At 45.4% G+C, this 67218-nt stretch overlaps 2 long non-coding RNA genes across 2 annotated transcripts; one reads left to right on the top strand and one right to left on the bottom strand.

Annotated features, from left to right (window-relative positions):
- Window positions 1–9270: 9270 nt before the first annotated feature.
- Window positions 9271–11855, bottom strand: LOC122232124. Its single transcript, XR_006209486.1, has 4 exons — window positions 11729–11855; window positions 10977–11060; window positions 10515–10678; window positions 9271–10002 (listed from the first exon to the last, which is right to left on the bottom strand). It is a non-coding gene; the product is annotated as an uncharacterized LOC122232124 (long non-coding RNA).
- A 1393-nt stretch (window positions 11856–13248) lies between these two features.
- Window positions 13249–13915, top strand: LOC122232127. Its single transcript, XR_006209488.1, has 3 exons — window positions 13249–13323; window positions 13455–13614; window positions 13726–13915. It is a non-coding gene; the product is annotated as an uncharacterized LOC122232127 (long non-coding RNA).
- The last annotated feature ends 53303 nt before the right edge of the window (window positions 13916–67218 follow it).

Here is a 67218-nt window from a genome sequence, read left to right on the forward strand (position 1 = left end):
GTCATCTGAAGTGAAGAGACTTCAAATCCAGTTTTGTTACAGCTTCATTCATTTTCTCATCTGTTCAGTGAGTCCAACAACACTTCTCATAAATGTTACGAAGGCAGGTGAAAGGTGAGAAGGAAATGCTTTGAACTTGCTAGAACAAAGTCACTCTAGAAATACAAGGTGGTTCATTATTCTTATTATGATTTTTATTATGCCTGCTGGCTTGTAACAGATGTGCTCAGATTTAGGCACTAGCTAAAACTTTAGGTTGGGATCATAATTTTGTACATTTAGTTATATATTCTTAAGACTTTATGTTTTTTTTTTTGAGATGCCTTCTGTGTTTCTGAAGATCTTAAATTGTCTTTCCCTCTCTCCCCCTTTTTTCTCCCCTAAACTCCCTATGTCCCAACCTCTCTGCACCTCTCCTCCAAAAGCAGTGGGCTGCTTTTGTGATGTGGGCGTTGGGGTATCTATTAGGGGCCATGCCCTGGGGCAACAGGATGGGGTCCAGCAGCTCTCCACTGTCTAGACCAGGGTCGGCAAACTTTTTCTACCAAGGGCCAGAGAATAACTACTTTAGACTTTGCAGGCCACGTGGCCTCTGTTGCTACTACTCAATTCTGCCTTTGTAGCACAAAAGCAACCATAGAAAACAGTTAACAAATGAGGGCGTTTGTGTTTCAATAAAACTTTATTTACAAAAAGGCCCTTGGGTCATAGTTTGCTGGCGTTCTAGTCTAGAGGGCTGTTTGAGGGCCCTGATTTAACCTGGGCCTTCCTCTCAATAAGCCATTCTAAACCAGGTGTAGGAGACATGTTAACACTTAAAGGAGGCCTCAGGGATTCCTTCCTCAGAGGCTAAATAATAACTCCCTTCCCTTCCCTCTTTTGATAAAATGGGGCTTTCTTAGGATGCTGATGGGTCGGTATAGATTTATTCATTATCCGACAATTAAGGAAATTAAGATCTGAAGCATTGACCAGTCAACTGACAGTCACTAGGAAAAACAAAATCTAAGGGACTGGTTTACAAGGCCATGCCCAACACTTGCAGTGGGCAGAAAACCCCACTGTGCAGGCCTCCTGTCGCCTGTCCCTTTCACTTTGACACAGCTGCCCACCTCATTTCCATAGTTCCCTCCTTGGGGGAAAAAAGAAAAACGTCTCTGTTTTTATGTGGGTGAGTGGCCCTGCAAGAGCCACTCGAGGGAGGCGGAAGGGTGGCGTCGGAGATCCAGTAATTGGAGGTAAATATCGCAACTCTGCGAGAATGAGTGGGAGCTGACAGCAAAGTTTAGCTCAAACTAGGCTCCCTCTGCTCCTAGTTATGGTGCTGACCTTAGCATGGCTTTGCCAGTCGATGCACGAAGCCTCCCGAGACAACAACCCCAATGGGGTCACGTGGTGTCATCGTTGCATTAAGCGTCACTGACAAGGTGGTGGCTAGGGCAGAGTAAATGGCCCTTATGTCCACTAGACTCAGAGGCTGAAAGGTCAGTGAGCACTCATTGATTCTGTTATAATGAAGCTCTGGATCTTCTTTACAGGTTGTGGGTTTCCCTCGGAGGGCTGGTACTGAGGGCCGTAGCAAGAGGTGGCCGTGGGCAGCAGGACCTTCGAGAGCAGCTCTTCTTGGAGGAATCCTCATTGCTGCCTGTGATTGAACCGTTCCGAGTTACCGAAAGCAGTAAATTCCGAGTGGTCAGTTTACAGGCGTGTTAGGAGCCAAAGGTTGCCAAGAAGTCAGGTGTTTGGGACCTGGAAGGTACTCTCATAGAAACGATGTCGTGCATTGTGGTGAGGTGGTCGCCAGCTTGCTTACACCTATGTAACCCATAGTGAACTGGTCTATTAATACTGCCAAACCTGCCCAGTGTGTATAGGGAGCATTGGGGGACCAGCAGATACTGGTGGGATCACATTCATCCCAGCCCCCGGGAGCATCAGAAGCTCCCTCCCTTCTTGCCCCGCCCACCGTTGCGGAGACTAGCTGTGGGTTTCAAGCCCTGAGAGGCTCAATGGTCGGAGGCGGTGGGGGAGGCGGGGAGGCAAGGCTGTTTCTGGGCCCCAGGGAAGCAGGTCGGGCAGCTGGAGGACAATGGTCCTCCTACCCAGGAGCCACTAGGCTGCATCCAGTTCTCAGCTGACTCCCTTATGTTATTAAATATATTAATGTTTATTGGTTTTCTTAATCCAGCAGTAATGAGAATTCGTTTTAGAAAACTTAGAAAATGTAGATAAGCAGAAGGAAGGAAATTTAAATATTCCATATTGTCATCAATTTAGTATGGAGACTTCCAGAGTTTTTCTATAAATGTGTATATATATATTTCTATTTCTATATTAATAATATGGAATATTATTATAATATTATTCAGTATGGAGACTTCCAGTGTTTTTCTATAAATGTGTATATATATATTTCTATTTCTATATTAATAATATGGAATATTATTATAATATTATTCAGTATGGAGACTTCCAGTGTTTTTCTATAAATGTGTATATATATTTCTATTTCTATATTAATAATATGGAATATTATTATAATATTATTCAGTATGGAGACTTCCAGTGTTTTTCTATAAATGTGTATATATATATTTCTATTTCTATATTAATAATATGGAATATTATTATAATATTATTCAGTATGGAGACTTCCAGTGTTTTTCTATAAATGTGTATATATATTTCTATTTCTATATTAATAATATGGAATATTATTATAATATTATTCAGTATGGAGACTTCCAGTGTTTTTCTATAAATGTGTGTATATATATATTTATATTTATATAAATACACATATATGTATATATTCTTATACTTTGGATAACATTTATAACTTGCTCGTCATTTAACAGTATATCGTGAATATTGTTCATGTCATTGAATATTTTCCTGCAGCATTTCAAAGTGGATGGACATACCATCATGTATTTAACCAACTTTCTACTGTTGAACTATTAGGCTTTTCTATCAAAGACAACCCCATGATGAGGCCCTTGGCATTGTGATTGTCACATGGGTCCACTAGTTTTTCCTTTGGATAATTCTAAAAGGGGACAAAGGGTACGTGTGAGTTAAGACATTTAATAACTTATTATCAAAGTATCTTCTATCCCCAGTTTGGGAGAAACTTACCTTCACCTTTCTAACACTTGATATTTAAAAATTTAAAAACCCCCTGCTAAATTGACAAACAGAAGAAAGTCGTATTGGATTTGGTTGCATTTTTTTTGTTTTTTGAGTATCGGTGAGGTTGTACATGATTACATGTTTATGAGCCCTTTTGTGAATTGACTCCTTTCCTCTTTACACCACGACATTGGTGTTTTGGGATTGTTACAGCCCTTTGGAACAGGAGGAAAGGATCCGGGTTTTATTAGTCTTTGAAATGTAAACATGCACAAACCCTCCCAGGGTAGTTAATTACCTCCCAAGTCTTGCTCTCATTCCCTCAGCCTCTGACCCGGGCTGCCCCGATGTTCAGAATCACCGCCAGATTCACACGTTCAGAATCACCGACAGATTCATTCCCACCAGGACCGAGTGCAAAGCTTACCAGTTTGGAACTGTGATCTTTTAAATAATAGGAATGGAGAATGAAGTCGGATCAGTAAAACAGGGACTCATGAAAGGCCTTAAAGGCAAGAAATAGCCGTCTGCTCTGAACAGACATTTGGGTTGTTTCCAGTTTTTTGTTGTGGCAAATAAACTTGCTATAAATGCTCAGGTATCTGGTGGGCACATACACCTATTTTGCTTGGGGTATTTACGTAGGACTGATGGGTCAGAGGGCTGGTCTATATTTAGCTTTAGTAGCTAATGTTAAACAGTTTCCAGACAAAACAAAACAAAACAGAAAAACACCTGAACTTACACTCCAATCAAACAGTGGGTGAGAATGTTACAGGCTTTAAAGTTTCACTGACTTTTGATATTTTCAGATTTCTAACCTTATTTATAAGGCTTCATATTTCTTTTAATAAGCTCATGTGGTGTCACACGTAATTTATATTTTTACTTTGTTCATTTTCCTTCTTTTTATTTTTTTAAGGTTGATTTTTGAGACAGAGGGAGCGCGCGCGCGCACACACACACACACACACACATATATGCGTGAGTGGGGGGAGGGGCAGAGAGCGAGGGAGACACAGAATCTGAAGCAGGCTCCAGGCTCTGAGCTGTCAGCACAGAGTCTGATGCGGGGCTTGAACCCATGAGCCGTGAGATCATGACCTGAGCCAAAGTCGGACGCTTAACCGACTGAGCCACCCAGGCGCCCCTACTTTGTCCATTTTCATTTAGTTCAGTTTTAACATAGATTTATAATCTCTCTAATCTACAGAGAAAACATTTTGTAGAACCACCCTACTGTCAAGATTTTATACAACATTTTCTAATAAAAAATTCTGTGTATATTCCCTTTATGATAATTTGCTCCCCTTTATGTACTATCTATAAATCAAGACTGACTTGGGCTCATATCCTGGCCACACAACTAATTGGCTGTGTGACTCTGGGCAAGTTACTTAATCTCTCAGAACTTTGGGTTCCCCACCTGTGGAGTAGGAGTAATAAAACCCGTCTCTTAGGCTTGTTGGGACGATAAACGAGATAGCATATGTAAAGTGTCTAACATGTAATACATACTCAGTAAATATTAGTTTCCTTCTGTGCTGGAGGCAAAGACATCAGGTGCCTCTTAAGGACTTTTGCCTCATTAGTTCACAAAGCTATTAAAAATAGGCATGGCCTTACTTAGCTTCCAACTGTACCTAGCTGGTTGGCAAGAAACCCAAACCATTAAGCATTGCCTTGACTTCACTGCACTCTTGCTTTACCCTGCACCCCAGACGAATCTAAACCCCCTGTGCGACGTTTCTGGTCTTGCTTCAGGACAGGAATAACTCGATATAAAACCCGATCTTTTGATGCTCAGAAAGTCATCGGACAAAATAGTGATCTTGCAGCCGTGATTGTGAGAGACTTCCACAGATTTGTGGGTTGGAATACTGTCTCTCTCTCTCTCTCTCTCTCTCTCTCTCTTTCTTTTTGCCACATTTTGTGCACATTCTTTCAGTGCTTGATATTTACATCTATCTTCTAGAGGGGAGGGTGGCTGGCTCCCCAGTTTAGCTAGAACATTGCCGAGTAGATTGGAAGAGGGGGCCACTCTATATTCTGGAGCCAGCTTCATGCCCACTGACTGGAGATCCATCCATCTCTGTCGCCAGGTGAAGGTGCTGGTTCCCAATCCACTTGACCCCCGATCCTACTTATTTGCAAACACTTTAAAAATGGACGGCTATGCAATGGAGGATGAAAAATTCAGGATGCTCAAAAATGCTGATGACTGCCAGAAAAAGGGCAGCTTATCTGATGGTAGGCGCCTTGGAAATGCTCAACACTTCCCTTCTTGTGTTGAGCCCTCCCTCCCAGCAGTGCAGGCTAAGAGGGACCGACATCAAGAAGGTGCCGGCTTGCTTAGTAAGAAGTCATTGTCCATCAAGGGTTCAAATACAGACTCAATAGAAAAAAGGAACCCTTTTTCTTCCCGAGGTTAAGCACTGTGCCATTTGGAACAAAGAATCCCCGTGGAGAGAAGGATTTAGTTTCTTTCTGGAAGCCATTTAGGAACATCCAGTACTGTAACTGAAGCCCATTAAATAGTCCCGGATAAGACACATCCTTCTTAGTCTCTTTGGAAGGCATTCCTGGTCTCTGCCATCATGGCTGTCACCTGAGTTTCCAACCCCCGTCTCTCCCCTGAGCTATGGTGTCAGGTCTCTCGTGGCCCCAATCCAGTACTCGTTGGGGCGCCCATGAAAACATCCCAAGATGAATTAATCATCTTACTTCCCCTGCTGGGATTCCTCCTCGTTTCTCTTATTTCTGTGAATGGTACCATTTTCTTGGGCAATTCTTCCCACACTGCTCAAAAACAGGTGTGATTTATTGCTTTAGGTGAAGTGTTTCTGTAACGGTACCTGCAGGTGAAGCTCCAATATGCATTCATTTCTTCTTTCACAGCAATAGGATTTTCACCAGGGTTGTCCGGGATCAAGACTCCATTTTTATCTATCTATCTGTCTATTCATTTATTTGTGACCAGCAGTGGAGGGGCAGAGAGAGAGGGGGGCAGAAGATCTGAAGCAGGCTCTGTGCTGACAGCAGAGAGCCCGAGGTGGGGCTCGAACCCATGAACCGTGAGATCACGCCCTGACCCGAAATCAGATGTTTAACTGACGGCGCCAGCCAGGCGCCCCTCGATTTTCATTTAGATTCCTTTGGCCCTGGGTGTGGACATACTAAGGTGTGGCCAAAGGGCTGTGCAACGTCGAGGTCATACCCTTAAAGGGAAGGAGAGTGATTTCCTTCTACCCCTTCCTCCATCCTGCTGCCTAGACTATGGAGGGGGTGGAGCAGGCCAGCTGGGAGAACGCCAGGAAGGACACCACCTTAAGGATGACAGAGCGACTGGAAAGGAGAAACCTGGTCTTAGACACAGGAGGCTGCCGTACAAGCCTTGGGCTCTCACATGTGCAAACTATTACGGGAGAGAGAAATCAATGTCTGCTTTAAGTCCCGATTGTTTTTGGTCTCCGTTAGAACGCTTGAAATGTATCCCAATGAAAACAGCCACCAGCGAGGCCCGGTTGCCCCCAGGCTCTGCCTCAGAGCTCAGCCAACTCCTAAGATCCGGCTGATTTGAAGGCGGGATTTGGATGCTAACAATAGTGGCGGCTGGGGAGATTTGATGGGAAGTCCCACCATGTTAGTTAGAAATACAGAGGCTCAAAGTCTCCACATCGTCTTTACTTCTCCTTCTGTTTTCTATAGTCACCCGGACCCTGAATCTTTCCTCTTCTGATGTCACTCTTAGGCTCCCCGCTCCTTCCTGTCTCCAGTTCTCCAGGGCTTTGGGTTTGGGTGACATTAGGGGCTTCCCAGAATTTTTCTCTTTCTTCTTTCTGTGTTCCCCCTCCTTTCTCTCTCTATATTTTTAAAATGTGTATTTATTTATTTTAAGAGAGGGAGAGACGGAGAGAGATCGGGGGAGGGGCAGAGAGAGAGAGAGAGAGACAGAGACAGAGACTCCCAAGCAGGCTCCACGCTGTCAGCACAGAGGCCGACGTCCCCTTTCTATATGTATATATATTTAAAGTTTATTTATTTTTGAGACAGAGAGAGACAGAGCATGAACGGGGGAGGGGCAGAGAGAGAAGGAGACACAGAATCGGAAGCAGGTTCCAGGCTCTGAGCCATCAGCCCAGAGCCCGACGCGGGGCTCGAACTCACGGACCGTGAGATCGTGACCTGAGCTGAAGTCGGACGCTTAACCGACTGAGCCACCCAGGCACCCCCCCTTTCTATATTTTGATACTAGATTAATCTTTGTAAAATAGTTGTTCCAGTATTTTGATTTCCCTCCATAGATGTCTAATGACCCCTATATTATTTATAAGCTTCTCTGACCTCATCTGCCATCTGCCTTAAGTGAACTTTTCTCACCTACTTGGGTTAATGACCACCGTCCTCAGAAACCTGTTTGCTCCATTTCTTCATGACTTTGCTCATAGGGCCTCCTGACTGTGGTGCCTTTTCATTTTGCTTTTCCTCTCCAAAGTTGGCTCAGTCCCCACAGGGAGGAGGCCATGCCCTGCTCCCTCTGACCTCTGCTTTGTCTGAAGTTCCCATTCCACCTGCAGCTGGTCGTTTAATTATTCTTGGTGTGATGTGTCTCTTGCGAATTCCCCTAGTTCTCAGAGCTGTCAGAACTTTGGGGTTGCCGATGATTCAGAGGTTTTTTACTCCAACTAGATTATAAACTCAAACAGTCTTAATCAGACCCCCTTTCTTCCAAGGTGCCCTCCCCCCACCACTGCTTTGATCGTATTAGAATAAAACGCAAGGTGAAAGTCCACTGGGGGCAATCGAGTTGCCACAGCACTTATTCACTCTGAATGTTTTACGCCTTCACTTTCAGGCCATCTTAGGGCCCCCCTGTGCCCTTTGAAGTAAATCACAATCCTCGCTTCCTGTTTGGAGTTTGGAGGAAAACAGTGCTGTGACGGCTCCCCGTACATAAAGTGAGTAGGAGAGCACCCCGGCCAAGATCACAGGCTCCTGAGTTTCGCCCTTGAGTTGAATCAACAGATGACAGTCTATCCCTGGTCTCCCTGTGTCAGAAACGGAATCCCTCTGACAGAAGCAGCAGGACAGGAAAGGCCACAGAGGCAATCTGGGCGATTTAACTGTGTAAGGGTGGATACCTTTCTCTAGAAGAGCCTGGCTAAACTCAGGGACGACTTCTAATTCCAACACAGTGGCAACACAGTGGGAGCATAATAAATGCTTACTGGCTGTCTGCCCACTGAAAGAATGGCTCCCGGTACCCTTAGCGGTGGGCTGGAGCTCTGATCTCAGGGACGAAATCACCCACAACTTTCTCTTTTCCTTGTCATATTTGCTTCCTAAAGCCTTTCTCCAATTTCTAGCCAGCCTGGTTTTCATTTCCTGCCTACTTTCTGCTTCTACCTGCTTTGTGTTTCGTGTGCTTGACTATAGCCACCATTTGGAGAGTAAGCTACTGCGGTACCCTCAAAAATAATAAGGCTTTTCAGTGTGCTGTGGTTTTTATATTATTATTATTATTATTATTATTATTTTGCAAGAGGCAGTAGACTTCAAAGGTTTGGACTAGCATTTAAAAGGAGGGTAGGGGCGCCTGGGTGGCTCAGTCAGTTAAGCGTCCAGCTTTGGCTCAGGTCATGATCTCACAGTCTGCGAGTTCGAGCCCCGTGTCCGGCTCTGTGTTGACAGCTTGGAGCCTGCCGCCTGCTTCGGATTCTGTGTCTCCCCTTCTCTCTGCCCCTCCCCTGCTCGTGCTCTGTCTTTCTCTGTCTCAAAAATAAATAAAAACATTAAAAAGATTTTTTTTTTAATAATAAAAAAAATAATAAAAGTGGGGTGGAAATAATGGGCATTCAGATGCCTCGGGCAACTGGAAAATACCTCTAGCCTAGCAAGATGTAAGTGGTGTGGTAGAATGTGTTTAGAAAACGAACTTAGGGTGGCGTCTGGGTGGCTCAGTCGTGAGTTCGAGCCCCGCTTCGGGCTCTGTGCTGACAGCTCGGAGCCCGGGGCCTGCTTTGGAGTCTGTGTCTCCCTCTCCCTCTGCCCCTCCTCCATTCTCACTCTGTCTCTCTATCTCAAAAATAAATAAAAACATTAAAAAAGGAAAAAGAAAACGAACTTAGGTATCTTAGTAATTTCGCATTTATTTTGTTGGTGGGAGCAGGTGTTTGCTTTGCAGCTTAGCAATAATACCAGGTGAGGGTGAGTCATAACATCAATAAGGTTTTTTGTTTTTGTTTTTTTTCTAACGTTGGCAATGTTTTTCAGACAAGGGAGCTTCCAAGTCAGCGAAAAGAAAGTCACTGCTCTGCTGTTTATCTGATTGAGCAGAGGGCCTGAGAGCCCCAGGAGCTGGGAGGGAGTACGGTTTGGAGCAGGTTGGGGAGGATGGGGAACTGTAGGACCCACTGTGGGGACAGGAGAGCAGCGTGCGGGGCCCCGGAAGCCCTTGACTGGTCAAAGGGCCTGCGGGGCTGTCGCTGTGATTTAAAGCTCTGAGAATATAAATTAGCAGGAGGTAGATGGAGGGTGGATGGTGTCATTCTGGCCCCGAAAGGCCTTCATAAATCAGTGACAGCGGAGCCCCAGCCAACTCTCTTCCAGCTGGTTGCCGGAGGCCCTCCTTCCCAGTCTGCTCAGACAAGTGGAAAGAAGGGATTCCTGAGTGGGTGGGATGCCGCAGCGTGGCCCGCCCTCCCCCTACCCGGGGGATCCGAGCGCCTGGGTTTTCTCTGGAGCTGTAGGCTTTGACGTCGAAACCTCAGAATCCTTGCTCCAGTGGTCGGATTCAGATGCCGGCCTTGGGAGGGATTTGCCTTTGACAGTGGTGGCGATGACGGAGTCTTTAATGACACAAATTCTGCCCTGTTGGAGAAACACAACGGAGCTCTCTCCCAACGGTGGACAAGAATGGTCTGTTCCTGCCTTCGAGCCTTTGTGCTTTGTTAACAGAACGTCCCTGGCACATCTGTGCTCCAGCGTGCTGCTAAAAGCTTAGCTCTGTCCTTGCACAATACTGGGGGACGCTGTCGGAAGGTCAGCTTAAGTCCCTCATCTAGAGGCGCAGGGAAGCGCTAAAACCCTGCCAAGACCCCGGGGACGTTTCCAGTTTTAAGGTTTAAGCTCATTCCCCGCAGCCGGCCTCCCACTTCGCGCCAGCCCGCCAACTCCTCCCTCTCGCGAGGGTAGAGTTCTGGGGGTCCAGGGTGTCGTGGGCGCCCGTCTGTAAAGCAAGAGCACCCAGCCAGGGACACCAGGCGCCACGTTCTTTCTCTTTAGTCTCAGTTCTGAGCTCCAGCAGGCTTAGTATTTTACGGAAGAACCAAGTATCGCGCTGAGGTCGGCTGTAGTCACCTCTGCCCCCTGCCCTCACTTACCTCTCCTGGTAAGCAAGTAGGGCGCGACGTCATCTCTTTAGTAGAAAACGGAGTGGGGGGAAACATGACCTCTAAGCGGCTCGTAAGAACAGGGGAATAAGATTCAGATGTCTGTCTGCGCCTCGGCCAATGTGCCTTCTTTTCTTCCCGGGAATGCCACAGCCCTGTAACGAACCATGAGCGGTAACTTCCTATATTGCCGTTGCCCTGGGCTAGGGTTCCGGGCACCCAGGCTTGCCCCCTTTGTCTCTGTGGGCTGCTCCGCTCAGGGGGTGAGGTGATCTTTTCAGGGTGCAGGGGCAGAGTGTCTATTTCCGGGAGGGGAAGTGTATGGGGCTCCCTCTTCACTGTGGCCAACGTGAACCACCTTAACTTTCGGACTCACAAATGCTCTGTTGTTTGTTTGCTTGTTACCAGGGATAGAAGAATGAAGAAGGAGCGAGCAACAGACAGACCGAATACCTGGAGACACTGTTTCTGTACACACAGGAGGGCAGAATTTACTTGTTCCTGAAGCATAAAATCTGTCTCCCACAGGGCTTTTGCCTTAAAAAAAAAAAAAAAAAAAAAATGTTTATTTTGAGAGAGAGAGAGAGAGCAAGTGCGAGCTGGGGAGGGGTCGAGGGAGAGGGAGAATCCCGAACAGGCTCTGCGCGGTCAGCACAAAGCGGATCGCAGGCCCCGATCCAACGAACTGTGAGATCGTGACCTGGGCAGAAATCGAGAATTGGACGCTTCACCAACTAGGCCGGCCAGGCACCTGGGGCTTTTGCTTTATGTATCTGCCCTTGCTCTGCTACTTTCTGGCTGTGTGACCTTGTACGGATTACTTTACGTCTCTGTGCGCCATTTTCCACATCCGATAAAATTAATCATAATATTATCTCATAGGATTGCTGTGAAGACTAAATGAGATAACAACGGGAAAGCTCTTAGAACAGTGGTGGGCACACAGTAAGGGCTCAAACATGTAAACATTTGCCGTAGGTCTATGTATGGCCTTTGTGATTTTTCTTTTAGTCAAGCATCAGCTCTCATTTCTCGTCTTTTCTTTGTGTTTGGATTCAGGCCGTGCGAGCGCAATCTGCCTGCCTTGGAGATCCCTCCATCCGAAAGATCATTTCCATTTTCGGGACGACCCTCTCAGGATTCCTCTGGGAACCCAGCCGCGGGGCACCGCTCCCCGCTTTCCTCTGGGCTCCGGAATGACCTACGCCAAGTACAGAGCAGTCCCCAGCATGGCTGCCGCGTTCCGGTTTCTTTGTCAATGTGAAGCGTCCTCGCTGCCGGTCGCGTTGCCATCCCAACGCCCTTTCTGTGCTCTCGGAGTGGCCAGCAGGGGGAGCTACGCGGCCGTTTCCGAGCCCCAGGCGGGGCTTTGTGACCGGCCAGGGCTTCTCCTAAGGAGTCCTAAGGACAGTACCTGTGGATCTTAACGTTTTAGGGAAGATAGAAACCGTCCTGGGCATGGCACGGAGATTCACTGGGTACTTCTGCAGATAGAACCTTAGGAGACAGAAAGCTGGATGTTCTAGCTGTCGAGAGCTTTGCCGTCAGACATCCCTGTGATGAGATTGCTTAGCTACCTTACCTCCAGCGAGTGGCTTAAACTCCTCCAGGCACGGTTTCTTCACACGAAAAACTGGAGAATCCAAGCTGCCCTCAGGGGGATGCTGGAAGAGTCTCTGTGTGGCTAATAGAGATCTCAGCCACGGAGGCATTCGGGGAATGCTAGGTATCATTGCTCAGTGAAGGCTGAGCCAATTTCGAAGCACCCCGACCGGAATTCTCTCTCTCGGCTCTTTTCTCTCTCCTGGCCCGATGGCCTCCTTTTCTCTCCCTGCAGCTCTGCATTCTCTCCCTGCCCTTCCTGCCTGTAGCTGAGGCCTGGAACCCACGCTGTGGACCTCATCCTGGGCGGCGTCTATCCTCCCCGTTCCTGGATACCTGGGTAGGTGTGAGCAGGGCTACTCCAGGGTCTGGGAGCCTGGTGGTAGTGGTGGTGGCTGTGATGACAGGCACGGCCCCAGCTGGGCCCGAGGATGTCGGGTTTCTAAGGGTCCAGCCCTCAGCTTCACTTTTTTTTTTTAATTAAATATAATTTATTGTCAAATTGGTTTCCATTTCAACACCCAGTGCTCATCCCCACAGGTGCCCTCCTCAATGGCCGTCACCCACTTTCCCCTCTCCCCCGCCTCCCATCAACCCTCAGCTTGTTCTCGGTATTTAAGAGTCTGTTATGGTTTGCCTCCTTCCCTCTCTCTAACTTTTTTCCCCCTTTCCCCTCCCCCCGGTCTTCTGTGAAGTTTCTCAGGATCCGCATATGAGTGAAAACATATGGTATCTGTCTTTCTCTGCCTGACTTATTTCATTTAGCATAACCCTCTCCAGTTCCATCCACGTTGCCACAAAAGGCCGTATTTCATTCTTTCTCACTGCCAAGTAGTATTCCACTGTGTATATAAACCACAATTTCTGTATCCATTCATCCGTTGATGGACATTTAGGCTCTTTCCATCGTTTGGCTATTGTTGAAAGTGCTGCTATAAACATTGGGGTGTGAGTCCCCTACGCATCAGCACTCCTGTATCCCTTGGGTAAATTCCTAGCAGTGCTGTTGCTGGGTCATAGGCTAGCTCTATTTTTAATGTTTTGAGGAGGCTCCACACCGTTTTCCAGAGCGGCTGCACCAGTTTGCATTCCCACCAACAGCGCAAGAGGGTTCCCGTTTCTCCGCATCCTCGCCAGCATCTAGCGTCTCCTGATTTGTTCATTTCACAGCCTCATCTCCACTTGGGCACCTGTTCAGGTCTGGGTTGACCCGGGTAGTTTGGGTTGGGGCACATGTGGAAGTCTCCATGCATTCTGTCCTCCGAATCTCAAACGAGGCTGCCTTTGTTCTGCAACTGGAGGGCCGGTCTCAATGCTCTCTGTCCTCAGGGATAGGTTTCCTTTGTTTCCATTTGAAACGCTGCGTCTCTTAGCGGACGGATAAAAGCTCTGTGCGCGGAATGACTAACTTGTTTTGGCCCTGGAAGTCCTGTGTCCCTGCAAAACCGTCAGTCCCAGGTGGGGCCGGCCACCCCGTGGGACAGGGCATGTAAGTGGTCTCAGGTGGGGTAGCCCTGAAAGAGAGCTCTGTGGCCGTAAGAGTCCCAGGGAAGACAGTTTCGCTCGAGAAAAAAAATGTGCCATTTCCTCCCACCACCAGAACCGATGTTGGCCGCACGCAGGCATTTCTCGCAGCACCTGATGAATGGGGGATGCGGGCCAAGCTGCTGTCTTCCAGAATTTGGCAGTGAGAGGGGTCAAAGGCGGACCTCAATCCAAAAGAAGACACCTTGAGGGGCGCCTGGGTGGCTCAGTCAGTTGAGCGTCCGACTTCGGCTCAGGTCATGATCTCGCACTTCGTGAGTTCGAGCCCCGCATCGGGCTCCGTGCTGAAAGCTCGGAGCCTGGAGCCTGCTTCGGATTCTGTGTCTCCTTCTCTCTTTGCCCCTCCCCCGCTCATGCTCTGTCTCTGTCTCTCAAAAACGAATAAACGTTAAAAAAAATTTTTTTTTTTCAAAAGAGGACACCTTGGAATGGTCACCTGCCTCTGTCCAGCAGCCCCTTGTCCAGGAGCCCTCAGGAGCGGGGCACTGGAGCCTTGGCCCCGGGACCCCCGAGGCAAGGCTGCAGCAAGCCCTTCTGGAGAGCGACTCCCGGACCTTTGCCTCTAATTGGCCCCCATTTCTGCACACAGCCATTTCCTCTGCCCGAGGCACAACTCATAAAAAGCCAGGCTTTCTTCCATACCTTTGAAAAGTTCAAAGGAGCCCATATCCTAGGGAGATCTGGCAGCACAGGCACCTGGATCTGAGGGGACTGAGGGCTCTGGGCACCCCCCCCGCCTTTTACTGCTTGTCAGTGTCAGTGTCCCAGGCTCCAGGGGAAGGGAGGCCCAAACCCACCATGGCCAGCTCTGCTCTGTTTTATGGGATCAGGCTGTGCTCTTTAACCCTGCCCTGCATTTTGCAGCGGGAGCCCTCATGGCCACGGAGCAGGTCACGGAACAGATGTCAAGCCCATCCTAGAGCAAGCGCGTGATAAAGCCAAACGCACTGCTGGTGAGTCGGTCAGCCCTGCTCCGTTCAGAGGCTGCCTCCACGGCTTTGCTCCCATCATGCTTCTGCTCTTTTGTGGGGACCCTTTGTTGCAGTTGGGGGGTGGAGCACGGGTGAGCTTATCTGAGCCCAAGGTGCGGATGTGTTCAGATTAGCATAGGGTTTGCAGGCTCTCAGGCATAGCTTTTTGGCATTAACTGAACTTGGTTCTTCCCCAGTATCCAAATTGGTGATTTTTATGCGGCACCCTCTTAGACACTTACCCTCAACTTCAGACCGTTTCGAGGGGAAAATGAAATGGCTTTGTGCTCTCTATCCCGACTGGCGTCCCTTAAGAGGTGTTCAATAAATGCTTGCTAATTGCATGAATCAAGGTGGCTTATGGAACAGGAAACTGGGATCTTGAAGGGGAGCCTGGTTTTGTTACTTACAGGTGTCTAGACAGAGGACGGGGCTAGATCGGAAGGGGAAAATTTTTATCTACTTTCCTCCCCGCAATGATCTTCACTCTTTGACTACCCATCAAACCCACGGGTGGAGGAATACGGTGCACTTATTCAGTTGCACTCCTGTGTACGGCGGAAGGCTTGCCAGAACCTTCTGCGTGCCCTGCACCCTACCTTTTGACCCTCAAGATGCCAATCACCTCAGGATGGCTCAGTTTGTTGGAGATCCAGAACCCAGGCCCTCTGGGTTTTCCTTTCCTCTGGTGTTTGACTGAACCCCTCCTGGAGCCCCAGTGGGCAAGTGCGTGGCATCTGTGTCCACATAATTCGTGGCACCTTGGGCTGGAATGTCTGCCTGTTGTGCCACATCTAGATCATTTAGGGTGAGGGTGAGAGTTGAGCCCTCCCTTTCCCCCAACACACACACGTACACGCACACACACACACACACACACACAAAGACACAAACATCCACCTACTCTCACCTCTCCCCACCGCCTCCCCCGGGTTGAGTCGGGCTAAGAGAGAAGACAGGACATTTTTATCTGTATTTAATCACCACATTCTCTCCCCCAATTACTCTGTGGGATTCTTCCCATGTATGTGGACCAACTGCTCCACGTTGAAAGAGTTTGAGGCAGCAATATCTCTGACGGCTTTCGTGGGTTATTTGTTTGCGTCTCAGACTCCTCTCCTAAATCCTGCTAGGGCACACGTCCCCCCAGCTCCACCCAGGTTATGAATGTCATTGCTGAGCTCTGCGTAACGAGGTTTGAGTTCAGTTTGTCTGGCAACACTTCTGGATGTAATCTGTTCCGTGCAATGAGTCACCAAGGTCAGCATCTCCCCACGAGGGAGGTTTCTGTGTGGGTCTGGCTTGTCCTCCCGACCAGCCTCTATCACTTCTTGGTGCTGTGAGCTTGGAATTACTGTGACACCTGCCCCTTGGCCCTCCAGCTACTTGGACATACTTTGGCCTATCAGGACTCGTTTTGAAAAGTAAGTGGGATATTATCGTAAAACGTCTGATACAGCTTTTCTCACCTGCAGCTGTGACCCACTGGTGACATAAATTTGATAGGTTGTGACCAGCGTTAAAAAAATAAGTAAGTAAAAAATAGAACATATAGTGGGTTTTCTTTGTGCTCATGAAAATGCTAGATGTTCCAAGATTAGTTTGTGGGATGACTGCCCAGCTCGGGAAATATACTAAGACCTCTTGAGGTGTATACTTGAAATGGGTGAATATATATATGTTATATATATATATATATATGTTATATATATATATGTTATATATATATATATGTTATATATATATGTTATATATATATGTTATATATATGTTATATATATATGTTATATATATGTTATATATATATATGTTATATATATATATATATATATATATATATATAGCAATAAAACGATTTATAAAAAAAAAATTAGGAACCCTGAAAAAAAATCCATCAAGCTGTATGTTTGAGATCTGTGCGCTTTATTGTGGTATGCTAGACCTCAATTAAAAATTAAATATAAACAATGGCGTAGAAAAGATCAGAGTACCTCACATGTAGAAGGGCAAGCATGAGTTTTATGAAATACATGTGTCAATGTGTGTGTGTGTTTGTGCACTCGTGCGTGCATTGGGCTACGGTAAAATGTGCTTCTTCCTGTGGATTGTTGCGTAAAATGTTGAAAGCCTAAATGTGTGGCGTAGATCTGTCCAGTGAAAGTAGGCATTTAACAATGGTTATGTATCCCCTTCCTTCTTTTCTAGAAACCCAAATTGTGCCCATGTTCAGTCACGGACCTTAGAGTGTGACCTGTTTCTGCCCCAGAGAGCAGAAATTCTGCCTAGCTAGAGAAGCCCCCTCTTCCGTGTGTGTGCGCGCACACACACACACACACACACACTCAATTAAGTCAAGCTGTCTTTTCCAGTTAAATAAACATCACACTCCTGGAAGGAAGAACAAATAGCTGGTCTCTCCCCAAAGAAAATGTGCCTCTGGGCTTCTGGTTTGGAAGGTTTTGTAATGTTTACTTTTCAGTGTTCTCTACTTGACTCTTTGTCTCTTTCATTTGGTTTTCAATACCGTGCGGTTTAAATGAGCTGTCTTAGCGCTGTGACCCCCCGTGGGGGGTTGCTCTGACAGGCACGTGGCTCCCCCAGCCCCTTCCTCCCTCAGAAGTGTGAGTGGTGGAGCTTGTATCTGGAACCTGGAGATACAGAAGCATGGCTGTTGTGTGGGTGGGCGTCGGGCGGGGGTCTCAGCCACTGCCGCCACCAAGACACGTGTGGACTGCTGTGCAATCCGGGTAAATCGACTAGGTCGTCCAGTCCCCGGTGACCTCATGAAGAGGACCAGTTTGCAGGTAGCCCTCAGTTGACTCTGTTTCGCCGAGGGTGGAGAGAGAGGCTTTCTGTTGCTTTTGGACAATTCTGTTTCCTTTGGTTGGTTGCTCACGTGACCCCTTCCATGACCACTGAGGGGGGCTGACACAGATGGGCTGGATGGAGAGACCAAGTTGGGAATGACAGGATGGCAGTTCCTGTTGGCACATTGGCAGGGGGGCGGGGGGGGGGGCACCGAAATCTGGGAAATCAGGGAATTATTAGAATTCACTCTGGTTTTGTGAGGCCTGGCTTCAAATTCCATGTCACGTTATAGAGCAAGATGACTACTGATTTGTGGTCAATTTACAACTGGCTCGGGATAGAGGGTTAGCGTCTGTAATTAGCTATGACGAGAAGGCCACGTCAACTCTTTTAGGCGCTTGGGATGCCTGAGTGCCCAGAGCCAGGGTGGATATTTTTATTATTTTTACTTCTTATCTTCTGGTTGTCTTTTGTTTCCCACCAAGTAGATGATCGATGGTAGACGGTAAATGGCGGGTGTGGATGGTCAGGGGTCGACAGTGGTGGACGATAGCGGCCGGATCCCAGACCTTGAGGTCCGCCTACCCACTGGGAATCCCGGCCTTGCCACTTATTTGCAGCATATCTTTGTGCTTCGGTTGCTGCCTCAGCAAAATAATAGCACCTCATTCATGGGATTTTATTTTTGTGGTAAAAGATATATATATATATATATATATATATATATATATGTATATAATTTACCCACTTAATTATTATTATTAAATTTTTTTTAACGGTTATTTATTTTTGAGAGAGAAAGCACGAGTGGGGGAGGGGCAGAGAGAGACACACACGCAGAATCTGAAGCAGGCTCCAGGCTCTGAACTGTCAGCACGGAGCCCGAGGCAGGGCTTGAACCCACAAACCGTGAGATCACGACCTGAGCTGACGTCAGACCCTCAACCGACTGAGCCACCCGGGCGCCCCGATTGTTATTTTTAAACATTTATTTGTTTCTGAGGGCGGGGAGGGGCAGAGAGAGAGAGGGAGACCGAGGATCTAACGCGGGCTCTGCGCCCACAGCAGAGGGCCCCATCACGAACCCTGAGCTCGAGACTTGAGCTGAAGGAAACCACTGTCCTACTTTTGGTCTCTATGCATTTGACAACTCTGGGTACCTCATACGAGTGGAATCATGCACTCATTTGTGTTTTGGGGACTTTCTTGTTTTACGTAGCCGAGCGTCCTCGAGGTTCATCCGTGTCCGCAGCGTGCGTCGGGGTTTCCTTCCTTGTCAAGGCTGAACAGGATCCCACCGCGTGCACGTGTTTCGCTTATCCATTCAGTCATCGATGGAGACACAACTGGGTTGTTCCCACCTTTTGGGTATAGTAAGCGATGCTGCTATAAACATGGGGGGACAAAGACCTGTTAAAGTCTCTGCTTTCCGTTCACGTGGGTGTATACCCAGGAGTCGAATTCCTAGGTGGCATGGTAATTCTATTTTTAATTTTTTTGAGAAATCCTTACACTGTTTTCCACAGCAGCTACACCATTTTACCTTCCTAGCAGCCACGTGCACGCGTTCCGGGTCCACATCCTCCGCCACACTTGTTATTTTCTGTTAAAGATGCTCTTTGTTTATAACAGCCCTCCAGGATTTTGTTTTTGAGGGTTAGATGGCAGAACGTATGGAAAGCGCTTAGCAGGTATCCTCTGGAGAGGCTCTCTATGGCTTGGGGTCATGCAAAGCTTTGAGATTTTTGAGGGGAACAGTGTGGCTTTAAGGGGTATTCCTGGATGGGGAATCCTTTCTGTGTGACCTCTTAGAGTCTTTTCTTGCCTGGGTCCTCACTTGTTTTTACTGCCTGGCCTAGTAGACACAAGATCTGTATAGAGAGAGGAGCAAATGAGAATATCTTGCCACGTCCCACGGAGTCTTCCGGAAAAGGGGATGGTGACAAAACACAAGGTGTTTCTTTGAATGATTATGGAAACGTTGGAAAACAACTTTATTCCCACTGGATCATTTAGTTAGCAAGAGATTATTTGAAATGGAATAACTAGCAAGATGAAAAATGGTCTTTATTTTCTAGAATGAGTCTGCATGTCAAGGGGAAAAAAAAAGGACAAAATGAACATGGTCTAAGGTAGGAAGACAGTTGACGGCAATAGCATTTATTCTATGGTTAGAACATTCCAAACGAGGGTAAGAGACATGCTCTGTGTATACACTATTTCTCAGCCAGATGTTGGGCTCTGTCCTCTCCTCCTTCAGCAAAAGGCTGCAGATTTCTGTACCTCATTGGCCATATGGGTTTATACTTTCTGGTAAAGAGAAAGCCAGAGAAGTGATTTTTGGATTAGAAAACCAGGAAGAATCCAGTAAGAGGCCAGTAATGTTTAAAAAACAAAAAAACAAAAAAGAAGAAGAAGAAGAAGAAGGGCACCTGGGTGGCTCAGTCAGTGAAGCGTCCGACTTTGGCTCAAGTCATGATCTCACAATTCATGAGTTTGAGCCCCATGTTGGGCTCTATGCTGGCAGGTTGGAGCCTAGAGCCTGTTTTGGATTCTGTGTCTCCCTCTCTCTGCTCCTCCCCAGCTTGTGCTCTCTCTCTCTCTCTCTCTCAAAAATAAATAAACATTAAAAAAAAAGAGAGAGAGAGAGGTATGTGGGTGGCTTAGTCAGTTAAGCATCTGGCTCTTGGTTTCGGCTCAGGTCATGATCTCACAGTTGGTGGGTTCAAGCAGCAAGTCGGGCTCCGAGCTGACAGTGTGGAGCCTGTTTGGGATTCTCTCTCTCCCCCTCTCTCTCTGTTCCTCCCTACTTGCTCTCTCTGTCTCTCAAAAGGAACTTAAAAAAAAAAGAAAGAAAGAAAGAAAGAAAAAAAGAGAAAAAGAAAAGGATAGAAACATTTTTGGGTCTGGAATTTCGCTCAAAAAATCCAGGGCAAGTTCTCCACCCCCGTCCCCCAAGGCAAGTTTTTAATAGTCATGTTTCCATCCGGTTGATATAGTTCCTTACCTCTCAGTTTAAAAACTGATCTACTATATGCTAACTAACTTGGATGTAAATTAAAAAATAAATAAATAATTAAAAAAAACTAATCTAAATGTAAATAGCTTTAAATTTCCATTTTGAGGCTCCCTGAAAGAATTCACTGGAGTATTCTTCATTGTTACATATCATATCTACGTATCTATGTACCTATCTATTGTGCATACACACAGGTAATATCTATAGACACAGGATTGGATACCAGTTTCGTAAGGCAGTAGCTTATAAAATTTCGGGTGGCCTTTTTAAAGAAAAAAAAAATACAAATGATCTTTGCAGAATTTTCCAGAAACACAAGTGTGTTAACCCCTCCCAGGTGCTGGCTGAAGCCTGAGTTTCAGTTGGCTTCCTGTGAGAGCCCCTGTGAGGTCTCCCCCCTTTAGAGGCTCCCTGAAGGGCACGCCATTATCTCCTACTGGGGGGGGGGGGTTGTGTTTGAGCTCTAGCGGGGAGGAAACATGGGTCATGGTAACTAGCGGCTGGAACTTGATCCTGACTCCGGGCCCCTGGACCTTCCCCATCTTTATGGGCCTACTCAAAGGCCAGGGAAAGCATGTTTAAGGAGCGAATCCAAATGCTTTGGTCTTGATGCAGTGGCAGGGGAGGGAGAGCAGAGGCGAGGGAGAGAGCAAAGGCGTGGTTTAAGTGGGCTGAACTATGCGGGTGCAGCCAGCCCATTATTCTGGGCCCCAAGGTCCGCGTCTTCCCCGGAGCCCGGGAAGCAGCCCTCGGTCTCCTGGGGCCGCAGCGCACACTCAGAGAGCAGCAACGACCCGAACAACCAGGTGTCCCGAAGGTCAGCGTCTCGTCTTCCTGCTGTCTTCTGTGCATCGTCATCTGTCCCTGGAAGTGCAGGACCGGTGCGTGGGGAGAGGACAGACAGCAGACGGACCCCAAAGCAGGGGTCCCCAGGAGCAGAATGGAGACAGACTGGGGAAATATTCCTGGGTACAGGACGTGATGTCTCAGTGCCACGTGTAGCCTTGGATTGGATCCTGGGTCAGGGAGGATGGCTGTAAAGGACGCCATCGGGCAATTGAAGAAGTTGGTACACGGATTATAGGACAGATAATTGCATCGGTTTTAAATTTCCTGAATTTGAATATTATACGGTTGCTATGTAAAATCTCAGGATAAAAATGCTGAAATATGCAGGGGTGAAAGGCAATGTTGTCTCTGTAACTTACTTTCAAATAGTTCAGAAAATACTAATTATATATGTAATCATACGTACGTATGTGTGTACGTATATATGGAGAGAGTGCACAGATGTAGCGAAACAAAGGTATAAGGGGGTTCTCTGTACTATTCCTGAATTCTCTAAAGTTTGAAATTATTTCACACCAAAAAGTTACAAAATAAAAAAGCAGAGCTTATGGAGTTCTTAGGACCATGTCCTTCAGAGTGTTTCCCAGTCGTCTATGTTAGAATTCCATGGGGTATTTAAGGTGCAGATTCAGGGGTTCCACCCACAGACCTCTGTTCCAGCAGGTTCGGGAGAGCCTGAACATGTGTATTTTCCACAAGCACCCCAGAGGATTCTGGTCCAGGCGGCCAACAATTGCCACTTTCAGAAACACTTCCTCTTCCGGGAAGATGTGCTGACAACCCAGTGGGCAGAAGGACAGGTGAGCCTTGTCAGAGCCCCTCCTTGGCCTGCCTTCATTCTCGATGGCTCGTTGTGCCTACAATGTGCCAAGTTCTGACCTAATCCCGTTGAGGCGGGAGCTGGGGCTGGTTTAGGATGAAGCCACCCACCCTAAGCCAGCGGTGGTCTCGTGTCCCCTGGACCTCAGCTCATCCCTGTGTCTCTTTGCTAACACAGTAGACACGGTGTCCCGGGGGACAGTCTCAGAGTCATTCAATCCGCCCAGGAACCCAGAGGTAATATTACTGAGTGCAATGACAGATACAGCCCCCTTTTCTGTCGTGAAGCTCAGACCAGGGCTAGATCTCATGAGGAGCCGGGAGAGCGGGAAGGCTAGCCCTGATCTGAAATAGGGCCTTCGTGAAGGGAAAAAGGGGGGATAATACTGCTAAGAAAAGGTGACACCAGATGACGGGGGGAGGGGGGTGAGAAGGCAGCTCCCGGGTATCAGGGAGCCCATTTTTCTGCAGGCCCCAACAGGTCTGACAGATAAATATCAGACTGTGTGTCCCGATAATAATAATTATTAAAAAATTCCCAACTCTTGTCTCAAGCTCTTACCAGTGGCTTTTGGAATCATCAGAGTTTCCAGAACAGGTAGACCCTTCTCCTCTTCTGTCCCATGGTGGTCCGTCTCTTTGGCTACGTGAGTGATTCCCTATTGCTGTCACCTCCAAGCTGCCCCTCGCCGCTCCGAGTAGGTACGATCTCAACTACCTCCCTCTTCTCTCCAGAAGGAGGTGTACTTGTTTCTTATTTACTCAGTTTTATTTAGCATTTATTTACTGAGTAAGCAAAACACAGAGCTGAAAAAGAAAACGTATGAAGAATACATAAATAGCACCTGCCTCACCAGCCCTCCCAAGGGCACACATCTCTCTTATCTTTCCGGAGATAGTCTCTCTATACTAAGGAACAGATTTGTCTTTATTTTAAGAGCAAATTCTGTTTTGTACTTTCCTTCTTTTACCTATTTAAAAATATATCTAGGAGATCATGCCCCATCAGCCCCTGAGAAGATGCCCCACTCTTTCCGTGACTGTGTAATATTCCATTGTGTATATGACCTGTGGTTTAGTTAATTGGTTCCCTACCGATGGCCATTTAGGTTGTTTCCAAACTTCCCATTTTAATACACTTGTGAGTATAATGCAGGCTAAATTTCTAAAGGTAGAATTGTTGAGTCAAAAGATATGAGCTTTGGTAATTTAAAAAAAATTTTTTTTAACGTTTATTATTGAGAGATAGAGAGAGACAGAGCATGAGCATGGGAGGGACAGAGAGAGGGGGAGACACAGAATCTGAAGCAGGCTCCAGGCTCTGAGCTATCAGCACAGAGCCCGATGCGGGGCTTGAACTCACAAACTGTGAGATCGTGACCTGAGCCGAAGTCAGACGCTTAACCGACTGAGCTACCCAGGCGCCCCGAGCTTTGGTAGTTTTGATGCGTATGGCCAGATTTCCTTCTATTGAGGTACCAGTTGACATGGCCACTAATCACCTGTAAGTGCCTATTTTACCACATACTTGTTGCCATAATAGATTGTCAATTTTTTCGACATTTGCAATTTTATACGTGAAAAAAAATGTGCTCCACTGAAATTTTAATTTACATTCTTTTTAGAATAAGTGGATCTGAACATCTTTTCATGTTTAAAATCTATTTTCATTTTATTTTGGAAGTATTCCCCTGCCCCTCCCCACCCCCTACCCATATCCATTGTTTTTTTTCTATTGGGTTATGTTTATATTGAAAAAGAGCTGTTTATTTTTTTTTTTAATTTTTTTTTCAACGTTTTTTTATTTATTTTTGGGAGAGAGACAGAGCATGAACGGGGGAGGGGCAGAGAGAGAGGGAGACACCGAATCGGAAGCAGGCTTCAGGCTCCGAGCCATCAGCCCAGAGCCTGACGCGGGGCTCGAACTCACGGACCGCGAGATCGTGCCCTGGCTGAAGTCGGATGCTTAACCGACTGCGCCACCCAGGCGCCCCAAGAGCTGTTTATATATTAGCCACGCAGACCCTGAAATATTGTATGTAGTCGAATGGATCAGTCTTTTCTTAAATGGCTTCTGTTTTGCTTTGCAGTTAAAAAGATATTCTTTATGCCAAGATTAACGTAGAGATTATCTCATGGAATCTTCTAACTCTCCCATGACTTAATTTTTATACAAACATTTTAAACCCACATTACATCTACCCTGGTGTAAGATGTGAAGTGTGAATTCAACTTCCTTTTTTCCACAGGTGGTTATCCAACTGTTCCGACATCATTTTTTCTGTACTGATTTCATGTGCTGTCCTTTCCATACGCTAAATTTTCGTTTGCGCTTGGGTTTCTTTGTGGACTTTTAGTTCTGTCTCATTTATCTGCCTGTCTGGTTTTCATCGTTATCACACTATTTCAGTCATTAATGAGAATATGTCAGTATTTGCCTGTGCTGCCTCGTTATTACTTTTCTTTTTCAGAAATGTCCTGACCACTTTGTTTGCTTATTTCTACATATAATCTTTAGGATCTCATTATCTAGTACAACACTCTTATTGGCATTTTATTTGGATTGCTTCTTTATAGGCTCTTGATACAGTAAGTAAGGGAGAAATGACACTGTGTTATTTCCCGATCCAGGAGTATAATGAATCTTTTTATTTGCTCAGAATATTTTTAATGTGTCCTACAGTAACATTTTAATTTTTTTATATAGATTTTCCCTGAATTCTTGTTGGCTTTATTTCTAAGTAGCTGTTTTCTTTTCTCTGTTGTAAATTACTCTTTAATATATCTTCTAACTGGTTGTGGTTAAGTGTATGCCGAAAGATATTGAGTTAATCATTTTATATTATTACTGAATTTTCTTATAGTTTGTAAGAAACACAGAGTGGGAGTATCAGTCAATAGAAATTAGCTTTTTGCTTCTTCCCTTTAATATTTATTCACAGAATAAATTCTTTCTCTGTCACTGGTCAGTTCAAGTTTTCTTGTGCAAGTGACTGATGTTGAGTATTCTTTACTTTGAAAGAACTCATTAATTTGCCAGGGATAATCTTCCAGTGGTACTGGTTTCTTAGGAATTTTATGTTATTTATGTTGATGCCATTTTTTGGGGGGCCAAATCAGTAAAAAAATTGGTGTTCTCAATGAATACTATGATTCACTTCTCCTCACTAGTTGAATTACCAGCCAGTACAAGAGCCTGGTTATATAATCCATTACTTCGACTAGAAATCGATTTCTTATTTAATGAATCATTGCTTTTGGCGTGGTCTGAATTTCTTTGGTTACAATACGCTTCTTGATATCAGAACAATTTCTATCAGTGTCTCTGCTTCCATTTGTCGCTTTTGTTTCATATTCCGTTAATTTATATATGGATTTTCTCTCAGTTTTTTAACAGATAAATTGAAAGTTGAGAAAAGAAAATCCCTTTCATGTATGTCCAGAAAAGGAATCTGTACCTATGTTCCACAATATCTTTCGGTGGCAGTTATAATGGCGTATTTATGCTTTAATGAGCTTTAAAAAAAAAAAAAACATTTATTTATTTTGAGAAAGAGAACGAGTGCGGGAGGGGCAGAGGGCAAGAAGGAGGGAGAGAATCCCAAGCAGGCTCCGTGAACTCACGAACCATGAGATCATGACCTGAGCCGAAAACCAAGAGTTGGACGCTTAACCGACTGAGCCACCCAGGCGCCCCAGCTTGTAACAAACATTTGCATTTTGTTTGTATTCTGGGCTCTCTTCCCTGTATTTGAAAATGTATTTTAGACTCCTTAAAACATTGTTTACTTGTGTTGTGGGGCTTGAATAGAGCATTTCTGGGACCCTGATGAGAGCGGGGGACTCTTTCAGTTAGGGTTTAGCGGTTTGCAGTCACGTCTGTGTGTAATCAGTTATTGTTGGTGTTGTGGTGTGGGCTGGCTCCCACAAATATCTCACTGCCAACCCTATGGCTGACCGCGAGCATGTAGGAGCCAAGCAGAGTGGAAAGAGATGGAGTTCCCCTTAAAAAGCCCACGGAACAAGCATGAGCTAGGTGTGGCTAATCTGGGGGACAGTAAAGTGAGCTCTTACCCGGCTGATATGAGGCTGTGCTAACCCATCGAAGCCTGTCCTTTGTGGCAATCCCAGGCTGACCAAGAGAGGGACTGTTGCATTTAGGAATCAACAGAGTGAATTCAAATATAATATATTTTTCACCTCGGAACTGTAGGACATTATCAGAGTTCAGGTTTAGTCGGAACATTGCCTTCAAGTACAGAACTGTAGCAGCATTTTTTTCAAAATGTAATTCTTTTATTTATATACATAATTTATAGTTATTATAAAAATTAGTAGTCAAATGTTATCACATAAAAGGTTCTTCTGAATTTGCCCACTTATACTACTTTGTTGGGAATACTTTCAGTACCTTGCACATGACATATATTATAACATATACATTATATATAATATGCATACCCATGTTTTCTTTCACAAATGAGATTAGCTCATATATATTATTGTTTTATTTCCACTTGTCCATATGTCAGCCATTCTTCCTGTCGGCGTGTAGAGATAACTCATGTTGTTCTTTAGTGGATGCAGGGTATTTTGCCAAATGGATGTTCCAATATTTATTTTAGCCATCCCTTCCTTTTAGACTTTTGTTTTCTTTTCCCCCAGTTCTTTTGCTATTAAAGACAAGGCTGCAATAAAGATTTTTAGGCAAGTATATCATTGTACACTGTTGAAACTTTATCTGTAGCAGAGAAATTCCTGGACTTCCAGTATAATTGCTGGGTCAAAAATACACATATTTATCACTTGGATAAGTGTTACCAAGTTGCTCTCCAAAAAGGTTGTGCTAATTTATACTCTCACCTACAGCATTTGGGAGAAGAGCTACATCCTTGGCTACAAAGCTGGGGAGAAGATATCTTTCCACCTCTCTATATTCTCACACTGCTGTGTAGAGTCGTGAAAGAGCTTGGAGGTGGGACTCAAGACAATCTTGTAGAGCTAGTTTGGTGTAGTACAGAAATAAGAGAGTTTTGGAGTCAGGAAGACTTCAGGGTTTGTTTGTTTTTTTAATTTTTAAAACTTATTTTATTTATTTTTGAGAGAGAGAGAGAGCGAGAGCGTGAGCAGGAGAGGGGCAAAGAGAGAGGGAGACACAGAATCCGAAGCAGGCTCCGGGCTCTGGCAGTCAGCATAGAGTCCGACGCAGGGCTCGAACCCCCGAACTGTGAGCTCATGTCCTGAGCGGAAGTCGGAGGCTCAACTGACCGAGCCACCCTGGTGCCCCTGAAAGACTTCAGTTTTAATCTTGATCCGGCCATCCACTAACAGGGTGAATCCGGTGCAATTTACTTAATCTCCTTCAGTGGGGATAATAATGCTCCTCTTGTACTGCTGCTGGGAAAGTTTAATGAGGTGATATATGCAAAGGTAAATGTTAGAGACTGTGTTATGTGTCTGTCAAATCTTGTTTCCCTTCACTCTTCCTAGCCTACATTTCCCAGCCTCCCTTGCAGCTAAGTGGGAGCCATGTTGACTGGGTTCTGGCCAATTAGAGGCGGGCAGGAAGGATGAACACTATCTCCAGGCTCTTTCCCTTCCTCTGAAACAACGGGGTCCTGCCTTGAGATGTTAGGGGGACGTGTGCCCCTGAGAGCAGCCTGTGCCTCTGCATGGAGGAGCTCTGCCGCACGTCCAGCCCACCTCAGACTATAGTAGATCAAGAAGTAGACCGTTATTGTGCCAAGCCATTGAGATTTCAAGGGTCTGTACAGAATGGGCAAGCCCACCCTCACCAATGAGTGTAAGGGCTTAGTGAACACGGCAGTCATTCTGCAAACACATATGCTCTTTCTAGGTTCAAGATTAGATCTGAGGCTTAGTTAGTAACCTTAAGAAGTTCCTCCCTGGGGCCTGAGCATTCTCATCTATTAAGTTGAGTGTAGAGCTCAACGCACCCCAATGTCTCTCCCAGGTCTCCTATTCAGTGGCTTAGATTCAGTAGAGGGCAGTGCATACGTGTAAATCCTTGGTACCTCAGGCCAGATGTCCTTAAAACTCAGCAGCAAGATAGCATAGCATGGGGGTTATAACACGGACATCAGAGCCAGGCTCCCTCATTTCAGAGCCCACCCTCCCCTGTACAAGCTGTACAAACTTAGGCATACAGGTTACTTAACCTCTCTGTGCCTCGATTTTACATCATGTTTTATAATTTTCCTCATACAGACCTTAGGCATCTTTTGTTAGCTTTATACCTAAAGTATAGTAAAACCTTGGTTGACGAGCATAATTCATGCCGGAAACATGCTTGTAATCCAAAACATTTGTGTATCAAAGCGAATTTCCCCATAAGAAATAATGGAAACTCAGATGATTCGTTCCATAACCCCAAAATATTCCTAGAAAAATGATTACAATGCTGTAATATAATACAAAAGAATAAAGAAAATACAAAATATAAAGAAAAATAAATTAACCTGCACTTACCTCTGAGAACCTTTGCGGCTGTGTGAGGGGGACAAGAGAGAGGAGGGTTATCGCGTAAGGCGACTTTCACTATCACTAACAGAATCACTGCTACAGAAAGTATTAATAAACTCTTGTCATATACTGTATTTAATGTAACTGGCAATAAGGCAGCAGAGGAAAGGCTCTGTATCTGCAGGCAGCCTGACCTAAAAGGACGCAAAGCATTCCTAAGCTCAACCTTGCACGGAAAAGCAAAGGACTGTCCACGGGGGCTTTGAAGTGACAAAAAATACACAAGTGCCAGTCGTGGGCACCTTCCAATGTTCTGAAAAATCACTGATTTCTGCCGAATACCGTGGCCCGAGACCAAGCATCTGAGCATGGGAGATGATCACCCACAATTCCGTGTGCACACGTGCGTGAGAGAAGAACCATGGACTCAGTGGTGATCATGTGACATTCAGTGTCACGTACTACTTGTGTTATAAGACATCACTCATTTATCAAGTTAAAATTGATTAGAAATGTTTGTTCATCTTGCGGAACACTTGCAGAACAAGTTACTTGCAATCCAAGGTTTTACTGTATTTCGTTTTAGGCGGTGTCAACGCAAATGGCAATTTCGACTTGTTCATTTTCAGTATATACGATGACAATTGACTTTTGTATGTTAACCTTGTATCTCGTAACCTTGCTGTAACTGCTTATTAGTTCCAGGCGTCCTTTTTTGAGTCTTTCAGACTTCTATATAGACAATCACACCATCTGTGAACATAGATAGTTTTATTTCTTCCTTCTTAATCTTACACCTTGTATTTCTGTTTCTTCTCTTATTGCATTAGCTAGGACTTCCAGTACAATATTGAAAAGGAGCAGTGGGAGGGCATCCATTATTTTTTATTTTATTTATTTATTTTATTTTTTTAATATATGAAATTTATTGTCAAATTGGTTTCCATACAACCCCCAGTGCTCATCCCAAAAGATGCCCTCTTCAATGCCCATCACCTCCCCTCCCCTCCATTATTTTTTAAATGGAGACAACAGTGGGATCTATTCAGTAGGATTCTTTTTTAAAATTAAGTTTTTGCTTTAATGCCAGTATAGTTAACATACAGTGTTATGTTGGTTTCAGTTATACAATATAGTGGTTCAAGAATTCTATGCATCACTCAGAACTCATCATGTTAAGGGTACTCTTCAATTCCCATCGCTATTTCAGCTATGCCTCCCCCCACTTCCACTCTGGTAGCCACGTTTGTTCTCTAGAGTTAAGAGGCTGTTTCTTGGTTTGTCGTTCTTTCTTCTCCCTCTTTTTCCTGTGCTCATTGGTTTTGTTTCTTAAATTTCACATATGAGTGAAATCATTTGATATTTGTCTTTCTCAGGCTGAATTATTTCGCTTAGCATTGTACGCTCTAGCTCCATCCATGTCCTTGCAAATGGCAAGATTTCATTCTTTTTTGTGGCTGAGTAATATTCCATATACCATATATATATATATATATATATATATATATATACCATTTCTTCGTTATTCATTCATCTATCGAAGGACACTTGGGCTACTTCCATGATTTGGCCATTGTAAATAATGTTGCAATAAACATAGGGGTGTCCTTTTGAATTAATGTTTTTGTATTTTTGAAGTAGATACCTGGTAGTGAAATGACTGGATCATAAGGTAGTTTTTTTTATTTATTTATTTATTTATTTATTTATTTATTTATTTATTTATTTTAAAGTTTATTTTTATTTATTTTGAGAGAGAGAGAGAGGGAGCTGGGGAGGGACAGAGAGAGAGGGAGACAGAATCCCAAACAGGCTCCCCACCCTCAGTGCAGAGCCTGATGCAGGGCTCAAACTCACAAACCATGAGGTCATGACCTGAGCCGAGATCAGGAGTTGGACGCTTAACCGACTGAGCCACTCGGGGGGCCCCAAGGTAATTCTATTTTTAACTTTTAAAAAAAATTTTTTTTTAACATTTATTTATTTATTTTTGAGACAGAGAGAGACAGAACATGAACGGGGGAGGGTCAGAGAGAGAGGGAGACACAGAATCCGAAACAGGCTCCAGGCTCTGAGCTGTCAGCACAGAGCCCGATGCGGGGCTCAAACTCACGGACCGTGAGATCATGACCTGAGCTGAAGTCGGACGCCCAACCGACTGAGCCACCCAGGCGCCCCTATTTTTAACTTTTTGAGGAACCTCCGCACTGCTTTCCACAGTGGCTGCACCAGTTTGCGTTTCCATCAACAGTGCAAGAGGGTTCCTTTTTCTCCACATCCTCACCAACACCCGTTGCTTCTTGTGTTTTTTATTCAAGCCATTCTGACAGGTGGGAGGTGATGTGTCATTGTAGTTTTGATTTGCATTTCCTTGATGATGAGTAATGTTGAACATCTTTTCATGTGTCTGTTGGCCATCTGTGTGTCTTCTTTGGAGAATTGTCTGTTCATGTCTTCTGCCCATTATACATATATATATATTTATTTATTTTAGATTTTCTGTTTAAATTAGTGGGGAGAGGGGTAGGGAGGGAGAGAGAGAATGTCTTTATGCAGGCTCCATGTTCAGTGTGGAGCCTTATGTGGCGCTCAATCACATGACCTTGGGATCATGAGCTAAGCCGAAATCAAGAGTTGGACACTCAACCAACTGAGCCACCCAGGCGCTCCTTCTACCATTTTAATTTTTTTTTTTAACGTTTATTTATTTTTTGAGACAGAGAGAGACAGAGCATGAACGGGGGAGGGGCAGAGAGAGAGGGAGACAGAATCGGAAGCAGGCTCCAGGCTCTGAGCCATCAGCCCAGAGCCCGACGCGGGGCTCGAACTCACGGACCGCAAGATCGTGATCTGAGCTGAAGTCAGACGCCCAACCGACTGAGCTACCCAGGCGCCCCTCCTTCTACCATTTTAAAATTGGACTATTGGTGTTTTGGGTATTGAGTTGTATCAGTTCTATATAGTTTGGATACTAACCCTTTATCAGATATGTCATTAGCAAATATCTTCTCCCACTCAGTAGGTTGCCTTGTGGTTTTATTTATTTTTTTCCTTTGCTGTGCCAAAGCCTTTTATTTTTATATAGTCCCCAGAGTTTATTTTTGTTTTTATTTCCCTTGCCTCAGGAGACATATCTAGAAAAATGTTGCTGCAGCCAATGTCAGAGAAATTACTGCCTGTGCATTCTTCTAGGATTTTTATGGTTTCAGGTCTCACATTTAGGTCTTTAGCCCATTTTGAATTCATTTTTGTATGTGATATAAGAAAGGAGTCCAGCTTGATTATTTGCATGTTGCTGTCCAGTTTTCCCAACACCGTTTGTTGAAGGGACTGTTTTTTTCCCATTGGATATTCTTTCCTGCTTTGTTGAAGATTAATTGACCATTTAGTTGTGGGTTTCTTTTTGGGCTTTCTATTCTGTTCTATTGATCTATGTGTCTATTTTTGTGCCAGTACCAAAATCTTTTGATTACTACGGCTTTGTAATATAACTTGAAGTCTGGAATCGTGATGCATCCAGCTTTGCTTTGCTTTTTCAAGATTGCTTTGGCTATTCAAGGTCTTTTGTGGTTCCACAGAAATTTTAGGATTGTTCGTTATAATTCTGTGAAAAAATGCTGTTGGTATTTTGATAGGGATTGCATTAAATCTGTAGATTGCTTTGGGTAATGTAGACATTTAATAATATTTATTCTTCCAATCCATGAACATGGAATGTCTTTCCACTTCTTTGGGTCATCTTCAATTTCTTTCATCAATGTTTTATAGTTTTCAGAATACAGGTCTTTCTCCACCTTGGTTAAGTTTATTCCTAGATATTTTGTGTTTTTGGTACAATTGTAAATGGGATTGTTTTCTTAATTTCTCTTTCTGCTGCTTCATTATTATGTAGGAATGCAACAGATTTCTGTACAGTGATTTCCTGTGACTTTGCTGAATTCATTAATCAATTCTAGTAGTTTGTGTGTGTGTGTGTGTGTGTGTGTGTGTGGACTCTTTAAGGTTTTCTATATATAGAATCATGCCATCTGAAAATAGTGAAAGTTTAACCTCTTCCTTACCAATTTGGATGCTTTTTATTTCTTTTTGTTTTCTGCTTGCTGTGGCTAAGACTTCAGTACTATGTTGAATAAAAGTGGTGAGAGTGGATGTCCGTGTCTTGTTACTGACTTTAGGGAAAAAACACTCAGTTTTTCCCCATTGAGGATGATGTTAACTGTGGGTTTTTCATATAAGGCCTTAATTATGTTGAAGTATGTGCCCTCTAGACTTACTTTGTTGAGGGTTTTTATCATGAACGGATGTTATACTTTGTTGAATACTTTTTCTGCATCTATTGAAATGGTCATATGGTTTTTATCTTTTCTCTTATTGATGTGGTATATCATGTTGATTGATTTGCAAATATTGAACCACCCTTGCATCCCAGGAATAAACCCATTTGATCATGGTGAATGATTTTTTTAATGTATTATTGGATTTGGTTTGCTAATATTTTGTTGAGGAATTTTTCATCTATGTTCATCGGAGCTATTGGCCTGTAGTTCTCCTTTTTTGAGGTGTCGTTATCTGGTTTTGGTATCAAGGTGATAGTGACCTCATAGAATGAATTTGGAAGTTTTCTTTCCTCTTCTATTTTTTGTAATGGTTTGAGAAGAATAAGTATTAACTCTTCTGTAAATGTTTGGTGGGGGGTGCCTGGGTGGCTCAGTTGAGCACCTGAATCTTGATTTCTGCTCAGGTCATGATTACAGTTTTGTGAGTTCAAGTCCTGTGTCAGGCTCCACACTGTCAGCTTGGGATTCTCTGTCTCCCTCTCTCTCTGACCCTCCCCCACTCACAGTGTCTCCGTCTCTTTCAAAATAAATAAATAAAAACTTAAAAAAAAATGTTTGGTAGAATTTGCCTGTGAAGCCATCTGGTCCTGGCCTTTTGTTTGTTGGGAGTTTTTTCATAACTCATTCAGTTAATTTCCTGGCAGCATGTCTGTTCAAATTTTCTATTCTTTGTGCTTCAATTTTGGTAGGTTATCTCTTTCTAGGCATTTATCCATTTCTCCTAGGTTGTCCACTTTGTTGGCATATACTTTATTCTCTTACAACTGTTTGTATTTCTATGGTGTTGGTGTTTCTCCTTTTTCATTTGTGATTTTACTTGGGTCCTCTCTCTGTCTCTCTCTTTTTATGAATATGGCTAGAGGTTTATCAATTTTGTTGACCTTTTCAGAGAACTAGCTCCTGGTTTCACTGATCTGTTCTTTTTTTTTTTTTTTTTTCTTTTTTAGCTTCTTTAGGTGTAAGATTAGGCTGTTTATTTGAGATTTTTCTTGCTTCTTGAGCTACTTCAAGAACTGCTTTTGACGATTGGCTCTTTTTTATCTCTTTGTTAAGGGTCTCACTGATGTCCTCCACTCTTTTCTTAAGTTCAATAAATATCTTTATAATAATTTCTTTAAATTCTCTATCAGGCAGGGCACCTTGGTGACTCAGTTGGTTAAGCATCTGACTCTTGATCTCAGCTCAGGTCTTGATCTCAGGGTGGTGAGTTCAGGCCCTGAATTGGACTCTGTTGTTGAGTCTACTTAAAAAAATAATAAGTTCTCTATCAGGCAAATTACTTATATCCATTTCTCTCTGGTTTGGTCCTATTCTTTCATTTGGGACACATTCCTCTGTCTCCTCAATTTGTCTAACTCTCTGTGTCTGTTTCTGCATGTTAGGAAAGTCAACTATGTCTCTTGGCCTTGAAGGTAATGGCCTTATGAACAAGAAAGAGGTCCTGTAGTGTCCTGCACTGCAACGTCCCCTGTTCCCCAGGACCTGGCACATCAGGGAGCATCTCCTATGTGTGTTGTGTGTGCCCTCCTGCTGAGTCCTGGCCTCTTCTTCCTTTAGTCCAGTTGTCTGCCAAGGCTCTTCTTGCCTATTGTTGGCAGTGTTTGGTTCCTTTTTAACAAGGTGTGCACTAGTCTGCTTGTGAAATGAGACCTGCCACCACTGCTGCCAAAACTGAGGCCGCACAAAAGTTGTGGGCCGGGAGATGCAGGGCTGGTCTTCTGGGGGAGGGGCCCTGTAGCACAGGGACTAAAGTAAGCCTTGACTGGAAAGGGTGGATCCGCGGAAGTGCAGGAAGTGGGGCTTGCTGTAAGCAAGTTATTTAGTGAGTGTTGGCACAGTGCCGGTTCCTGCAGGTGGCCATTTGTTTATACTGAGGGATGGGGGAGGAAAATGGCATATGCCAGCTACTTTGTTCCCGAAGGGGTCTCCCCATGATCCCAGACTTTCCAGGCCATGCTCTGAGATAAGTAAAGAACTCTCCCTCCCATCTGTCCCTGGCGTTTTTCAAACTGCTGCTTCCAGGCTGTATCTCACCAGCTGTTTGTCTGCTGTCTCTTTAAGGGCGGGGACTCAGCTTCCTAACCAGCTCTTCCAGGGCCAAGGGTGCTGATTTTTAAAATTCCAGGCTTTAAGTCCAGATGGTTGTAAGAACTCACGAAAGTCGGCCCCTCTCGCTTTCAAAGCCAAATGTTACGGGGATTCATCTAACCCGTGTGGGCTCCCCAGTGTGATAGCCTGTTTCTTGCCCTTCTCCACGACCCCTGCTCCCTCCTGCCATGGATGGCCACGGTCTGTTTCACTTCCAAACTGCGTCTTTGCCCTTCCTACCTTCTTCGACGTGGCCTCTTCTCCATCTTTGGTTGTGGAGTTTGTTCTGCCTGTTTTCAGGTCGCTTTTCGGGTTATTTATGCTTATGTGGGTGTTATCTAGCTGTATCCATGGGATGAGGTAAGCTTGGGGTCCTCCTACTCTGCCATCTCCCAGCCTCCTCCCCCAGTAGGACTCTTTTGAGGCTTAAGGGACTAGTGTATGTAAAGTGCTTAGGTGAGATGTGGAAGTTAGTAAGTGCTAGGTCAATGTTTGTTACAGAAATACATTACTTACGGGCCCCTCTGCCTAGATGACCCTTAGACTTGCTAAGTGGATTCACCACAAAACATTTCAAGCAGGGTGCTCGGTTCAGGTGAGAGAGCTGGGATCTGAGGACAAGAGCGTTAGATCCAATAAGCTGTAAGTTGCATAGTTGCTTTTCCTGACCGACAGGTTTCTTGCCAGACCTCGGTGTCACCAGGCCAAGAAATGACCCAGTTCATTATAAAAACTCTCTATTGTTTCCAGTGTAATTACAGCTGAGAGCGGAAGCCAGCGCCCCTTCCTTCACTTCCTTTATTGTGGTTTTACCTTCAAGCCATAAGGTCAGACCCCAAGCACACTTGAACCACCGCTTCCTGGGAAAAGATAACCCCGAAGCTGCTTGGAGGGCAGCGTCTATACTAATCTTGCCTCGGTAGGAGCCTTGGGACCACAAAGAGGAGGAACTGAGGGGATAAGAGCTGAGAATTGGGATAAAGAGCCCCCAGAACGGCTCTTAAACTCTTATAAGGTGGCAGCGATCAAGAACTCGGTGCTCCCTATGACATCAGAGACCTAGAGATCCTCTTTGGAGCTTCCCTGTGAAGGGCCTCAGCCCTGAGTACTGCCTGTGGTCTCTGCCTATTCCTGGGGGTGTTCGGCAAACTCAGCTCTTTAAGTAAATCCATCTGGGATGGAAAGGCAGGTGCCTTGGCCTGAACTAGGACTCCGGGACCTATTTCTGAATTCACCAATTGTCTTTCTTTTTGATCTTGGAATAGTCACGCAACCCCCATCCTGGTCTTTTCTTACCTATCTCTAAAATAGCCATTCAAGAAGCCACTAAGTCCCTAAGTCACAGTGAGGAGTTGATGATGTCCAGGAGAGGTTCATACTCATGCTGCTGAAAAAGGGAGAATATCATTCAGTCTCCCTCCCTCTTCTCTTCCCTCCCTTAATAAGAAAGGGCTGAGTTCATCTTTGGGACACAATCAAGAGATTTGGAAAGTGCTAGAGAAATCTTACTTAAGAAAAAGTCTTTAGAAAGGACTCGCTCATGAAGTGGTGGGATCTTTAGATACTCTTTGAACGTTGCCTTCAATTTGCATTGTCCCTGGGTAGTCGTGTGCCACCTCTGTTGCTGGGGAGTCAAGAGGGCTATTAAATTAGAATTCCTGGGGCACCTGGGTGGATCAGTTGGTTAAGCGACCGACTTTAGCTCAGGTCATGATCTCGTGGTTCGTGAGTTCGAGCCCCGCGTCAGGCTCTGTGCTGACAGCTCAGAGCCAGGAGCCTGCTTTGGATTCTGTGTCTCCCTCTCTCTCTGCCCCTCCACTGCTCATGCTCTGTGTCTCTCTGTCTCTCAACAATAAATAAACATTAGAAAAATTTTTAAAAAAGAATTCTTGTATGCAGAACTGTATAAAATACAGCAAAAATACCTTTACAAGAGTGCCGTTTACAATCTGATACCTTGAAGGCAGCAGTGATTTTTCTCTGGTTTAGTAGGAATCTGAGCAGGAATAAATTGTTGCAGCCCCTCCATAGGAAAAAAAAATCCTGCCCTAGACTCTTTGACACCACCAGTACCTGCTGGACTGACCTGACCATCAGCAATAAAACTCCTTTGAAAACAGAACCTAATTCACTGAGTAGAAGAGAGGACAAGATGGGTGCTGTCATCGATGGGAAGGGAAAGACGGTTCTTTTATGGTGCAGAGTGAGCAACCTCCTACCCTGGGAGCGATCTCCTACTGTTTCTGTAACAGAGAACTAATGTCCACTTCTAGAACACTATCCACCCTGGCCTGGAGAGAGGAGCAGGATTGCAGCCCGATGTCAGAGGAGACACGCTGTTCACTAAGATCTGCAGTGACACCTCTTCCAGACCCCTCGGAAGCCCACCTGTCGAGGGCCTGCAGAGCACCCTACCACGCGTGATTAGCAGTCCGCGTGTTCTCAGGGGGCGACATCTGAAATTCAGATAACGGGCCAGCTGAGGGTCAGTGTACGTCCTGTGCAACATTTAGTACATGATTGATACTTAGCAGGGGGGTAAAGTTTTGTTGTTTGAGACTCTATGACCTTTTTCCGGAATCCACAGGGATCGTTCCTAGAAATTGTTCAGGGGGTCGCTGCTCAGTCAGGGTCCAGACAGGGTGGGGGCCAGACGCCCCCAGAAGAAATCTGCCCTGCGGCTGGAGTCTGACCTGTGGGAGTCCTCTTATGTTCTGTCTCTAGGTGCGGTGAGCTGTTTCCCTGTCCCTCCTCAGTCCATCCAAGTGGAGGGGAAGAACGTGGGCACTTACCTCTGCCACGAAGGGCCGAGGAAGGCTTTTCTCAGGTTATCCGCCCGTCTTTGAGTTAGGGAATTCAGAACTGGGTTTAAGACTCAGTTAAGAGCCTGGCCACATTGAACACTGCGGGAGACAGCCGGAGGAGGCTTGCTTACAGTGGATGAATCCGAAGACCTCAAGAAGATTCAACCAAAAGATGGCAAGGAGGAGGTTTGGAAGGAAAAGGAAGAGGACAGGCATTTCGGACCATCTAAAGGGCTCCTTGCCTAATGCTGAAGCAGAGGGGAGAGGATGTATCAGCCGCCCGCTAACTCACCTAGCTGGCTCTGTTTTTGGTGCCTGGCCACCACCTACCTAGCGACAGTGCTGAAGCACGCAGGGGCAGCCAATTTGCAATTTGTGGTTTGCCCATCATCACTGCAAAGCGACAGGGACTCAGTGGCTTAGTGTCCTCAGGACTGACCTCACCTGGAAATGGGACTCTAGCTGTACACGGAGGCTGACGGACACAATGTCAAGTACCCAACGACGGCCCTGCCCCTAATTTTGCGACCGCCTAGGAGAAAAACACTCCGGGTGTGCATCCAGGCAGGTTGGACCTTAATCCAGGTTCCCTCACTTTTGTGCAGCCGTGAGAAAGTCCTCTCCAAGTATCAGGATCCCCATTTGTGAAAGAAAAAAAAATTCCGTGGCTCAAGATGGTGGCCACTGGGGAGCCCGCATGCTCAGAATGGCAGAGAGTCAACTGTGGCTTTTGTGATGGAGGAGAGCTCCCGATCCTGTGTCTTTGTGTCTCTTCCGAGCAAGAAATTCAGTCTCCCAAGTAGTAAGCCTCTAAGAGAAACATTGTTAAAGGCAGAAGGCACTGAAATATGCATGTGCCAAATGCTGGGAGAACTTGAGTGTAAGCAGCGGCGTAAATTGGAAACAGCTTTGCAGCATAGCATGACTAATTTTATCACTCGGGGAAGTTATCGAAGCTCCTCCGTATCATCCAGATGACGGTATTAAAGAGAACATCTTGGAAATTTCAGATGAGCTTCTGATGCCAAGCGTGACATGCCAGGACTCCATCCTCAACGGTTTGTGTTCCCTGAGGTGTGGCACTGCAGTATTTGCAAGCTCACTGATGGTGGCCGGGGCTGAGCTCCCTACCCAAGTCCTGCTTCACCCTGGGCAAAAAAGCTGGCAGCGTTTTCTGTTTCGGAGGTGGTTCTGTGATTGTGACGTGTTTTGTTCCCTTTGCACGGACTGGTACAGGGCTGGCAGGGCAGCCGTCTTGGTGGCTGGGGAGGAGATGTGGAGAGAGGGCAGAGGGAGGGGGATGGGGGAGGGCGGAGAACGCCAGTCTTTGATCTCAGGTCCCCTTCCCCCTCCTCTGGACACGTGCCCTCCTGCCACTGGTCCCTCCCTCTCCCAGAGGCCTTGACTGGAGCTTGTCTGGCTTACACACAGCTTCTCTTGAGGCCGTTGCCTCCTTTGTCCTCAAACGGTAGGGAAGACAGACGTCCGGCCCCCCTCTGCCTGATGTTTTTGAGTAGCCGGATCTAAAACCACACTCAACCGAAGAAGTGTGATTTTTGGTCATAAGGGATCGGGAGCATTTTCTCCCTTTACTCCTTTCCTACTTTTCTCAAAGCACAGAGGCCCCTACATGTGCCAGGAAGATGTCTCAGGCGCCCAAGGCAATCTGGCTGAGTGAAGTTCCTGTTGGCACATTCCTGGATGAGGACCAGTGTGTTCCCCGCCCAACCTTTGTGGGAAGTGTGACTGCCATGCTGGCGAGGCTCCTCTGTTTTGGGGACGCTGTGGAAGTCCACACGGGCAATGCCGAGTCCGCGTTCCTGGAAAAGTGGTCTTCGCATACCCTCCTCTAATCCTGACAACCACTCTGCCAGGGAGACATTGGTCGGCTCACTTTATAGTGTCGGAGCTGAAGCTCACACTGGCCTATGGACTCGCTCAAGGTCACATCGCCTCTGGGATCAGAGACCAGCTCAGCTGGCCCAGTCTCCCACCTCGCTGCCCTGCACACAGGCCCCCGGCCAGCACAATAAGAGAGAGGATGCGTGCAGGTGGGAGTGGTTGGACTGAAAGCCCAGAAAATGCTGCCAGAGCCACGCTTGGATTTGTGGCTCCTTTCTGTCCTTTCTGCTTTTAAAATCTGTATCCGGGGCCCAGGAGTCCTCACCCCGCGAATCCGCGCAATTGGGAAGTTTTTCTGCTGCTGGCTCTCTGTTTCCATGGATAAAATGGAAGTGATAAAAATAACAGCAGGACTCTGAAAAGTGTGGAGCATCAATCTCCCGAAAATATTTACTGCTTCGGAAAGTCTCTTAACTGAAGGGCTTTTTACGCTAATGATATTAGAAGGCATAGAAGCCCAAGAAACCCCCAGAAGTGAATTGTAGGAGAGGAAGACAGCAACGGAGTTCGACCAGAGCTTCCCTGAGCCTCTCCTTATGGGAGAAAGCCCTGGATTACACAGATTTCATCCCTGTAAACTTTGGTGAGTGAGTGATAAGTCCTTCACCCACTCAGATTCCATATTGGAAGCATTGCATCATGGATGCAAGAGCTCATTGGTTGTCCGGCCTCTGAGCTCCAACCCCAAGCTGCTGGCGTGTGTAAAAACACCTTTTCGTTGGTTTATCCAGCTCCGAGCATCCGTCTGCTTCAGAAGGCACATACGTGGTCTTCCTTGTACCCAGCTGAGGGATGCTGTGTTAAGGCCGCTGAGAACCGCGATGAACTGTGATGAACACCGTGGCTCGTGCTTTGTGTAGTTGGGTTTCTCCAAGAACCCTGTTCCACCTATTGTGGTATTTCTAGAGTCACCACAGGACAGATATGTCCTGTTGGATCAGGAACTGGGGAAAGACAATTTTAACAGTTGGCTCATTTGCTTAGTGACTGGAGGTTAGGGGTATATTAACCTCTCAAAGCAGTTGGGGTCCAGACTACCGAAGTTTCAAGTTGGTCTTCTTCCCAGGCGAATGTCGTAGGGCTACCTCTCTTTGGCCCAACAGAGAAGGGAAGAGCCCTGTGGACTCTACACATAGGATGGGGTAGGGGCCTCTGTCCTCAATGGGGAATGCACATTCCTGCTTCAGGAAAATATTCCCAACTGGGAATGGAATCATCTTTGTCTGGGAAGGGTTTTGTCAGAACCGGGAAGAAGGGTTATGTGTACTTGTCCTCTCTGTTATTTTCACATGTTTGAAGGCATTTGGCAGTAAGTCATGCAGAGAGAGAGACAACCTCAAGGCCACAGATGGACTTTCCCCCTTGCGTCGTGATATGAGGAAGACACCGTGGGGCTTGAAGTCAGAAGAGCTCGACAGGAACACTAGCTCTAAAGTTATCAGATGTATGACTTTGGGCAAGGCTCCAAGCCTCCTAGGGCCTTGACTTTCTCAGGCATAGCAAACTGTTGATAAAAACACATTTCTTACATGGCCGATATGAGAACCAAATTGAGTAACATGAGTTCCAGCGTCTACGCTCTTAACCACTAAAGGAGACTTGTGGTGCCAGGCCAAGGCCAAAGCCCTCCGGGGAGATATGGTTTTGTATTCTTCTGGTTTTGAAATACCATAACTAATGTCACGAGGCGGTTGTCAGAGGATTGTAAATGTGGATTGCTATAACTCACGGGTTGCCTGCATATAATTGTGAGATAGTGTGGCACCAGCTCTCAGTAAAATTGCAACGCAGAGCAGAGGAGCTGAATTGTTTTAGTTGTGGCAGGTAACTGCTATAACAAATGTCTTCAAATGAAAACATATTTCTGTCTTACTCGGTAGGCCAGCGTGTGTGTGAATGTGTGTGTGTGCATCACGTGCATGATGTTTGCAGGGACCTAGGTTGCTTCGCTCTAGAAGCAGCAATTCCCTGAGCCCCTGGGCCCCCCACTGGATACACTGCCTATGGGCAGCCAGTGAGGGAATAGAGGGCACGAAGAAGGGCTCAGAAGGCTTTTTAGGGGCCGGGCCTGGAAGTGCCGTGGACACTTTTGCCCACATTCCCTTACAGAGCTCACACAGCCTCGCCAACCACAGAGAGACTGGGAAATAGAACCTAGCTGTGTGTCCAGGAGGAGAAGAAAAATGGGATGTGGAGAATACTATTTGGGAATAGTATTGTCTTTGCCAAGGTCCATCCTTCTGGTCATCAAATAACTGTTTTTGGTTTTGTTTTAAATTTTTTTAATGTTTATTTTTGAGAGAGAGACAGAGACAGAGACAGGGAGAGGGAGATGCAGAAATCGAAGCAGGCTCCAGGCTCTGAGCTGTCAGCACAGAGCCCGATGCAGGGCTCAAACCCATGAACCGTGAGATCATCACCTAAGCGGAAGCAGGACGTTCAACCGACTGAGCCACCCAGGCACCGCATCGAGTACCTGTTTTTATCTTTCTCTTACATTCATCCCTCCCTAAGAGAAACACATCCCTTAATCCCATCTAGTCTCTGCATCCGGTTTAATGGTCACACTCAAATGATGTGCAACTCGTCCCACCAGTCTACATGTGATTGCTTATGGTGTAACGCCCTAAGAACTAAAATGTGTGTGTCTTCCCACGTCCTCATAAACTGAATATAAATGGTGAAAGAAGAACAGGATAGCCACAGTACAAGTCCATATTTTCCAGGTTCATCTAGTACTGGACACAAATTGAAAAGCCGTAGGCATGTGGTAGTTTCAAGCTCCTGCTGGGCAGACATTGTGAAGAGCCCCTCCCCTCCCACCTCTGGATTCAGCCATTGTACTAGCTGTCTATTGTGGCATAGCAAAATATCTTAAAACTTAGCAGCCAAAAGCAATAAATGCTTATTTATCTTACAGTTTCTGAGGGTCAGGAGTCTGAAAGTGTCTTTCCTGAGTGGCTCTGGCTCAGTCTCTCCTGAGGTTTCAGTCACTACGTTGGCTGGGGCTGTTGTCATCCGAAGGCTTGACTGGTGTCGGAGGAGCTGCTAACCCACACAACGGTGGGCTGGAGGCCTCAGTTCCTCTCTGGCTGTTGGCAAGAAATCTCAGTTGCTCGCCAATGGACCTGTCTATAGGACTACTTCGGTGTTCTCATGGTGTGGCAGTTAGCTTCCCCGAGTGAACTATCTAAGAGGGAAAGGAGGAAGCCACAATACCTTTTTAAAAATCTTAATTTCAAAAGTCATACATTGTCCCTTTACCTGGTTCTGTTTGTTAGAAGAAACTTTAGAGACATATTTTAAAACCATCACAACAATGATTCTGCCTTCTGGAAGACCCCCCACGTCCGTTGTTTCTGTATAGTTCTGTGTTAGTAACTGTTAGTAATACTCAAAGCATTTTTCCTAGACATAACTCCCATGATTATTTTCCTTTTTTTCAAATAATTTTTAATGTTTATTTATTTTTGAGAGAGAGAGAGAGAGAGAGAGCAGGGGAGGGGGAGAGAGAGAGGGAGACACAGAATCTGAAACAGGCTCCAGGCTCTGAGATGTCAGCACAGAGCCTGATGCAGGGTTTGAACTCATTGACAGTGAGATCATGACCTGAACCGAAGTCTGACACTTGACTGACAGAACCACCCAGGTGCCCCCCCATTATTATTTTTCTTAATAATTATTTTTTCTGCCGGACTGTCATTGCTCTTTCTTTGTCAGCTTAATGGTGGCCATTTTCATATTATTCAAGAAAATTTTTAGAAAAATAATGTTAATTTGATCATCGATGGAGGGCCGAGTTATTTTATTCAGCTGAGAAATCTATTGAACTTTTGACTTTAGAAATAGTTGGATTTTCCAACCCTTCAACACCCAAATTTCTAGACTGTATTTCTCTTTATTCTGCTTACTCATTGGCCAGGTCTCTTTTGATCTCTTCTTTTACTTATAAACCTAGCCCCAAGAAGCCAGTAGTGGCCAATGCATACTATCATACTGGTTCTTTCCAATGATTTCCCTTAGAGACCCTGCTTGGGAGGCAAATGGTTTCCAAATTATCGCAAGGGGAAGTTTTACCAAGTGTTTTACCACCACATGACATGCGGTGCCATCTTCCCAGACTCCGATCCTGGTTTCCTCATGCCTGCCACAAAACTGTTAAGATAATGCCATATTTAGTTTTCATGGTGGAAACTCATTTCAGCGCTCCAATGACCATATCAGTCAGGGTTTGGTCTAAAACTACTCTGTATTTTAGTAGTAAAAGATGTAATATAAGGACTTACATGCTTATAAAATAGAGGTTACAAGGGTCAGGAGCAGTGCTCCGGGATTTAAGAAAATTAAGAAGTGCTCAGAATTGTAGGAAGTCACCACTTGGAAGTCAGCTGCTTGCTGAATTGAAGTAGGAGATTTCTGGGAGCTTGCCTAGACACCATGAACCCTGTGTCTGCTAACTATACACATACCCACTGCTATTAGAGAAGACTATTACTTTACTCTTTCTCTTCCGTCTTCCACGTTTCATGTGCCAGTGCCTCTCAATGGCCTAAGCTAGGCCAGAAACTTCCTGGGATGAGAGAATAAGAGTTTCAGCCCCTGAGATACAGGAATGATCAGAGGTAAGAATACTGCTGAGGATCAGAAGACAGTAGGAGAATGGTGGCATCCTGGGGAAAATAATACTCAAGTCAGGAAGCAGAGATAGGGTTTGAGTATATAAAGAGAATAGATGATGCCTTTGCAAGTGAGTGGAACCGTGTGAGTAGATCACACGTATGACACTCTGCTTAGTAGTTTTTGGCCCAAAGACGCTCCATAAATGTGTGACAAATGTGTAGGTGGGGACGAGTATACCATGTTCATGGAAGGAGACATCTCAATGGACAAAAAGGAGTGGATGAGGTCTAGGAGGGTGTGATGCCATCTCAGTATTTTATGGTTTTCAAAGTCCACCTATGTTATCTTCCATCCTTTGAAGTAAGAGTAGGGTGGAGCTTGACAGGAGGTGTGAGAGCTCAGGTCTGAGGGGTGGGGAAAGACAGCCAGAATTTACTGAGCGCTCATTACATCTAGGCCCTTCACATACCCCTCCTTGTTCCCTTTGCCTTGTGTGCGACGTAGCTTCGCCTTGTTCACCCTCACCTCAACATGCTTAGCCTGCCCACATTTGCCCCATATGTTCACCTTGTTCGTCTTTACCTGTATATACTTCAGGACAGTTTTAGCCTAATGCAATTTTATCGTTTATTTTCCAGTGAAAAGGACCAATGTTTAGAGAACTTAGGCAATTCAGGGCAATGCCTGAATTGGAACTTAGATCTGCCTGACTTCTGGTCCCAACGATTTAACCTTTAAACTGAATTTCCTCTTGGGCAAGACAGAGCTAGAAAGTCTATGTCTCAGTAGCAGGACGTTATTTGATAGAGAACTGGGTAGGCTGTCTCCAGGCAGCAGGAGTCCTTATCTGGCCAGCAGTCATTCCCCAGGACACTTGACCGTGCTTCCCTCTTCCGGATAGCAGTTTCCAAATCATAAAAAGGGGAGATTGGACTAGAGCGGGGTCAGCCAACTGTGGCTAGCAGATCACATGGCCCCTACCTGTCCCTGTGGATGTGGCTTTATGGGTACAGCCACACCCTCTCATTTCCTCCTGTCTGTGGGGCTCCTGCTGTACCACAGCGGAGCTGAGTTGTGACAGGGACTGTGTGGTCTGCAAAGCTGATACACTGACTCTCTGGCTCTCTACAGACAGTGTTTGTGACCCTTGGACTAGGGGACCTGGAAGGGCTTCACCCAGGTTTGTACTCTGAATTGTAAGGGCAGTTCTTAAATTCCCTGATTATCTGTCAAGCCCTTGCCAGTGGACCATTTGCTTCAAGAAATGTTTTTACCAATCCCAGTTCCCTTTAGAGAAGCTCCTTTGCAGCTTGTGTGACGGGGTGTGATCCACAGCATTGCTGAGCACCCTTGCTGCCCACGGCCCGCTGCTCTCAGACAGGAGGACACTGGAAACCCAATTTCAACACCGGGCACGCTTCTCCTCTACCTTGTGTAGCAATCGTGACCTTTGGAAGAGTAGCAGGCCCTGGCCAGTGTCCAGGAGATACATTCTCTACTGTTGAGAGGCACAGGGGAGTGAGGCCCCCTAATGTCCTCCTGATTCTGGTGAGGCTGAACAGCACGGGAGCATCCTGGGCCGAGGGATGGGAGCTGGGTGGGGTGGGCCTGAGCCCATCCTGGGTGGAACTCCTGCCATGTCCTTACCTGAGGCAGCCAGGTGTGGCCTGGAGTGTGACAAAAGTGGACCAGCTGGTTTTGCAGCTGCCTAGAGCCTACCCCGTGGCTTCCAATCACCTCACCGGTGGCAGTGACCACCCCTGCCGGGCTGCTCCTCAGCTGTATCCCCTTATGTGTGTGCACAAAGAGCTTCTCTTCCCATCAGTGTTGCTTTCTGCACACTTCGTCCTCAGGTCACGGGCCTTCATGCCTTTCTGAAGAGGACCTCAGGAAGAAAGGCATTTTTTAGTAACCCAGTAGATAAATACTCAGCGCTTATAGACACGTATGTATCTGCATGTGTTTGTGTGTCTATAAAAATGAAACAACGGTTTGTGACAACAATACTTACCTCTACTCTTAAGTGATGAATTTGGGGTGTGTGTGTGTGTGTGTGTGTGTGTGTGTTTAATGTTTATTTGTTTTGAGAGAGAAGGCACAAGCGTGGAAGGGCCAGAGGGAGAGGGAGAGAGAGAGAATCCCAGGCAGGCTCTGAGATATCAGTGCCGAACCCAACTGGGGGCTCGATCTCGCAAACCGTGAGATCATGACCTAAGCAGAAATCAAGAGTCAGACGCTTCACTGACTGAGCCACCCAGGCGTACCAAGTGACATACTTTGATAGATCCTATTCTAGTCTGTACTTCGTCCCGGGTTCAATTTTCTAAAGAGATTTCCCGAGAATATCAAGTCATGACTTACAGTTTGGAAACATTGCTTTAGATAATGCGTGGCAAGCGGAAAGGACTTGCTGGGGGAGGCTATTATTATTTTTCCACAATTCTTAACTACGGGCCATCCCAGGAGCACTGGCTTGTATCGTGAGAAATGTCTATTGTGTCTGTGTATCTGTGTGAACTGAGAATGTCCCTCTCCCATCCTGGGCCCCACTTCCCTTACACGTAAAACGGGAGTTAGCCCTGGGTAGTGGCTGGGTTTCCTCCTGGCTCTGATAGTGAGTCTATGTCGTGTGTGTCCCCAGCGTGTCCGAAATACCTGTCTGTGATATTGGACACAGCAGCAGAGGATGCCGCTGGCTCAGGAAGGCACGGGGTGCTCCTGGATGCTCTTCTGTTGCGGCCCAGGCAAAAGAGACTTGTCGGGAAGACCACTTAGAAACCTCAGCGTGACCGTTGAGCTCGTCACCTGATGTACCCAAGTGCACTGGCACAATCCTTTTGGGAAAATCCAGATTCACCTCATGACACTGTCTCCGCATCCCTGCAAGGACCTGCAAAGCGCCCGTGTGCCCTGCACGCAGAACGGGGGGTGCAGAGGCCAGGCTCCTTGTGCAGAGCTGGACGAGAACCCAGGCCTCTGACCCCCACTTCGTGGGACCCTGTGGCCCCTAAAAGGGCGGGGGTGGTATCCCTGGACTGCAGAAAGCGGGATGGAGAAGGTGGTCTGTTCGCGGGTCCCTGCCAGTCTTAGCATTTCTTGTTACGTCCCCTGTAGGAGCCCTATCAGGCACAGTGCCTGCTATAATCAGTTCCACCCCTCCTCCCTGCTCCATCCCTGGTGGTCCAGGCTGTGTGTGTGTGTGTGTGTGTGTGTGTGCACACGCATGCATACCTGACCCGGAGACCGGCTTTCGGGTTCTGCCCAGGGGACCAGGGGCAGGCAACCACACTAAGCAGTCTAGCCCTGCATCACGCGAACCGGGGAGACAGGAGGACTGACCAGCTGGCAGGGAACAGGCAGACGGGGACAGAGCAGTAGTCACAGCAGGAGCCGGGAGAGCCCTGGGGGCAAATGGGAGCCCATCCTGCCCTTCCTCGGCTTCTGTTCCGGGTTCGGGCTCCTTGGAGCCTTGCAGAGACTTCCTTCTTCATGGGGTGGCTGACTGTGGCTCAGTTACTCACAACTGCACCCCTCGCTCAGACTCGCGCAGCGAGTTGGGGGAACGTAGAATATCCCAGCCTTCCAACTTCAACTTCCTCCTCCAGCCTCGGTTCTTAGATTTTCTGATCACGTCTGCGACAAGATTTTGGGCTTGCAGCCTCAGCGGGGGTATTTATTTTATTTTATCCACTATACAACTGTGTTAATATAATTTGTATACTATACCTACACACAAAGGTCAAAGTGATGCAATAAATATTGCGAGTTAACATTTATGTGTTACTTAGTAAAGCCTGCAAACATGGGTGGCTCAGTCTGTTGAGTGTCCAACTTTGGCTCAGGCCATGGTCTCGCAGCTCGTGAGTTCGAGCCCCGCGCGGGGCTCCACGCTGACAGCTCAGAGCTGGGAGCCTGCTTTGGATCCTGTGCCTCCCTCTCTCTCTCTCCCCCAACCTACTCGCATTCTGTCTCTGTCTCTCTCAAAAATAAATAAACATCAAAAAAAATTTGAAAAAAAAAAAGGTGCAAAAGTTGTTTTCTCTCAGTGAGGAAAATTGTTTGAAGAGCCTTTATTTTCTTTTGACATCTTGGCTCCACTCTGTGTGATGTGGTGATTCTAAGGCTTGTGTTAGGTCCAGTTTGGATACTTGGATTAATGGCAGCTGCCCCCAAAGAAGACACAGTGGGTCTAGGTGGAAGCCACCCGTGGTTGGTGGCACTTGCTAGGCCTTCGCTGAGCTTCGTTACTCTTTTCCAGTTCTATCTATTGATTACACCACTTTCTTTTTCAAAACGTAGTAACTACCTTGGCGCCTGGGTGGCTCAGTCGGTTAAGCGTCTGACTTCAGCCCGGGTCACGATCTCGCGGTCCGTGAGTTCGAGCCCCGCGTCGGGCTCTGGGCTGATGGCTCAGAGCCTGGAGCCTGCTTCTGATTCTGTGTCTCCCTCTCTCTCTGCCCCTCCCCCGTTCATGCTCTGTCTCTCTCTGTCTCAAAAATAAATAAATGTTAAAAAAAAAAATTAAAAAAACAAAACAAAACAAAACGTAGTAACTACATTTCTGCGTTCCTTGCCTTAATCAGCGAGGTTCTTAAAACGAATGGGGTTGCCTTTATGGGTTGTCTGGAAATTTTAGAAACGTGTCGGAAGGGTCTGTTTTTAAGGATTTTTTTCGTATCAGCTTTATTGAGTTAATAGTTCACATACCGCGCGATTTACCCGTTTAAACCCCCAATTTCATGGCTTTTAGTATATTCACAGAGTTGTGCAACTATCGCTATCGGCAATTCTAGAACATTTTCATCGCCACAAGAAGAAATCCTATCCCCAGTACGGTCACCCTTCCTTTCTCCCTTCCTCTTAGCCCTTGACGACCACTAGGTCCTCCGTAATCTACTTTTGATCCCTAGGGAGTTACCTTTTCTGGATATTCCGTATAAATGGAATCATACAACACGTGGTCTACCGTGACCGGTTTCTTTCGCTTAGCGTACTGTTTTCAAGGTTCATCCATGTTGTGACATGTATTATACTTTATTCCCTTTCATGGCCAAATAATATCCCACTATCTTGATACCTTGCATTTTTAAAATCCATTATCAGCTAATGAGCATCTAGGTTGTTTTCACTTCTGGTAATTATGATTAGTTCTACTACGAACATTCACGTACAAACTTTTGTGTGAACGTATGTTTTCAATTCTTTTTTTAATTTTATTTTTTAGTGTTTATTTATTTTTGAGAGAGAGAGAGAGAGACAGCACATGAGTGGTGCTGGTGGGGGGGAGGGAGCAGAGAGAGAGAGAGGGAGAGACAGAATCGGAAGCAGGCCCCAGGCTCTGAGCTGTCAGCACAAAGCCCGACATAGGCTTGAACCCGCAAACTGGGAGATCATGACCTGAACCACAGTTGGACCTTAACTGACTGAGCCATCCAGGCACCCCCATATGTTTTCAGTTCTTATCAACACATACTTAGCAGTGGAACTATGGGGTCATATGGTATCTTTGTGTTTACTTGCTTTAAAAAAAATTTTTTTTAATGTGTATTTTTGAGAGAGAGAGAGAGAGAGACAGAGCATGATTGGGGGAGAGTCAGAGAGAGAGAGACAGAGACACAGAATCCGAAGCAGGCTCCAGGCTCTGAAGCTGTCAGCACACAGCCCAACGTGGGGCTCAAACCCACGAGCCGTGAGATCACGACCTGAGCTAAAGTCGGATGCTCAACCGACTGAGCCACCCAGGTGCCCCCATGTTTACTTTCTGAGTAACTGGAAGGTTGTTTTCCAAAGTGGCTGCACCATTTTTCATTCCTATCACAACATTTGAGGGTTCCAATTTCTCTACTTTTTTTTTTTTTTGCCAACTCTTGTTACTGTCTTTTTTATTATAGCCTCCCTAGTTGGTGTGAAGGGTACCTCCTTGTGGTTTTGATTTCTGTTTCCTTAATTACTAATGATGTTGAACATGTCTTCATGTGCTTATTGGGCATTTTGTGTGTTCTCCGGAGAGATGTCTGTTCAAATCTCTTGCCCATTTTTAAGTTGGGCTGTTTGCCTTTTTACTCTTGAGTTGTAAGTGTTCTTAGTATATTATATGATATCAGATATATGACTTGCAAATATTTTTGCCCCATCCTTTGGGTTGCCTTTTCATTTTCTTGATGTTTCTAAGTTTTGAAAGTGTGTAGATACCAGGGTTTCTGTAGGTGTCACACTTCGGTAATTTTCAGGAATGAAGTCACATAATGATGCAAACCTTTCCCGACTTTGGTTTTAAAAAATGCCTTCTCCAATACACAACTTTGTTTCTGAAAGAGTTCTTTCTTCACTCTTAGTTACAAGTTTACTTTTACCTTGAAGACCCAGAGTGTTATAAAAATTCATTTACATATCTTAATAAAATCTGCTGGCAGGCAAACTGTTGAGTGCCTCTTGTCATCACAGAAAATGTCAGCCGACTTGGAACACCTTGTACAAGAAGAAGGGTTGAGTTGATAAGTCTCTTAAGTATCTTGCCATGAGGCAACCATTGTGGTATAAAGTTGAATGATCACTCCCAGTGAAAGTTTAAAGGTCTTGTTTTTATAAAGCCAACATCAGAGACATCCAGCGTCACTTACTGTTGCATTGTGACATCCACTTCTATGGCACAGTAACTTATTGCAAATGAAATTCAAGGGAGGTGCTTTAGTCATAAACCTAAGCCCAGAATTCCTTACATTAAAAAAAAAGAGAGAGAATTCTGGTTAAAGGAGTAGCTCCCTCCATGGCCACATTTTACACAGTCTTCCTGTTAAGACTTTATTTTTATTAAGGATATCATTTAATGGTGAGCACATCTCCAGGGCATCTGTCAGAAGCTCATAAAAAAAAGACTTTTGAAAGCACATTGCATTATTAATACAGAATCCAGTACATACTATAAGCCAAGACACGTTAGGGACATCTGTACTTTCATCTGATTGTGTGACAAACTTCCTCAAGTAATTTGCTTTGATGCCTCCTCTTTCAAATGCTCACCGAGATTTGAATTTGTGTCTTTCAGCAGGATCTGCTAACAAAGGATTACGTTCTAGTTTGTTGCTATTGTTTTTCATAGTTTATTTCAGTCACTTTTTTTCCCCAGCAGGAACAAAACAATGTGGTTCCCAAGTAAGTGCATTTACTAGTCCATTGCTATGAAAGAGAAGCCTTGAAAGAAGTTTTCAAATTTATCATTGGGTTCAGTGAGCTTTTCAAAAGTGGTGGGTGGGCGCCTGGGTGGCTCAGTCGGTTAAGCGTCCAACTTTGGCTCAGGTCATGATCTCACGGTTGGTGAGTTCCAGCCCCTCGTTGGGCTCTGCACTGATAGCTGATGGTGGAGCCTTCTTGGGATTCTCTCTTTCTTCCTCTCTCTCTGCCCCTCCTGCTCTCTCTCTCTCTCTCTCTCTCTCAAAATAAATAAATAAGGTTTAAAAAATATTTTAAAAAATTTTAATGTTTAATTATTTTTGACAGAGAGAGAGACAGAGAGACAGAGTGTGAGTGGGAGAGGGTCAGAGAGACAGGGAGACAGAGAATCCGAAGCAGGCTCTGGGCTCTGAGCTGTCAGCACAGAGCCCGACGTGGGGCTCGAACCCACGGACTGTGAGATCATGACCTGAGCTGAAGTTGGATGCTTAACCGACTGAGCCACCCAGGTCCCTCTAAAAAATATTTTAAAAATAGCCAAAAGTGGTGGCTTAAATATTTTCTTACTTTAAACACTGCTGAAGAACGGATAGAGGTCTGTCCTCGCCTCTATAATCTTGTTTAGATTTGAAATGTCTGACTCATCAAGATGGTTTCATGCTATCATTAGCCAATATCTCAGCATAATACGCACTTCGGGGAGATTAAGAGTGGCTGTAAATCCATTCTTCAAATCATCTCCTTGATTATTTCAGTATTTGTGACTGATTATCCATCAGGTCTGATTAGATTGTCCCTGTTTTTCTTGATGGAGGTTTTGTCTCAAGGATGGGAAAAGGGTCATCTCTGCCATTTTCTGGTTGTTCACTGGGCTTGCATGATTAGCTTTCTCTTCACTCTATAGTTTTCTTGCAGGAATCTTTTAAGGTCATTTTGTAAGAGTGGCTCCAGTTCAAGCTAGACAGTCTAGTCGGGCATATGTCACTGCATCACATGCAGGAAGAAATGAGTGAATGAGAACCCCATGTCACCTCTTCCAGGGTCGCTCACAATACCCGTGCATTGCTTCCAACCTAGGACAGTCTGATGTGTTGAAAAAGCAAGAGTTGCAACTTTAATCGTGGAGCAAATAGCCTAAAACAATGTCTTCATTTTGCAAGATAAACATTGAATTTCTAACATTTCTTTCCATCCCTTAGTAGATTGTTGTAACTAGTTTTAAGTTACCTGTACTCTACTTTGGAGACCAACTGCTCTAAACATGAGACCAAAGTAACTTTTTAGGACAAAGATAGCAAACAAGTCGGATGTATATTTGTTGTTCAAAAAGAAAAAACCGAAAGCTCGCTGAAGGCATGCCCTGTAGCCCTGTTTGACAAATGCATTATTTAATAGTCTTATTGGAAACCTAAATTTTACAACAAAATAATCTAAGTAGATAAGGGAAGCTTGTGACCCTATGGAGGATGAATCCATTGTGTAAAACCAATGGTCAGTCCCTAACTGTGTTTCATAATTTTGGAATTTATTTTTTAACCCCAGACAAGGAGGGCTGAATTAATCACACTTCGTGGCTCAGGGCACTTTATCATCATTGTTTGTGCAAGATCCCACGCTGGTTTCTAATTTTCATTATTCATTCCTTTTGATAGGCATTTCCCACTTCCAATTCCTTCCCTCAAAGGCAATCATTGCCTGTTTTGGATCTGTATCTGTATCTGTCTTTTTGTTTGTAAACAAACATATAATTTATAAAATATATAGTTCATGCGTAAACTATGTATAAGTGTGATTTATAAAACATGTGGTGTAGTTTGCATGGATGCCTTTTTAAAATTTACATAAATGGTAATGTGCTTTACATCTAATTCTGTTTCCTTTTTTTACTCAACACGATGTTTTTGAGGTCTGTTCCTACTGCTGTGTGTACATCTGGCGTGTGGGTCCCTCACAGCTGCACAGGATTCCACAGTGCATATCCGTCTTACGGTGTATGTTGCTTCATCTGGAAACGGATGCCTAGATCGCCCCACTTCCCGGACTCCGTAACAAACTGAGATGAATGTCCGCATATTCATCCCGTTCTGGGACATCTATGAGAAGGTGCTATAGACGGAAGGTTTGTGTTCTGAAATTTACATGTTCAGATCCTAATCCCAATGTGATTAGGGGTTAGGATCCGACCTGGTCATGATCTAATCACATCCACCTCCAGAGGGGGGTGATTAGATCACGAGAGCAGAGCCCTTATGAATGGAATAAGTGCCCTTATGAAAGAGACCCCACAGAACCCTTCTGCCTTGTGAGGACACAGGGAGAAGACAGCCATCCATGAACCAGGAAGTGGGCTCTCCCCAGGCACTGAACCAGCTAGCGCCTTGATCTTGGACTTCCCAGCCTCCTGAGCTGTGAGAAATAGATTTTTGTTGTTTATAAGCCACCCAGTTTATGGTGCTCTGTTATAGCAGTGCAATGGACTAAGACGGAACTACTCAGGGGCTGCCTTGCTGGGTCATAAAGTATCCATACACATACGCGGAATAACAACGATCAGGTTGTTTGCCACATGGCCGTGCCGGTTTACAGTAAACAGTTAACCCCCTGCAGCCTCCCGTCTGGCTTTTCAGTTTTTCCCAGTCCAACAGGTGTGATGTGATATTTTCTTGTTTAATTTCCATTTTTCTGATAGTAATGCATTTGAATATCCCATCCATATGCTTGTCAGTCCTTTTAGATCTCCTCTTCTAGCCTTGGCACGCACATCATTTTTCTGTCGGACTTCGTTGTCCTAGGCTTGCCGATTTGCAGGAGCTCCTTACGTATTCCAAGCGTTAGTCCTTTGTTTTGGAACATGTTTTAGACACACCTTCACAAGTATCTTGTCCCAATCTGTCTCCACTCTGTGGAGTGTCTGTGCGGCATAGTAGTTAAGAAATGTGGCTCTAGGGGTGCCTGGTAGAGTGTTGGTGGAGTGTGTGACTCTTGATCTGGGGTCGTGAGTTCAAGGTCCATGTTGGGTATAGGGCTTACTTAAAAAAGGAAAAGAATGTGACTCCAGATGTTTGCATCTAGACGGCCTGGGTTTGCCTTCTGGCCATGCTCATTAACCTATGTGATCCTGGGCCAGTTAACGTCTGCACAGCTCAGCATCTTGTCTGCAAAATGGGGATAATAACAGTACCCACTTCATAGGGCAGCTAAGAACATTGACTCAGTCAGTATTTTAAAGCACCGAGGCACACGGTGTGCAGTGTATGAGTATTTGCTACATAAGCACAAAATATTTCCTTTGTTCCGGAGTTCTTGGTTGACCAGAGCTCCTTAACTGCGATACAATCGTATTCAGTAATATTTGAATTTATGTTTTGTGATTTCGGGATTCTGTGTAAGTTATTCTCCCTTCCTAGCATGCCAGGTTTTTCTCCTACATCATCTTCTCTAAAACTTACAGTCTTACCTTCCACGTTGGGGTGTCGGGCCGTCTGGCTTCCGCCATTTCATATGGGTTTAGGAAAGCATGGCATGCTGGGAGTCAGTTTTCCTAAGCCCATCCTGGGATGTCCTGGCCTCCGTGGGTGCGGTCGTCCTTTATCGTAGCCTCAAACACACTCTGTCACGTTTGTTGTCATTACTGCTGTTGAGCTGTTAGCGCGCAGATTTATCAGCGGAGCTTTAGAGAAGGTGGTTATGTCTAGTAGATTCTGTTCCCCCCCACTCCGCTCTTCTCTTCCAATACAGATTTAGCTGTGTCTAGATCTTATTCTTTCATAAACATTTTAGAATGTGTTTATTAAATTCTCAAGAGGATCAGCTATCATTTTCATTGGCATAGCCTTGAATTTATATGTTTATTTGGGAGAAAACAGGTACCTTTAAAATATGATGGGAACCTACCTGAGATCATGGAATGTCACCCTATTTAGTCAGCTCTTTTAAAATGTCCTTTAAAAGAGTTAGTTTGTTTTCCATGGAGGGCAATTTTTATGAACTCTGGTTTCTTTTTTTTTTTTTTTGCATTTTATATATTTTTGATAGAGAGACAGAGCACAAGTAGGGGAGGGGCAGAGAGAGACGGAGACACAGAATCTGAAGCAGGCTCCAGGCTCTGAGCTGTCAGCACAGAACCTAAGGCGGGGCTTGAACTCACAAACCACGAGATCATGACCTGAGCCGAAGTCAGACGCTTAACTGAATGAGCCACCCAGGTGCCCCCCGTTTGGTTTCTGAATATAGATGATTCCATTGTTGGTAAATAATGGTATTTTTTAATCTTTTCCCTTCCAAATTTTATGTGCTTCCTCTTTTATTTTTTTAATGCTTATTTATTTTTGAGAAAAATAGAGTGTGAGTAGGAGAGGGGCAGAGAAAGGGAGACAGAGGATCTCAAGTAAGCTCCACACTCTCTGTGCAGAGCCTGACATGGGATTCGAATCCACAAACTGTGAGATCATGACCCGAGCCGAAATCAGGAGTCAGATGCTTAATGGACTGAGCCACCTAGGTGCCCCTTTGTTCTTTCTCTTTAAAAAAAAAAAAAAAAAAATTCCTGGGGCACCTGGGTGGCTCAGTCTGTTAAGCGTCCAACTTCAGCTCAGGTCATGATCTCACGGTCCGTGAGTTCGAGCCCCGCGTCGGGCTCTGTGCTGACAGCTCAGAGCCTGGAGCCCGCTTCGGATTCTGTTGTCTCTCTCTCTCTCACTGCCCCTCCCCTGCTCATGCTCTGTCTCAAAAATAAGTAAGCATTAAAGAAAAAAAATTAAAAAAGATTTCCTGTTGGCTGAGACCTCTAGGACTGTATTAAAGAATGGTGGTGATGGGAAAGCATTGTCTTACTTTCAATCTTAATGGGAGCAAGGATAAAGCTTTTCCCTTCAGCATAAGATTTGCTATAAGTTTTCTGGTATATAACTTTTTCTAAAGTTAAGGCATTTCCTTTCAATTTGTAATATGTTCAGTTTGTTAAGGGCTCTTTAAAAAAATATATGGATCGAACTTTATCAACTGTTTCTGCAAAAATTGAGATAATCATAGAATTGTTCTTTTTGTTCTAGTAAAGTTAAACTAAGGGTTGATGGAAGGAGGTGGATGGGAATGGGGTGGATGGGGTATGGGTACTGAGGGGCACTTTTGGGGATGAGGACTGGGTGTTACATGTAAGTGATGAATCACTGAATTCTACTCCTGAAACCAATATTGCACTACATGTTAACTAACTAGAATTTAAATTAAAAAAAAAAAAGCTACATTGATAGGTCTTTTTTTTTTTTTTTAAACGTTGAACCATTTAATGGCTTCCTCAGATACATCCTAATTAGTTATAATTTTTCTTAATATGCTGTTTGAGTCAGTTAGATTTTGAAACATATTATCTATTCCTTGAAAACTTGGTAGAACTTACTCTAAAGCAGCCTGTGACGGCTTTATAGATTTTGATATGTAGTATTTTCATTGTTAGTTCACTGCTGAGTATTTTACAATTTCTCTTTTAATTTTATTTTTAATCTCAGCGTTATTTTTTAGTATATGGGATTTTATTTTATTTTTTAATCTTTCTTTTTGAGAGAGAGAGACAGAGTGTGAGCAGGGGAGGAAGAGAGAGAGAGGGAGACACAGAATCTGAAGCAGGCTTCGGGCTCCGAGCTGTCAGCACGGAGCCCAACGCGGGGCTCGAACCCACGAACCGTGAGATCATGACCTGAGCCCAAGTCTGATGCCTAACTGACTGAGCCACCCGGGTGACCCTAGTATATGGGATTTTAAGACATACTCATTTGATATTGATTTCTAATTTTATTGTTACATGATCAGAAAATATATTGTATATAAGTATGTATTTTAAATACATTTTAATATAATAGGATTTTAAATTATGTTAATCAATTCTATTATTTAACATAATATATTCTATTTATATATTCTTTTATATTCCTTTTATATATGTAAATATATATTTATTAGTTATTAAATATACATATTCCTTAAAACCCAACAAGGTACATGGTCACTCTTTATAGACACCACAGAGGGGGCGCCTGGGTGGCTCAGTCGGTTGAGCGTCCGACTTCAGCTCAGGTCACGATCTCACGGTTCGTGAGTTCGAGCCCCACGTCAGGCTCTGGGCTGATGGCTCAGAGCCTGGAGCCTGCTTCCGATTCTGTGTCCCCCTCTCTCTCTGCCCCTCCCCCATTCATGCTCTGTCTCTCTCTGTCTCAAAAATAAACATTAAAAAAAAAAAAATTTAGACACCACAGAGCCCATGACCCTGGGATCACGACCTGAGCCGAATTCAAGAGGTCGATGCTCAACCAACTGAGCCACTGAGGTGCCCCCGGATTCTATTTTTGGCAAATTGTTGAGATTGTTGTCCTGGTGTTTGGATTTGACTCCCATTTGCCTGGTATATCTTTTCCCACCTTTTATTTTCATCCTTTCTTTTGAAAAAAAAAAAAAAAAACAAACAAAACTTTTCGTTTTCAGTTCCCAATGACTGTGTTTTAAAGGTGAGGACGTTTGCATTGGGTGCTCTTTAAGTGGAGAGTCTATGGTACCTGTGAAGCAGAGATTATTTTAGGGCAGCAGGGACTTTCTCTGAGGGCGGACCTGCCCTGCTCTCTCTCTCTCTCTCCCCCTGTCTTTCTATCTCCCTGGCTGCAGAGCGTGTCTGGTGGTGTGGTTTTCTGGAGTCACACGGAAACTAAAGGCCTCATCTCTCAGCCGTGGGCCTCCCAAGCCAGAGAAGTCGGAGTTGAGCTGGAGTCAGCGATGCTCCCACCCAGACACCGGTTGATGTTTATTTGCAGCAGGATCCCAGTCCTGGATGAAGAGGCCGGAGAGGAGGCAGGAAGGTTCACTGCAGAGCCTAAACGATGCTCTCTGGGCTCTCGCCTATCCTGGGGTGACCTGGGATACATGGTCACCTCTGGGAACCTTTGATTTCCCCCCACATTTAAAAGGTGAAAAAAAATCAGCCTTGGTCTCTTCCCATTCCTCCCGACTCTGGTTTAAACTTGATCTGTTAAAAATTCTTTTGTCCCAGCCCAATGATGCAGGGTTTTTTTTCTTTCCTTTTAAAAAATGTTTTGATTGTTTATTTTTGAGACAGAGAGAGAGAGAGAGAGAGAGAGAGAGACAGTGCAGGCAGGGGAGAGGCAGACATAGAATCCGAAGCAGACTACAGGCTGTCAGCACAGAGCCCGACGCGGGGTTCGAACCCACGAACCGTGAGATCCTGACCTGAGCCGAAGTCAGATGCTAAACTGACTGAGCCACCCAGGCGCCCCGGTATTTTATGAACATTAGTCATCCGGAGAGGAGCTGGTTTATTGATGGTTCTTGGAATTTGCTTCATGTCTTGAGTTCCTCTTTGTGCCCCTAACCTGTAGCCACTTAGATTGGGCTGGCGTTCGAGAATGATTGGACACAGCTGGAAAGGCTGATTAATCACTCCTTTGCTCCTGAGGTTTGATCTGAAAGCGCATCGGGAGCACTGACCTCCGGAGGCTGGGGTGAGGAGCTCCGTACCGCTGGGTGCCCGGGGCCTTGTGCGCTTGGCCTCCTTAAGTCCTTGAAGCAAACTGACTAAAGCCTGGTGTTCTTGTGCCCACTCTTTGTCCCTGAAGAGTGAACAGTTTGACGCCTCCCTGAGCTTTGTGAAGCTGAAGCTTCGGTGACCAATCAAAGGACTTAGGGACTTGCCTTCTGAGCGGAGTCAGATGGGGACAGAGGCAGAGTTTGGGGTCACCATTTGGCTGGTACGGCTCAGGCACAAGCCCTGATGTCTGTGCTGGCACGGGGCATTTGCCCTGTGATTTAGGCACAAAAGGTGAGAGAATGTCACCAATTCGTGAAAGCCCTACTTCTGGCCACACTGTGTTCTCTCTCATGTTTTTGACTACCCTGTTGGCTGATCTATCTGATGGGGTCATGGTACTGACTTCATGGGTTGTTGAGAGGTTAAATGCACCCTCACCCCATACTTGTGCACCCAGGAAAGAGTGCGGATGAAAGTCTCCTCTCCCGGGGCACTTGGGTGACTCAGTCAATTGAGCATCCGACTTTGGCTCAGGTCATGATCTCGTGGTTTGTGAGTTCAAGCCCCACACTGGGCTCACTGCTGTCAGCATAAAGCCCCTTTGGATCCTCTGTCTGTCTCCTCTGTCTCTCTCTTCCTCTCCCCTGCTTGTGCTCTCTCAAAAAACCAAAAAAGTCTCCTTTCCCCCAGCCCTGACCTGACTCTACTTTGCATCGTGATGGCCTTAGGTCCACGTGACGAACACCTTAATTTCATGCTCCTGCAGACGGCAGTTCGAGCCCGGGAGCTCACAAACCTACAGGGTGTTCTGTCCTTTGGAAGATAGACCCAGGGGAGAGGTCTGTGTGGCTCTGGGAGATGACCCAGGTTGAGGCAGGAGCTTCTGGAGCCTGGCCTAGAAGGGGAGGTGGTCCCTTGGCCCCAGACTCTTTGCACCACGGGGAGGGGAGTAGCCACATGAGAGCCGGAGCGGACGAGAGCCCTTGCAAGAGGGACACCCAGGGGCACTGGAGTGGCTCAGGTCTAAGGGTGGTGCTGTGACAAACCAGACCCCATGAGGACACTTTCTGATGCCAGGAAAAACCTAACTCTCTCAAACTAGCTTAAGGAAAAGAGGGAATTATTTGTATCAGTTGGGACAGGCAGAGATGGAGTGGCATTCCTTGGGCATGATTGGATCTAAGGACTCGAAGAGAGAGGTCGGGACATCTCTCTCTCCTCTTGTCCTTTCTCAGCTCTGGGGTACCAGCGAGGGGACTCGGGCTCCTTGTACAGAGGGGCCTGTTCCTCGCACAGCAGAAGAGGGACCCACAGATCACATCCGTGTAAGAGTGTTAGCAACGCCACAACAAAAGAAAAACTTTTTATTGTGCACATTGCAAACACCAGGCCACACGGCCGTCCCTGGGCCAGTCATGGTGTCCAAGCCGAAGGTATTAGGATGGGCCGGGCGGGGGCAAGTCTAGGGGTGGGATATTGTAATGGGTGGAAGCATTTGGTGAGAGGGAGGAGTACTTCTCCAATGGAAGGAGGTGCTGTGAGGAGAAGACTGTGTGTGGTGAGCAGAGGAGGCTGGACAGACAAAACAACACGTGCACCCCTCCTCACCTCCCCCGGCCCTGCCCCGTGCAAATCTGCTCAGCCTGGAGGAGAAGGCAGGTCAACCCTCCATTCTTCCCGTTTTCTCCTTGGAAGGCGTTTGTCACGTATGGTTCTCGGGCAAAGGAGTCACTAAAATGTCCGTATCTGTCTTTACCCCCAATAGAGGTTTGATGCTCTTTTCCCAATTCTCCACAAAGGTGGGAGCCTAATAATATATGAGAATATAGGAAAATGCTGAACCTATGGGTTTGAACTCTGATCTGGCTCCCTCTCCCCCCCCCCCACCAACTCCCCTACCCCCATGGTTTCCCTCTCTCCTCCCCTTTTATCCTCCCTTCCTCCCCCCTCCCTTTCTGTCCCTGTCTCTCCCCCTTTACCCCCATTCCCAGTAGGTTTCTGTCATTTCTTGTTCATCAGCTGGATTCACATGTGAGCAGATGTTTGATCACTGACTTTGTCTTGCCAGCTAGCAAGTTCAATACGGCGGGCTTGTAAAAAGCCCCCCAGATGCAAAGCAAAGGTGGAATTGTCTTTGATTCATCTGCTTGTTTGCCGCAGCACTGCTTTAAGAGCATTTTCTCTCTTGAAGCTGCAGGCTTTATTTTTCTTGATGTATAAGTTTAAGGGATTTCCTCTCCCCACATCCAACATAGGGCCTTAAGCCTCCAATCCAATTACTTCCTGATTGGATTTGCATGCTTCTTCCTCAATTAGTAAATGAGCTTTCATTTCATCCACGGAGCATGTCCTTGGCTCTTTGTGTGTGTGTGTGTGTGTGTGTGTGTGTGTGTGTGTTTTAATTTTCTTTTTAATGTTTATTTATTTTTTGAGAGAGGGAGACAGAGCGTGAGCGGGGGAGGGGCAGAGAGAGAGGAAGACAGAATCCGAAGCAGGCTCCAGGCTCTGAGCTGTCGGCACAGAGCCTGACACGGGGCTCGAACCCACAAACCGTGAGATCATGACCTGAGCCAAAGTTGGACACTTAACCGACTGAGCCATCCAGGTACCCTGTCTCTTTTTTTTGAAAGCAGCCCTGAAGTCCTCTGTTTTCCTCTGTATTAAAGCTGAGCCTATAATTTAAAGCCCGTTTCAGCCATCCATGGACAAGGTGCTCCCTCCTGGTATGTGGGTGTCAGCCCCCATGACACGAGATGCTGGATGAAGCTGGTGCGGGGTCAGTGTATGGATGGTGTGACCTCCACAGTGGAGCCAGTGGGCGCCACTGAAGCTTGAAGGACATAGTTTAGGACTGAGAAGAAAAAAGAAAGGCAGTTAATAAGTATATGAAGCTGACACAACCTGGAAATATTAATCCGCAGGTCCAGAGTCACAGATATCAGAAGTGTGGGGGGACATCAGGGGTGTCTTTTGGTAATTTTACTAAGATACTCCGTTTGGAATATTCCTAGAATCATCAAATGCCATGCAGGGCACCATCTAGCTGAGTGGTTTACCAGCTCTGCTGACCTGGAAAGTCGCTTGTGCCTGGGAAGGCGAGGAGCTCCTTCCCCATCCGTGGTGTCTGCCAAAAATGTTCCCACACAATTCCGTAAACCCTCTACAGTTCTCACTTTTTGGACAAGGACCCTAGGTGAAGAGAATTGAAACTCGCTCAAGAATGACAGCTTGGTGGCGGCCCGACTCCCCTCTAAGGCTCTTTCTACTTATACCAGGTCAATTTGCGCAGAGCGGGGGGCCCTGAGCGAGGCAGAGGGGCCAAGGAGAAACGTCCTCACTTTGTTCCTCAGTTGGCGTTGGAGGACTGAATGTATGCTCACGCGCGTGCTCCTTCTACACACCACGTGCTCATCCATCCACACACACAATTACCTTTCTCTGAGGGTCTTTCTGCATTTCCTCTGACGCTTTAGCCCTCCCCAAAGTGGCCTTGAACCGCAAAGTCTCCTTGTGTCAAACCACAGATCGGGACACGGGATTTGTTATCCCTATTCCTTTCACCGTTGGACAAGTAACTTGGAGATTATAGTGAGCCCTTTTCTTTTTTTAAAAAAACCCAACAGAATGGTATTTATAGGCTCGCTAGACCATGAGCTTCTTTAGGGCTGGATCTCGTCATCCTCACATTTGTGTTTCCAGGGGCAACCAGAGTGGCTAACACACCACATGAGAGTGACGTGCTGAATGAATGGATGCGTGCCGAATGAGTGGGGGATGAGCAGACCTCAGGGGGTACTGATGGGCCATACAGTTCCTATCACCATTGACCCCATGAGGTCACAGTGACATAGAGCATTGTCTGAAGTAATGAGCACAGAGATCTTAGAGGTAATGTTGAGTAAGCTACTATGAGGTGTGGACACAGTCTGTTTGGAGTTATGAGTACGCAGCGACTCATAGATTAGACCAAACAGTCCCAGGAAGTTTGCTACTCATCTACTTTGATATTAACCTCGATGAAGCACGTTGTAGATCCTTGGCTAACCAGAACTCAACGGACTAGACCCTTGAGGTGAATGAGGTTTTCCTTCCTGCATTCAACTTTCGGGAGAAGGTATTAGTTGGTTTTTTGCCGAGATAACAAAAGCCCCACATCGCTCAGTGATTTTCTTCTCTTCCACGTGGTTGGCAGGGCAGCAGCGTGGCTTTGCTCCAGGTCAGGTCAAGTCCGGGAACTCCTGGGTGAAGACGACTGGCCTCCTCCCAGTGGTCTGGGCAGGGGCCAAGCAAACCCTTGGGAACGTTCAAAGCTTTGCCTGGTCTTGGCACGGTATGGTCATGCACATTCTCATTTCATTGGTAAGTGTCACATTCAAGCCCAGCATTTTGGGGCCGGTGTGTGTGTGTGTGTGTGTGTGTGTGTGTGTGTTTTCTTGATTCTAAGATATCAATTCTAAGATACATCTTGCCCAATTAATAGCCTTTTGCAAACTAAAAGAAGTACTTTCAGTGGAAAGATGAATCCATTTCAGAAATAATAAAATGCGATAAAAGCACATTTTTAAATTGTGAAAATATAAATGTCATTCCCGAAGTGGAACCATACTGTACCTACTATTTTATAACACTTAAAATTTGTATTGTAGCCACCTCTCTTTTCCCTTAATGCAATTCTACAACATAATTTTAGATGACTGTAATCATTAACTTAAACCACTATATGGATAAACATTAAATATATGGCTAATTCTCTGTGTTAAAAAATTAAATTATTTTTCACAGTTTATTCTGCAACGAGCTTTTTGGTCACTAGTATATGGGCATACTTATGATAATTTTCTTAGGATAATATTGTAACGTTGTTAATGATTGTTAAATGTTAATGATTTTCTTGGAGTTTTTGTTTGTTGTTTTTAGTGGTCACCCTAGGGCCTAGCACATAGCTCTTTACTCATCAGAATGTATTTTGGATCTATTAACTACGTATGACTTACTAACTTGATCCCAGTGAGATATAGAAACACTACTCCTGTATAATTCTATTGTCTCGGGGCGCCTGAGTGGTTTAGTTGGTTAAGCCTCCGACTCTTGATTTCAGCTCACGTTGTGATCTCACAGTTTGTGAGTTTGAGCTCCCGCATCAGTGTCCGTGCTGTCGGTATGGAGCTTGCTTGGGATTCTCTCTCTCTCCCTCTTTCTCTGCCCCTTCCCATGCTCTGTCTCTCTCTTTCTCAAAATAAGTAAATAAACTTAAAAAAAAGTCTATTTCTCATTCCCATTTCTATACTACTATTGTGATACACATTAATCTATATATGTTACAAACCTAATAATACATTGTTACAATTACTACTTTATGTACTTTATACCTTTTAGAGAAGTTAGCAAAAGAAATAAAAGGAATTATAAAGTACAAATTTATGGAGTTCGTTATATTAATCCTCTTTACCATATCCTTCTGTTCATTTGATCTTGAGGACTTGTGTTACCGCCTGGTGCCATTTCCTTACTCGACTACAAGTTTGTCCCCACCCACCTCCTTTGTGATGTTATTTTCAAATATATTACATTTCTGTATGTTACAGGTTTCACAGTACATTATATGTATTACATATACATACACAACTGTTTCTATAATCAGTTCAGAGAAGAAAATAGAATGTGCATTTAAAATATCTCTTATGATTATGTAATTACCTTTATTGGTACGCTTTCTTTTTCATGAGGATTTGAATTACCATCTGGAGTCCCTTGCTTTTAACCTAAGGAACTTCCTTTAGTATTTCTAGTAAGGTGGGTTTCCTAGCAATGGATCCTCTGTTTCCATTTATCTGGGAATGTCCTTATTTCATCTTTGGTTTTTGAAAAATAGTTTCGCTGGATATAGAATCCTTGATCACTCTTCCCCTCCCCCTGCAACACTTTAAATATGGCGTGCAACTGCACCTGGCCTCCACGGTTTCTCATGCAAAGTCAGCTGTTAATCTTCCTGGGACGCTTTGTATATGAGGAGTCACGTGTTCTCACTGCTTCAAGATTTTCTCATTGCCCAATTATTCTACTCACAATAGATTCCAGAGAGATAGAAGGCACAATACTTAGTGTGATAGTTGTTACTTCCAACGGATTTTACATGTAGAATTTTATATAAATTATAATTTGCATATATAACTTAACCTCTGCTACATTTAATAGATGATTGCACTTTGCTATCTAATTTAATTCTCGTAACAACTGCAGGAGGTTACAATCTTAATTTTACTGATATGGAAACTGAGGCCCAGAGAAATGATGAAATGTACCAGTATCACAGAGCAACTAAGGATTCTTCCTTCCCTCTGTCCTTCTTTTTCTTCTCTTGAGATCTAGAGTAACAAGAAAGAGCAATAAGACTGTAAGTTCATGTGAACATCGGGTGGGGAGAAAGGATTGGAATGGAAGGGAGATACCCTTAGTGATATATCAGTGAATGAAATGAAGACCTGCTCTGATGGAAGTTTCGCACTAGCTGGGGAGACGGCCACACCATGGAAAATCTGGCCCCTGGGTGGGCAGCTCAGTGGCCGCTGCCCTGGGCTCAGATGTTCTGTAGGTCCATAGTAACTTTATCTTGACTCTTGCCTTCTCCTTCTACCATGCCTTCTTGTCCTTCCCTGTGGAATGCTTCTCCACTTTCCCCTTCCTTTCTCCATCCCTCCCTCTCTCTTCCTTTCCTTGCCTCCCCTCCCCTCCCCTCCCTTCCCCTTCCTTTCCCTTCCTTTCCCTTCCCTTTTCCCCTTCCTTCCTTCCTTCCTTCCTTCCTTCCTTCCTTCCCCAACTGGACTTCAAACACATAGTGTCCTCACTTGGATTTCTTCCATGACCTTCTTGCTGGGCCCTGGTCCTGTCTTTATGGTCACAGCCTGGCCTCTACTACAGAACCTATTGTGAGGCCCTACTGCCATATTTTCCAAGGCCAGTCTCCCATGGTAGGTCTTCAAGATGGTCCATAATCACCCTTCCCAACATATTTGACCTCATATCCTTTCCTCTGCAAGTAGACTCCTGCTGACTAACAAGGGTGCCCTTCCCTCTGTCCCCTACACAGATCATAGGTTTGTTCAACACCATCTTCCCTTTTGCCTTTTTGAAAAACACAGTTCCTCCTTCCTCCTGCCTACCCTAATGTGTAAAATTGTAATTTTGAGCTTCAAGGTTAAAGAGATCTGTGTTAAAGTTATGTAATTACCACTTGGCTGGCTGTGTGTGACTTTTTTTTAACCTTGAAAGTCAGAGTTACCTCACATAATATGAAAATATTAATATAAATTTCCATGTGTTGACAGAAGAGTGACATGGTGGAGAGTCACATGCAAAGCACCTTGCACAGGCAAATGCGAAGGACTCATGGTTATGGTCATTGTTACCAACCGTTCTTTAAAGTCCATCCCCGATCTACCTTCTTCACAAAGCTTCTTTGACTTCTCTAGCTGCATAACAATCAAGTCCTAGTGCAACGTGGGCACCAAATTTGACCCTGAATTTTTTTCCACGTGGTGGATGTATTAGACATACCTTCCACACTAGACTGCACACTTTTGAGGACACGGACGGTGGTTTTTCTTCATATGCCCTTTGTCTGTCCACAGCACTTGTGGAATCTTCTGTTCAGAGCTAAGGGAAACATGGGGTGGTTTCTGCATCCACTGTAAGTCCACGTCTTCTGAATCTAGGCTACAATGAGCCTGTAACCCGCATGCAATTTCAGCTGGGGTCTCCCTCCTTGCTGCAACCTGGGAAGACATCAAGCCTGGGTTTGAACAGAGTTGGCCTGTGGCCAGTGGAGGGGTTGGGCAAGGGCCTACATGCCCAGCAGCTTCATGGCTATGGTCCCCAGGGGCCAGTGAGTCTCCTGCTTTGTACACCCTGTGGAATCTTCATGGGCAACATATTGAAATTGGAAGAAGGGTTTTTACATGAAACAGTCATGAGTTCTATTGAATGAGAAGACTTTGAGAAGCAAGCTAGGGAGATTATGGGAACCAACTTCTTGACAAGGTTATTATAGACTATTTTTCACCACTAAATTAAGATTCGTTAGCAAGGCACTGGCCCTACATTGGTGAACATAAGGGAACAGGGCCCTGCCTCTGCCTTTCTGCACTGGA

This window comes from Panthera tigris, chromosome D2, assembly GCF_018350195.1.
Source record: "Panthera tigris isolate Pti1 chromosome D2, P.tigris_Pti1_mat1.1, whole genome shotgun sequence".
NCBI classification, from domain to species: domain Eukaryota; kingdom Metazoa; phylum Chordata; class Mammalia; order Carnivora; family Felidae; genus Panthera; species Panthera tigris.